The following is a 72,089-nucleotide window of genomic DNA, read 5'->3' as shown; positions in this document are numbered from 1 at the left end:
CATATATTATCCCCCAAATATTGAAACCGTAAAAGAGGGGCCGTAGAAACTCATTTTCGATGCATGATCTCGATCCCGGTTCGTTTTTGGTGAAACTTTACACGAGAAATCGCAACGTAACCATTCTTGGACTCTTAAACGTTTCCGGGTCTATTTGGTTAAGCTTTAAACTAAAAGGGACTCGTTTTCAATTATTTTATATTTAACAGAAAAGGCTATTTTGTAATTTATTTTACTCAAGGGACTAAATCTGTAATAAATGATATCTAAAGGGACCATTTTTGTAAAGTCTAAGTCACATGAGACTTGGTTTATAAGGTTTTCAATTCAGGGACTGATTTAAACTTTAAGGCCATAATGGAGGGACTGTTTTTGCCAACTGATACCAAATTTTGGGCAAAAGGAATCGACGCGGTCATCCTCTTCATTCGTTCATCCAGTCGAGTCAAGGAAACGGGGAAAAGATCGAGCAATCGAATCAGTGGGGGGTGAAGGGTCCGATCTCCGGCGACGATCGAGTAAATCACATGTAGGATCGCCGGCCGATGGCGATCGCCGGCGTCTTCTTCCTCTTCTGGTTCGATTGGTAACAAACATGAAAGGGGGAATGATTGGGGTTTCTGTGATGGTGCTCGACGAATCGAAGGGAAGGGCTGCGAAGATCGATTGAAGGAGATGGCGAGTTTGCTTTCCGGCGAACCCTTCTCGTTCCTAGCAGTTCGTCACCGGCAGCAATCCGTCAGAAGAGCGACAACATCATCAGTCGCGTGAATAGGGATTCAGCAGTTTCGATTGGCGGAAGAAAAGGAAGAGGATGGTGGGTTTGGGTGGTGCTTCATCGACCGGAGGGGAGAAGAGGCTCCGATGGCCATTCAGATTTCTCCTTCGTGATTTCATCGTCTTCAGTCAAAGATCGAGGAAAGTGAGGCAGTAACGATAACGCATGAAGACCCAGGGGGAAACGGTTAGAGAGGTGGTATGGCGGCGATGGTGCCTTGGCTCGCTAGCAGTCGCCTTCGATGGAGGATGTCCCCGACGGAACTGCTTTGACCTCAGGTAAGTAGTAACAGTCGATACTTGGGATGTTTGTTTGGTTTGTTTGACAGGTACCATGGAGGAACGGGGTTGCTTCCCCTTTGCTCACCGGAAATAGCAACCACCCCCGGTGGTGTTGATCGATAGGAAAAGAAGAAAGCAAACAGGGGGCTGCTTCCCCTCTTGATTTCACTGGAAGCAGCTCCTCATGTGGAGGAACTTGACAGCCAATCCAGCAAGAAAAAGAGGGAGGGATCGAAAGTTTTAGTGTGAAAAGGTGAGGATGATTGAATTCTGTTGTATGTGATCTTAATTTAGATTTTGGAAGACTTTTGGATAGATTTGTGGTACTTGGAGATTTTTGGGAGGATTTTGAGAGTACAATACATTCATTGATTCATGTGTGTATATGTGTGATGTATAAGGTAGAATACATGAAATGGCTAATTAGTCTAATGTAATTGCTTGATTTTCTATTGACTTTAGTTTGCACTTCCATTCCTATAAGATTGTATGTATGTGTGTTTGCGTGTGTGGGTTTAAGACATTTGGAAGCAATTTCATACACACACAGTCCATATACATTTATGTATGAGAAAATTACATAAATGGTCCTCATGGTTGACAAAATTAACCAATTATGGTCCTTATGACGAATTTTTTACACAGAGGGTCCCTGTGGTTTAAAAATCTTGCAAAGACGGTCCTTTTGACTAACGGTGTTAACTTTTTCAGTTAAGTCCTATGTAAATTGACATATTTATCCTTTCTGTATAGGGACAATTTATGTAATTTGTTCCTACCACAGGGACCATTTATGTAGTTTTCTCTTTTTACTTAATTTAATTATATATTTAAGGATTTTAATTTTTTTAAGATTTGTTTAATATATTGTTTAATGTTATATATATATATATATATATATATATATATACGCTAACATTTTTTTAACGTTTTGCTTAAATTATTTTTTCTAATCTTTTTGATGTTTTCTTCAAGTACATTTATTAATGTTTTTTATTTTGACGTTTTATTGGATTTTTTTGTCGTTATGTTCGAATACATTTTTCAACATTTAGTATGTTTATATTTGTTAAAGGATTGCATGACTATTGTAATTATAATTCATAATTTAATTCACTTTCAATCATGTTTTAATTTTTCTTTTTTCTTTTATCAGATTTATAATTATTATTTTTTAATTCAATTATTTAACAATATAAGGTTGTATAATTATTATTTTTGTAAACTTTTTTATAAATATTGTTTATAAAAAAAAATGTAAAATATTTGTTAAACGTGAATATGATTAATAAAGATTAGGTAGACATAGGCTAAGCTGGGACCGCCTCACAACCTTATCGAGAACGACCAACTCGTTTCATATTAGATTTAAATGTAATGTTTTCAAGTAATTTTTTTGTTTTTAGACATTTTGTGCATTTTAAAGTTATACAGATTTCGATTAGCCTATGTATAACCTGACACCCGTTTTGAATTCCGATTATCATATGTATTCCAATTAGCCTATCTATATTAATCCTATTCAAGTTTAACAAACCTTTTACACTTTTTTTTTTACAAAAAACGTTCATAAAAAACTTTACAAAAATAATACTCATACAACATTATATGTTTTATATAGTTAACTATATGAATAAAAAATAATAAGTATATAACCTTATCTATACTAAAAAAAAAACATGATTGTAAGTGAAGTAAGTTACGAATTATGATTACGGTGACTATAAATTTTTCAAAAAATACTTAAAAAAAACCAAAAGCTAATAAAAACATTAAAAAATATATTAGGACAAAAAGTAAAAGAATTAGAAAAAATTATTTCAATAGAACATCATAAAGCATCAATAAATATATTTGAAAAAACGTCAAAAAATAAGAAAAAAATAAAAATTTGAACAAAACGTTAAAAAATATTAGCGAAAAAAATATAAAAGAAAAAACATTAAACAATATATTCAAACAAAACCTTAAAAATATCTAAATCCTAAAATATATAAATAAGTTAAGTAAGAGCAATAATAAACAATAGAGAAAATTACATAAATGGTCTCTATGGCAGGAACAAATTACATAAATGGTCTCTATGCTGGAAGGACAAATATGTCATTTCACATGGAACTTAACTGAAAAAGTTAACGCCGTTAGCCCAAAGGACCGTCTCTGCAAGATTTAGAAACCACAAGGACCATCTGTGTAAAGAATTCGTCATAAGGACCATAATTGGTCGATTTTGTGAACCACGAGGACCATTTATGTAATTTTGTCTTTATGTATTGTGAGTTTAATACTTATATATGTATGATATATATTGAGGAATGGAGATTTAAAAGATTATGAACTTGCCAAAATTGCAAGATAAGCCAAGACTTGGTCTTTTAATATTGTATATGACATTTATATACAAATATGTTTATATATAGTGATTACATGATTATCTATTGGTCGTATGAAATTCGGATTTATAAATATAATATATTTAATATACATATTAAATATAAAATTATACACAATCGGTCATTAATACCTAGTGGTTCGCGGTGGTTTGACCACCAAACTCTGACCAATTTTTACCAATTGTTACAAGATGTCTGGTCAGACAACTATGATCTTTCCAAATCCTTTGGAACAAGCTTTCCTAATGAAGATGATGTCCCGCGATTGGATCATGAAAATCATACTTCTCTTCCTCCACCTCCTCCAATTATTCTCACTAACCCACAAGTTCTTGAAAAGTTCAAGGTCACTCAAGCCCTATTGACAAGTCTATATGTGCTCACATCTTGGAGATGAAGTCGCATATTGACAAGCCGGGAGAGTTGGGTGTCAATGTCCTTGAGGAAGTTGGTTGTTGACTAGGTTCTTTAATCACTTTCTAGGTCACATAGTGAGTTCCTTTAGGACTACTATATGACAGACCATGACATGACCCTTAATGATCTTACCTATTTGCTTGGTGCTGCTGAATCAGCAATGATTTGGAGCACTGGTAAAAGCAAATTTGATTGGAAGACCGACTTCCCAAACTTCCATGGACATTGACAATGGTAACATTGGAAATCCAGAAAAAACTTTCTCTTCCCAATGGAAAGGGATCGGCCATAGTCAACTCGGTTGACCAAATGGTAAAGAGAAAGGCTAAGTCTGAGATAGTCTCGTGTACCATTCCCAAAGAGTCCATATCCTTATATTTCCAAAAGAAGGGGCATTGGTTGCGAAGCTGCCCTATTTACCTGAAGGATCATAAGGTTGGTAAAAGTCAAAGAGTTTGACTCTACATCGGGTAAAGTCCGCTATCTAACTCTATTAAGTTCCTATTCTGAGAATCTTATTACATGATGTGACTAGGTCATATGTTGATGTTTTAAGAATCAAAGAAAAGAGGAAGCCTAAATGAAGAATATGCTGATTCTGATCGCGAAGATGGATTTCGATCGCATGGTTCGGTGATCAGAATTTTGAGCTGTTGCTTAAGAGTTATGATATATTGCTTGGGAATAGATAACAACAAGTTTTTCATATGCATTTGCATTGTAAGGATAAGTTTTTTTCTGTAAGTTTTAAAATAAAAGAAAAGTTTTAATGTTATTTATTTTAAATTTCCTTACAATGGCATTTGTGAAAAATTGTTGTCTATATGATTCCATTGATAACAGCATTGGAAAATTGATTTGATTCTTTCGTTTGTGGTAGTGTCATAATTTACCAAATAAGGAAAGATTCTCATCACCCAAGTTTCAGTTGGATAGAAACTTGGAATCATGCAACTTGTATTGTATGATGAATGAGAATTTTCATCTTTGGGAAATTAAGACTAATTCCTTGATCACATGTATATGTGAGTCAAGTGAAGGACTATAGGATCGGGTACACTTGAGTGTGCGCTGGTCAGGTCCACCACAAATATCGATAAGGCCATTCGTCATGATTTACTAAAGTTTAGTAAATATGGTTACACTTACAAGTTTAAGTGTAATTCTGAAACACTAGAAAAGTTTCAATGTATGGCAGAACGAATGAGAAGAATCAAATTAGGCAGAAAGATAAAAGTTTCTCCAATCAGAAAAGATGTGAGAGTACTTGAGTATCTAGTTTTATGATTATCTTAATGATTTAGATACCATATTACAATTGATCCTCTAAGGACATCTTAGTGCATTTGTTTGGCTAAGAAGAAGAATCGTGGATTGTTAAAATGGTTAAAATCAAAAAGATGAATCATACTTCGTTTCCAAAACAAGTCTTAGAGTCATACTCCAAGATTGTAACTTGAGTGACATATTCTTTAGAAGGTTTATAACACTTGTCAAATGTAGAATAAGACACTTCTTATTATTGTACATTTGAAGTTGGTAAGTTGTTATGGCTTGGATAAGACAAAGACCAACTAAGACCAATAGTGTGAAGTGTTTCTCTTGATAAGAATCCGCACTAACTCTTGAATATTTGCTTTGTCAAGGAATGGTTCTTGACAAGAGAATCTTATATGTCAGGAAGTCAGTGGAAGTCTTAAAGATCTTGAAAAAGTTTCAAGAACTAATCAAGAATAAAAGCTGTTGCTTATCACTAGCACACGACTTGAGGTTTGTAACCTATCGTGTTGACATATTCTCATTTCTATGCCCATTCCAGTTAAAGTTGACTACGCATGTGAGTTCTATGAGTTCTCAGTTGTTTGCATAACTACTTGGAAGCAATGGTAGGCCCTTGTGCTGCCAAGTGGCAAGAAGTTTAGATTGCACAAGTTCAGTCCATATGAGTTTGGATTTGTCACTAACCTCCTCTTGTGGTTATGACAAATTCACATGGATAGGAACACATAAACCATAAAATCTAAGTGTCATAAGGTTTCTCTCCGATTCATGAAAATGATGGCGAGGAAACGCTTTCACTAAGTAGATTTTAAATAGATAACAATTGTGATATTTGCATTATCAAAGTCGTTAGTGGAGCGTGTGTGGTTAACCGACACACTAACATGGACTTGTGAGAATGGAAAAAGGTCTAAACATTATGATTACGACATCCCTCTTCATAATTGTTTAGAAACATATGTGAGCTATCTAAGGAAAGGTGTATGTTTTTTATAAAGTCTTATCAAAGTATCTCGTATCAGAAATCTGAACTTTGGTAAGAAAGTCAATAAAGTATTGATATCTTGAAGTCCACCTGATTTTTGGATACATGTCAAAGCTAGTGGGAGCATAAATGTTATGCTAATAATTATCATGTTAGTGGGAGCATGTTAATTATGATAAGTGTTGCAAGTTAGCAATGTTAATTATAGAAAATAAAAGTTTCAATTGGGAAAAGTTGTTTTGCTATAATTAAGGAAGAGGAAATTATACTTCATTTCAAATCTAAAAACTTAGATCGTGAGATTTTAATCAAATTTAGTCAAGTATATATATGAATGTTATGTTGGAATGGTTCAACATAAGGAAATTCTATATATGGGAACATTATTTGCGTTCTAAAATTCGATTATGATTACGACATCCCTTTTCATAATCTGAATTATGAGAACATGGAAAATAGAAATAGAAATATTATAGCAAAAGACTGGTCTAGTATCATGTCTTTATGTGAGACATCGTGAATCGTGTCCCATATGCTTTGGATACAGGATCGATTGCATGTGCTATAATATTCATCCATTCTAAATTTTCCAAATGCCTAGGGCATTAAGAGGGAAAAATGACTAGAACTGGATATGACTAAAATGATTAAGCAATTGTCGAGGACAATCTAAGGTTTACCAAAGATTGGTTGCTCATGGACAATTGGAAGCATAGTGTTAATTTTTGGAAATGACCATATTGACATATTTTGAAAAGAGGCAACTCTTGTTCAGAAGTGATAGTCAAAATGGGAATATGGAAATGTTTCCATAGGTGGAAGTTATTCATTAAATCTGTGTAAGATTAGAAAACTTAATGCAAGAAGGATGTTCAAAGGAATGTACTTTGAATTTGAGACTTCGTTTCCATGGAATTGATCTCCTTTGGAATACTATGTAAGGTTTGTTGACAAGTCTTTGTGACTTTGTGCATAGTCATTACGAGAGGATCAATGCATATACGTTTAGAATCTAACAGATTTCGGTAAATGGTAGGAATTTGGAATTCTTACATTTATGATAAGGATTTGGATTGTGAAATGAGCATCATTGGAATCATGTTCAATTGGTCTATTTCACAAAGTAAGGATCATATACTAACATAGTGTACATACTTGGAGTATGACATAACTAATGTTTGGACAAATATAGTGTGCATGCTTGGAGCCTGGCATGACTATTGTTTTGACTCAAGTATTAAGTTGATAAATTCGAAACATTATACAATGAATAATGAGTAATCAATATGGTGTTTAAATAAAAGGTGTTGTATTTACTCTCAAAGGTGCTTGGGACCATATTGGATTAGTATTATTCTTGTGTTTCACTTTGTATGTTTTGACTTCCCGAATAACTAGGTTATTCAAATTCTCCACAGTCGGTCATATGTTGGAAGTAGGTATGAATCAACACTGTCATGAAGTTGGCTTGTAGATGTCTAAGGTGTTGGACATAGCAAGAGTTGCTACAACATTCATGAGTGCTCATAAGTTCTGAGTATCAGATTAAACTCACGCTCATTTGAATCACTTCATGGATTTATCTCGAGTGATCGTGAGACAATAATATCATATAAGTCTTCAAACCTAGAGATATGAGTTGTTGACTATGATTTGGTTATACATTGATTGTACGAAAACGCATTGGTAACTCGATGTTATAAAACGTGCCTTTGTGTATGATTCAACAAGTAGTAGAACAAGCATATGAGTCAAAGTTTATCCGTTCCTTTTACCCTTGGAGGGATAAAAGCGATATATGTGGGCCCCTCGATGATTTAGTGATGACAAACGTAAGTGCTCGGCCAGGCCTGGACTGATTTGATTTGTTCAATTAGTTGGTCGTCATAAATCGGAAATCGAGAAACAATAGATGGACAGAGAGAATGATTATAATCCATGTCTCAGTCCATATGATATCTAGAATGGAGGAATATATGATCCCTTATCTAATGGATGCGTCATTGATTTGTTCAGAGTTCGACAACGACTTTAAGAGCTACGATTACTAGTCGGGTTTTGGAGTCATACGCAATAATAGTTTTAGACTTATCCAAGTGGGAGACTGTTGGATTAGTGTCTAAGTCTATAACTATAATTGGTATGTACTTGACCCAATTTGGCACTGTCCATTTGGGTTTCATGACATCAGAACGATTTGGATAAACTTTTGTGAGAAAAGGATATTTATGATTTACTAATATATTATAAGTTCTAATATATTAATATGAAGTCATATTATTTAATTAGTATTGATCAAGAATTAATTTGTAATTAATTCTGTGATCAAAAGACACTAATTAAATATATGGGGATTGATTGTGTAAATCATTCATTCTTATATATGTGGGCTTATGATCCATAGTTCTTCATGTTGGGCTAAACCCATGGAGTAACCCATGGATACTCCATGGAGGTTTTAACCCATGGAGCATGAAGAATATGGAAAGACATGAGTTACATGGTGTAACCCTAATAGCCATAATATATAAAGACCCCATAGTTCAAGAAATCGGCCCTAAAGGGTTCATATGAGAGGGCTAGCCGATTTGAGCATAAGAACTTTTCTCTCAAGTTATTCCAAGTTGTTGTTGGTGTTGTGTGAACCATTTGAGGTGTCACACTTGGAGCACTCGGCTCTTAAGCTCCATGGAATCAAGCTACAACAAAGAGGTATGTTATCCTAACTAGCATCTTGTTTTGTTTATGTCAATTGCATGCTAGTTATAGGTTTAATGCCTTGGAAACCATTTGCATGTATAATTAGTGAAAACATAGATCCAAGGTATTTAGGGTTGTATGTGCACCATAGGATGTTGTAGTATACTAAAACCCTTCAGAGGAGACACTACAAACCTTGGAAAAAGCTAAGATGAAGTTAAACCCCGCTAAATGCACCTTCGGGGTAGAAGAAGGACAATTCCTGGGGTATTACGTGACAAAGGAGGGAATTCAGCCAAATCCAGCTAAGATAAGTGAGCTCGAGGAAACGCCTTCGCCTAGCACGCTAAGGGACGCGCAAGGCTTGAATGGAAAGCTAACAGCGCTCAACAGGTTCATTTCCAAGTCAGCTGAAAAAGCCATGTCGCTATTTCATATGCTCAAAGGGTGCATAGAAAAGAGTAACTTCCAATGGACGGCAGAAGCTGATCCGGCACTACAAAAGATAAAAAAGGCGCTCCATGCACTCCCCACTCTGGCTAGCCCAATACCCGGAGAAATACTGCAGGTTTATTTGTCCGCATCAAGGGATGCCATTTCATCAAGGGAGCCTTCACGCTGCGTAGATTAAGGCGAACACCGTTCAGCTTGGCTTATGGGTTGAGGCAATGCTACCAGTAGAAATTATGATAGGGTCAATACGAACAGAGTATTGCCAAGAGTGAGAAAACAGTGAAAATCTAAGGGAAAACTTGGACCTCCTGGAAGAACGGCGAGAGCGTTCAAGCATGCGCCAGGCTGCCTAAAAAATGGTAGTGGAAAGATACTACAATCAGCAAGTCAAGGACAAGGCTTTCCGGGTTGGGGACTACGTCCTGCGGAAGAATGAAGTTAGCCATGCAAAATCCCACGAAAAGTTGAGCCAGACGTGGGAGGGACCATACAAAGTAACAGAGGCACATCGCAACGGGTAATATTCCCTGGAAACCCCGGAAGGAAGACAAATACCAAGGACATGGAATGCAAGGAATCTGAGGAGGTTCCACTTCTGAGCAATGAAAAACCCCTATAAAGAAGGGAGGACGATGGCATGACACTCTCGAGCAGAGTTGTAAACCCCTATACAGTAGGGAGAGCAAGGAAGACATCCCGTGGTCAGATTGATCACCCGGACAAGCATGCGGACACTTAGGGTAGTCCGATACGGAATTAAAGTGCAAAATTACTATGTATCAGAATTACATAAATAAAATAAATTGCATTATCTTTAGTATGAAATGCAGCGAGCATGCACAACATATCTCTAAGATAGAAAATGCAACACAGAGGATACTTAGAGAATCCACATGCACACGACAAGATGATAACACACATAATACACATACATATATATAAAAAAAACAAACAACCTACACAGAAGGTTCAACATAATCAAAGCAACAAAGCATGTTCTAGCAAACAAGAAGCAAAACCATTGTCCATTCATACATAAGGGCCTTAGGGGCCATAAAACAAAAATACCAATGCGATACAATAAAGGCCTTAGAGGCCACAAAACGTTCGAAACATAACAAGACAAGACAAAGCTTCAAAAATATTTTTCACACCCTAACAGGGCAGCTCCGGACAACTTCACACACCATCTCCAGCACCACCAACCTTGACCCCGCCACTTACTCCAATAACATCACTAACCTTGACCCCGTCACTTACCCCACTAGCACCACCAACCTTGACTCCGTCACCTGCTCCACCAATCTCAACTCTATCACCCGCCCCACCAACCCCAACACCCAAATCCTCCACAGTGTCTTCACCTGCATCAAAAGCACATAGCGCCCGCATCCCGTCCATGTCCAGATGGCCTAACCCAAGCAAGCCAGCAAAGTCCATCGTTGCGAAAGCCAAGAGAGCATCATCCAAAGCCAAAGAATGACTCGACCGCGAGTCGCTGGCAGAAGGGTCATAAGTCCCAGCATCGAATTGTGCTTTCAAGTTAGCCCAACTAGATTCTTCGCCAACAACAAAAGCAGCATGGCGAATACGGCTAATACCACCTGTAAATTCGGGATGCTCAAGAAGTTTATCCATCACACGCACAAGGCCAACCTGAAGTAGCCAATTACAGTCAGCCCTCAATACTTCCAACTCTCGCTCGCGGTCAACAAGATCCCGCTCCAGACTTTCATTTTGTATCATCAAGCCTTCATTCGCATGGGTTAAAGATTCCACCTGGCCTTCCAAAGCACTACGAACATCTTCTAAAACCGACTTCTCCGACACCAAAGATCTGTTCTCACCCTCCAATCGCTGAACGGTGGCACCAAGGTCCGCCACCTCGCCCAGCAAACCAGCCTCGCTCGCCAAAAGAACAGAATGTGCGTGCTTTAGCTCGTCGAATCGCTGCACATGACGAGAGCCAACGACCAAGTATGTCATGGCCTGTGCAGCAGCATACGCAAGGTTGTGAGCCAAGACGGCGTTACTCATCGAATCCATATCATCGACGGTAGCAGGAGGAAGAGCACGACGAGTAAAGTCCAATGCAACAGATTACACAGACAAACGAGAGTCGGATCGCAGACTCCATCTCGGAATAAATGGAGGTGCACTGTGAAGTACCCCTACATCAACAGACTCCTGAAAAAACCGCTCAGGACTACCCTTTGAAGACGGAGGGCTGAAACCAGGATTCAAAGAGATTGGCACAGGAACAATGGGCTGATGAGACGCCCCCCGATACCCTCAGAATGTTGAACGTCATCATCGGGTATCACTAACACGTCCCCTGAATGAGATGGAAGAGAAGACAGCAGGCACATAAGGTCATGGCGCTGCATCACACGCCGCCCAATAGGTCCTGAACTACCCTCGGGCGCCGGCCCACTCATCGCCTGCACAACTTTCCTTTTTTCTGCAACCCGAAGAACGCTGACAGTAATCCCGATCTTGCTGTCAACCACATTATCAATTATCGGCTCAACAGGAGGACGAGACGTAGTGGCAGGGGTTACAATAGTGTGGGGAACCGACTGGCTCTCCGACACAGTAGAACTTCCTACTGGTTGAGGGGACACCGAGGTAACAGCACCCAAGCGGTGGGGGGGGGGGAGGCAAAGTCTCATACAGGGGAACCACGTGGTGCTCCATCTTTCCCTGATAACATCCCCTCAGCACAAAATCCATGGAGACGGAGCATTCGACACCTATGAATCGTATGTCAAAAGTAAGGAAACAAGCGCGAGAACAAAAACAAGCAAGAGGCCCCCATCCCTTTTTTCTTTCCCTTTTCAAAAAAGGAGGGGGGGAGGAAGTAAAGAATGACTTACCATTATAAACAGTGTAGAAGACATACATCTCCTCCCGAGCACGCCAGCTGGGGCTCATTCCAACACCGGCAAGTATGACCTCTGACATCACATCGACGTCCACCTGGAGGGTGCGCAAGAGATCGGCAGTCGCCTGGTTATGGGGGAACAGTTTAGGGATAGTGTCAGATAATGCGGTTGTCCGAGGATAATCGCGGCCAAGCAGCTATTGGTTGACCCACAACCACTTGTCCTGCCAGTTCTTGGGAGGCTTGCTATCAAGGACAAGGTTATGGCCTCCCCGGTGGGCAGAGAAGGTGTACTTATCGTTGGTAGCAGCAAACCGGAAGAAGAACTTGAACACATAGTAGTCGGGAACGATGCCATTGGCCCGATATATCATCTCGAAGGCTACCATCTTGTGAACATCACCTGGGGTCAACATTTGAATACTGCATCCATTGCGCCGAAGTATTTTCCTCTTGAAAGTCAGTCAGCGGAAGGCGAAGGCTGACATCAAAGGTTTTTAGGTAAACACCCACTTTCTCAGAAGGGGGCCGAGTAATCAGAGATCCGGAGACCGAAAACTCCACTCCATCAGCCGGAGTAAGGCCATAAGCCGCTTGGAGGGTGAAGAACTCGGCGGAGCTGGGGATCAAACCCTGAGAAGAAGCCATGGCAAAACACAGAAGAAGGAAAGAAGAAGAAGGAATGAAGAAACATGATAGAAACTGAGAAAGAAAACCTCTTGGGAGCAATAAAAGGAAAAAAAGCGGGATTTACGAAAATCCCTGACACAGCTGACGTAACCGCCGCGCGCACGTCGTAGCGTCACATCATCAGAAACGAAGCGACGATTGAGTAAAAGTATGACACATGCACCAGCAGTTAAGTATAGAACATCATAGCTAGCTAGCATAGGCTATGACTACTGGACTGGGGGACTTGATGACGCACCCATTAGGGCGGGCCAGAAGCAAGAGAACCCCTAGTGAGGCACTCACAACGAGAAGTCGGGCCAGCGACGCGGCCGCCTCAGCTGTCCAAGACTCCCGCGAGGCGATCGCGTAGGAAGTCCGCCCTCGCCAAGCATTGTCCTTCAACTACAGTCCAAGGATAACGACTCCAGGCGACAAAGAGCACAGTTAGAGCATTATCGCCTGGACCAATCGTTGGACCGGACACAAACATGGAGCATGGCCCTCCAATAAGAACGGAGGATCCATTCAGAACCGCAGTCCTTGTCCCTCGTACGGACCGAAGAAGATCTTCTGTATAAAAGGCCGATTGCTCTGCCTTGAGAGGTAAACTATTCTGCCCCGATCATCTTCCTCCATACTCCAGATTCACCTCACTAACTTGACCGTCGGAGCGTCTTTCCGGGACCTCCTCCCGGAGAGCGGCTGGCGTCTCTTCTTTCTTTGTGGCCTTTCAGGTTCCATTCCGACGACCATCTCTCAGTAGCCCAGGTGGTTAAGAGCCAAGTCGCATCAGCAGCCATGTCACATATCCCGTTATTTGTCCAACAACAACCGTTCAACCTATATTCATACCACCACTAAGGCATGTACCCTCACATACAGACACAAACCCACAACAGTCAAAGCGCGCTAACACAGGGGACGAACGCACATGCTAAGGGCTAATGGAGTCGAATTCCCAGCTGAATCAGCTAATGCATGCATACCCCACACATGCATCGTATATGCCTCAAGCGAACATGTATAACCACGGGTACCATTACGAGTTTGGCCAAGGGTACAACAGCCCACACCATGCGCAGCAGGCGATGGCCGGCGGACCACTCAATTTCTCACATATGAACAACCACATAACAAGTATCAGCTAGGCATTCTGCCAAGAGCTATTACAGTATGAAATACCGCATTTGGCCATGATACCAAACATCCCAAAGTATGACGTCATGATGAATCCTAAAGAACACATAGATACCTAAGAGTGGACCATGACATCCATTCAAATGGACAAGAGATTCACTTACGCCTACTTCCCGGTCACACTATCAGGAAATGCTAGCAAATGGTTCAAGGCACTACGTCCGGGAAGTATCTCCAGCTTCAAACAGTTGAGATACCTTTTCCTCCACAACTTCATGCAATTGAGGAAAGTCAAAGGAAATGTCGGCTCTATCTTGGCATGCAATCAGAAAGAGGGAGAATCCATCCGAGCATACTATGATCAGCTTACCCTTGCGACACTAAGCGTCCCCCGCCACGAGGAATTTCTAGTCACAAGTGCCTTCGCCCAACGGATACTCCCAGGCCCCCTGTCAAAGAAAATGCAAGTAATAGTGCCAAAATCCAGGGACGAGCTCAAGTACAGGGTCAAAAAATACCTCAGGCAGATCGAGGGAGAAGAACGAAAACAAGCCAATCTAAAAGCCATAGCGAACACCTACCTCAAACAAGAATCAACCAGCTCCTACTACCGCCATAGCCGTAAGGAGCGCAACGATGGAAGCCGTGATAAGCACCACAGACATTCGAGACACTCACATCGCAGATTCCGCCCATTCGTCAAGGATGATCTGTGACATCCGCCTAAAATGGATTCGGGTCAACCCAACCCAATTGGAAATTTAATAAACCCTACTCAAGATTACTTGACGCTAATAGGATCAAAACCCATACACTACGATATAAATTAACGTTAATAGCAACATATTATAGTACAACGTTATAACTATAATCAAATTAAATTATGATACCATATTAAAATCAAATCAAAGTATAATGCTCTAATTAAATTAAAAGAATCAAACTTGAATGCTATAATTAAACTTCAAATCAAAGTAGATTGTTATAATCAAATAATAACCTATCTTTTATAAAACTCCATTTTTATAAACTTTACATTAAATTTTATAAAACTCTATTTTTTATAAACTTTACATTAAATTTTATAAAACTCTTATATTAATTATGTAAAAGATGCTTGTGTTAGTGGGAAATTATGAAGACCACCAAAAGCAAAAAGATTATTCCCATGGTCTCCCACTCACACCTCCCATCCACTTTCCTTTCCTTTTTCTCCCAACACATTATTCTCTTCACCACTTAAACCTTCTCTATTCTTTCTCTCACTCTCAATCTCGAAATTCATCCAAGAAATACTCATATTCCAGCCAAGAACAATCTATTATACTCAAATCTTCATCCCTCTTGAAGCATTCATCAAGGTATGTTGTTAAAAGTTTCAAATTCATACAAGAAACAAATTAAATCCACCAAACTATCTAAAACTCATTTTATGCATAAACCTGATTTTTCTCAGAATCCCATCAATAAAATAAGAAGTTCTGGAAATTTTCAGAAAATAACTTATTTTTATTGAATTACTATAATTATTGCAATAAAGTAGGGCAATAATTCACATAAAATACTTTTTGCATTCAATAAATTCTGAGAAAATTCTGGGATGACCCATATATTGATTAAACATAATTTATGAAGTTTAATGCATTTATAATACTGTTTACTATTATTTATGATTTTATTGATTAATTAATAATGAAATATATAAAAAATACTTCCCATAGTCACAAATATCCGAAACCTATACAATGGGCTCTATATCATGTTATAAAACTATGGTTAATTTTACAGAATTTTTGGGAATTATTTATTATTTTTCCCGGATTTTGTTGTTGTTTAATCATTAAAGTATTAAATAAATACTAAAACAGTTCAGAAAAATATAAAAATTTTACAGTAATTAATATTGTATGAAATAATGATTTCCTAATAATTTCATAATTTTTCAATACTGTTTACTATTTAAAACCATTTTCCTAAGTATTTAAGCATGCAAAAAATGCATTTTAATGATTATTTCATATAAATAATTGTTAAAATCTGTAAATAATTATAATTGGGCAAGTTATTATTTTAATAAGAAATTATTAAAATCTGGCCTAAATTGAAATTATAAATTAATTATGCAAAGTAATTAATTCAATTTAAAATTCATTTAACAAATGAATACCTTAATATTCTAATCAAAATGAATTATTGTTAATTCATCTAATATAAGAATATGTGTCTAATTATTTGTATTAATACTCCATTCTCGTTTAGCAGTTCCTAAACCAAAACTATTAATTATATTAGGTTCTACGCCATTTTGACCCGAACCGTCTATCGTACGACACACGCATTTCGTTTTCGGACTAATGTGAGTAATCTACCCCATATTTTATAATTTTCAATACTTTTGGGGTGTATCATGTGGTTCTAATATGTTCCAACTTCATTTTATTGTTTTATCACAATTGAGACATTGTTGGGACATTTATACGTGAGTCATTAATTGTATAACTATTGTTTGTTTACGCTACATGTACTTGTAGTGTGTTACCATTTTTAGTCTAATCTCCATGACTATGCCCGTATTCTTGAGGTACGTTATGGACAATAATAGCGCTATTGGGTTGACCACCCCGCCTTGGGATGCTAAGGTGATTGATCGCACGTGGTTGAGTGTGTATGATGATTAGATGCTCCATCCTATATATATTTATATAGAGGGTGAGGACTTATTGTTGTTGTTATCATTTGTTAAATCAATTTTTGATTTATAAACCGTTATCTCAAATACAATTGTTTGCCGACTTCAAAAGAAAACAAATTTCAAATTATAAATGTTTCAACTTCACAATTTTCTCTACTAAAGTTAGATTACTCACCAACTCTCGTAGTTGACCTGTTTTTACCCATGATGCAGATTTGAAGAATGAAGTTGATGAAAAATAGGTTGTGCCTTAGAAATCCACAAGACTATTTAAATTTGATGTAATAAATGTTGTTCGTATTTGGATTTGTATTTGTATGTTGTGGATTTTGTTTGCATACTTAGTACTTAATTAAATCTTATCATATTATAACATAGTTGTCATGAGACTTTGAACAATATATCACGCCTTGATCGATTCCGACAAGGATCGGGGTGTGACATGATCCAAGGAGCCATACGATGGAAGTGTATGCGGTAAAAAAACCCCCTCACGGATAGAAAAAGAGAAAACCAAATATTGCGAATATCACAAGGGAAAAACCCACGACACTGGAGAGTGCACGATCCTCAAAAAGAAGTAGAAGACAAGCAACTGAGCGAAGACTTAACAGAAATCACGAAGACTCTACGGTCAAAGTTCGAAGTCTAATGGAAAGACATGAGAACCTAGAGTGAGACGAACAAACAACCAATAAAAAAGGAAGAAATATTTGCAATCCTAAGCCCCGGGAACAAAGCCAGGAGTCGACTGCCAAGGGTACAACAACCCACATCATGCGCAGCAGGCGATGGCCGGCGGACCACTCAATTTCTCACATATGAACAACCACATAACAAGTATCAGCTAGGCATTCTGCCAAGAGCTATTACAGTATGAAATACCACATTTGGCCATGATACCAAACATCCCAAAGTATGACGTCATGATGAATCCTAAAGAACACATAGATACCTAAGAGTGGACCATGAAATCCATTCAAATGGACAAGAGATTCACTTACGCCTACTTCCCGGTCACACTATCAGGAAATGCTAGCAAATGGTTCAAGGCACTACGTCCGGGAAGTATCTCCAGCTTCAAACAGTTGAGATACCTTTTCCTCCACAACTTCATGCAATTGAGGAAAGTCAAAGGAAATGTCGGCTCTATCTTGGCATGCAATCAGAAAGAGGGAGAATCCATCCGAGCATACTATGATCAGTTTACCCTTGCGACACTAAGCGTCCCCCGCCACGAGGAATTTCTAGTTACAAGTGCCTTCGCTCAACGGATACTCCCAGGCCCCCTGTCAAAGAAAATGCAAGTAATAGTGCCAAAATCTAGGGACGAGCTCAAGTACAGGGTCAAAAAAAACCTCAGGCAGATCGAGGGAGAAGAACGAAAACAAGCCAATCTAAAAGCCATAGCGAACACCTACCTCAAACAAGAATCAGCCAGCTCCTACTACCGCCATAGCCGTAAGGAGCGCAACGATGGAAGCCGTGATAAGCACCACAGACATTCGAGACACTCACATCGCAGATTCCACCCATTCGTCAAGGATGATCTGTGACATCCGCCTAAAATGGATTCGGGTCAACCCAACCCAATTGGAAATTTAATAAACCCTACTCAAGCTTACTTGACGCTAATAGGATCAAAACCCATACACTACGATATAAATTAACGTTAATAGCAACATATTATAGTACAACGTTATAACTATAATCAAATTAAATTATGATACCATATTAAAATCAAATCAAAGTATAATGCTCTAATTAAATTAAAAGAATCAAACTTGAATGCTATAATTAAACTTCAAATCAAAGTAGATTGTTATAATCAAATAATAACCTATCTTTTATAAAACTCCATTTTTATAAACTTTACATTAAATTTTATAAAACTCTATTTTTATAAACTTTACATTAAATTTTATAAAACTCTTATATTAATTATGTAAAAGATGTTTGTGTTAGTGGGAAATTATGAAGACCACCAAAAGCAAAAAGATTATTTCCATGGTCTCCCACTCACACCTCCCATCCACTTTCCTTTCCTTTTTCTCCCAACACATTATTCTCTTCACCACTTAAACCTTCTCTATTCTTTCTCTCACTCTCAATCTCGAAATTCATCCAAGAAATACTCATATTCCAGCCAAGAACAATCTATTATACTCAAATCTTCATCCCTCTTGAAGCATTCATCAAGGTATGTTGTTAAAAGTTTCAAATTCATACAAGAAACAAATTAAATCCACCAAACTATCTAAAACTCATTTTATGCATAAACCTGATTTTTCTCAGAATCCCATCAATAAAATAAGAAGTTCTGGAAATTTTCAGAAAATAACTTATTTTTATTGAATTACTATAATTATTGCAATAAAGTAGGGCAATAATTCACATAAAATACTTTTTGCATTCAATAAATTCTGAGAAAATTCTGGGATGACCCATATATTGATTAAACATAGTTTATGAAGTTTCATGCATTTATAATACTGTTTACTATTATTTATGATTTTATTGATTAATTAATAATGAAATATATAAAAAATACTTCCCATAGTCACAAATATCCGAAACCTATACAATGGGCTCTATATCATGTTATAAAACTATGGTTAATTTTACAGAATTTTTGGGAATCATTTATTATTTTTCCCGGATTTTGTTGTTGTTTAATCATTAAAGTATTAAATAAATACTAAAACAGTTCAGAAAAATATAAAAATTTTACAGTAATTAATATTGTATGAAATAATGATTTCCTAATAATTTCATAATTTTTCAATACTGTTTACTATTTAAAACCATTTTCCTAAGTATTTAAGCATGCAAAAAATGCATTTTAATGATTATTTCATATAAATAATTGTTAAAATCTGTAAATAATTATAATTGGGCAAGTTATTATTTTAATAAGAAATTATTAAAATCTGGCCTAAATTGAAATTATAAATTAATTATGCAAAGTAATTAATTCAATTTAAAATTCATTTAACAAATGAATACCTTAATATTCTAATCAAAATGAATTATTATTAATTCATCTAATATAAGAATATGTGTCTAATTATTTGTATTAATACTCCATTCTCGTTTAGCAGTTCCTAAACCAAAACTATTAATTATATTAGGTTCTACGCCATTTTGACCCGAACCGTCTATCGTACGACACACGCATTTCGTTTTCGGACTAATGTGAGTAATCTACCCCATATTTTATAATTTTCAATACTTTTGGGGTGTATCATGTGGTTCTAATATGTTCCAACTTCATTTTATTGTTTTATCACAATTGAGACATTGTTGGGACATTTATACGTGAGTCATTAATTGTATAACTATTGTTTGTTTACGCTACATGTACTTGTAGTGCATTACCATTTTTAGTCTAATCTCCATAACTATGCCCGTATTCTTGAGGTACGTTATGGACAATAATAGCGCTATTGGGTTGACCACCCTGCCTTGGGACGCTAAGGTGATTGATCGCACGTGGTTGAGTGTGTATGATGATTAGATGCTCCATCCTATATATATATATATATATATATATATATATATATATATATAGGGTGAGGACTTATTGTTGTTGTTATCATTTGTTAAATCAATTTTTGATTTATAAACCGTTATCTCAAATACAATTGTTTGCCGACTTCAAAAGAAAACAAATTTCAAATTATAAATGTTTCAACTTCACAATTTTCTCTACTAAAGTTAGATTACTCACCAACTCTCGTAGTTGACCTGTTTTTACCCATGATGCAGATTTGAAGAATGAAGTTGATGAAAAATAGGTTGTGCCTTAGAAATCCACAAGACTATTTAAATTTGATGTAATAAATGTTGTTCGTATTTGGATTTGTATTTGTATGTTGTGGATTTTGTTTGCATACTTAGTACTTAATTGAATCTAATCATATTATAACATAGTTGTCATGAGACTTTGAACAATATATCACGCCTTGATCGATTCCGACAAGGATCGGGGTGTGACATGATCCAAGGAGCCATACGATGGAAGTGTACGCGGTAAAAAAAACTTCCTCACGGATAGAAAAAGAGAAAACTAAATATTGCGAATATCACAAGGGAAAAACCCACGACACTGGAGAGTGCACGATCCTCAAAAAAGAAGTAGAAGACAAGCAACTGAGCGAAGACTTAACAGAAATCACGAAGACTCTACGGTCAAAGTTCGAAGTCTAATGGAAAGACATGAGAACCCAGAATGAGACGAACAAACAACCAATAAAAAAGGAAGAAATATTTGCAATCCCCACCTTCATACAAGAGCATCAGATATGGCGAGTCCTGGTCGATGGAGGTAGCAGCACCGACATCCTCTACGAGCACTATCTCGAGCTACTCCTGTCATCCTGGAAGAAAAACCTAAGACCACCAACCCGAGCCCCAATCTTCGGCTTCACGGGACACAAATTATGGCCACTCGGAACCATAAACTTCCCGTTGACACTATTCAGCCACGATGGAAAGGAAATGGTAACAAAGATAACTGAGTTCTCGTTAGTTAAGCACAAATCTGAAGACCATATGATACTAGGGCAATCTGATCTCTTCTGGCTACAAGCTATCCCATCAACAATACATGGTACAATCAAGTTTAAAACGACAAATAGCTCAGCGACAGTGACACGTCTAAACACACGAGCAAAACCACTTCGGGCGATCGCTGCCTGGGCCACTACACACATCCCAAGAAACCGGCGCACGACAATAGCTAACACCCAAACAATCAAGCACAAAAAATGACCATTCGCACTCAAAAGACGCCAACCCCTAACGAACAACCCAGGGGGGAGGGAGCGATAAAAACAACATCACCACTTCAGAACCATCAACGATCGTCCTCATGAATACCAAACGAGGTTGGATGTCACTAAGCGTGCATGCACATCTCAGGGCAACAAGGGCACATGGCATGGAAAAGAAGAGAATGAAAGAGCACACACGCAAAGTCACAGAGCTTGACGGGAGGCACAAACAAGGAGCCACCGGTACCGAAGAAGAGATGATAGTTAATCACCTAAAAAAAGAGAACGTAAACAGGAAACTCACTGCAACCATACGATTCCGCAGTTGGACGAGGTTTCCTCTAGGGCAGCTCCAAGTCAGTAACCTTGCAGAAAACAAAGACGCCAACGAAAAAGTCATGCAGAAGCAGGAAAAACCACTCAAAATGATGACCAAGCGACCAAAACCAAAGAATGGAGGAAATTGAAATCATCTTCTGAAAGATGACCAACCCAGAAACAACTAATCATGGCTTGCACATGAGCATGAACGCTAGTGCTGACGTATCCCATCGGGAATATGTCAGGCGTAACCGAATCGTCAATTTGATGGACGGCCTCCGCAACCTCGTGTTCGTTCCTTGGTGCCCAAGCGCCAGAACCAATGTCAAGACAAAATAGTACCAGTTGTCCTCCAGAGTGATAGGTGTAACGCTTAGGATGCTGATCCCCTAGCAAGTCTGCACCAATGACAAACAACCACTCATGGAGCACGATCTACCAATCGGAAGCCACATGTCCCTACCAAACCTGAAAAAGTAGAAGATATGGTCAGGGTTCTGTTCCACTGACTCTAGGTATAAAAAGGCCCCTTCTCATACAAGAGAAGGGACCGACACTGTCACAACCCCGAACCAGAACCGCAGAAACGTCCGAAGGCGGGTGACTTCATTGTGCAGTATCATAACAATTGCATATAAATGAAACATATCAAATCCAAACATCATACATCATTATAACAAGCTTACATTGTTTTACATCATGTTTATGTTCTCAAATTTTACACAAAAGAGACATCAGTATGCGAATTCCAAAATACAGCAAAATAATCCTGAGTCCGCGATCCGTAACCTGCTTATTGATTTCCTGAGAATACAAGTCGTTTGAAAAGCGTCAACATAAAATAAGTTGGTGAGTTCATAAGCATTTTCTTGTAAAACTTCGATGATAGTTTAGATATTCCATAAAATCCAATATTTTCTTATCAAAATAGTTGTAATTCTTGTTTCAAATCGAGTATAGTTGCATGTGTATCTTAGTTCGTCGTTTTGGAAATTGTATATAATCGTTTCCCCAGAAAATCCTATATTTTCTGATGTATAAAAATAGTAGCTTTAATGAAAACATAACACTTGTGTGGAAAAGGTCTCATTGAGGTAATCAAAACATATTTGATTGTAGACCGAAGGTGAAATCTGTATAAACACATATCTGATATATTCTAGTGAGTCGTTATAACCATACTAATATGACGGAGTGCCTGTTATGACGTTCTTCAGGCGTCGGTTTTGTTTAAGACATTTGTCACCCTAGACTGTCCAGTCTAGCTGTAGCGAACAACGAAGGTGCGGGGTGTCAACCCCGTATAGATCTATACACAAATTCCTGCTCCCCCTCTAGGAGACTGTGGTTATAACTCTTACAGGACTTTAAGCGTGCATTATTATGTATAAATATATGTACTGTGAAGATTTGTCTGACTAGAATGCTAACCGATTTTGAGCAAATCGTTGAATTCCATTGTTTACTAATTAAATAATATTAGTTGTATTTGTTGACTAGATATTTCGTTTCGTTCGTTTCATTTGTTGGAATCAATCCATTTTGAATATTTATCAAAATGATCCAATATTATCGAAGCCGACAAACAACCGCTTTCATTTATAAAATACTAAGTGAGACTCAATTTGTCGGAAAGTGCCAAGTTATGATTTGTATGCAACTTTGACTTGTGCGAATTTATGACATCAGCTTTATGACATACAAAATTTTCTGTCATAAAAGCTCTATTTGTACATTTTCTTGATGGAATTATTTATATCAAATATTTATAAAATACTCCCTGATAGTTCGCAAAAAGTCATTAACATGGCATAAAGTTCCAGCTTTGAAGATTCTAGAAATAGTGTCAACTTATAAGGTCTATTTTAGCAACTTTTATTTCTAGATATGAATGCATAGATAAAGGGGGTATGCTGGACACACCCAAAAGCTTGGGAGGCTCTTTTGTAAACCAAGTATTCTTTATGTGGTGGTTGAAATATTTTCCAGATCTTCATGAAATTTGTGAAATCTCACGTTCATGAAAATTTATAATAAAATAATAATATTTCAACACACACATTCAAACATACGTATACATGCAATTATTCAAGGATTTAGACAAGATTTGACTTGTATTCTCCCCCAAAAACAATAAAAACTTTAAACAAAGGTGGGGTATGAAGCTCACCTTGGTTAACTTGCTGGGTGATTTGAAGAGATGTTAAGGAGTTTCCAAGCTCCAACACTTGAAAGGTTCTTTGAACTTTAGAATATTCTAAGAATAATTTTATGTGTAAATATAATGAAATCTTAGGAATAATGTGGAGAATTACTAGTCAAACAAGATAAAATACTTACAAAAAGAAATCTGGAAATTTTCTTTGAAGGGATGAGAGTTGAAGCTTGAAGGAGTTGAGAGCACTTCTTAGGAGCTTGCTGAGTATGAAAATGAGAAGTGGAATAAGGGGGAAAAGAAGGTTCACGTATCTAAATGGGGAGGATAAGGTGACTTGATATTTGCATGGAGGGCTGGTGGATAAACCTTATTATCTATGGATAATGTGTGTTTTACTGAGATTTGCATGGGGAATGGAGGATTTACATCACATCACAAAGTCAAACCCTTTATCTACTTAGAATCTCTTTTAAAATCTTAGGTATTATTTTACATAAGAGTAAATTACTTAAATCGTCCCTGTGGTTTGGTCAAAATTGCACGTTTGGTCCCTAACTTTTTTTTTGCACTCGGATCGTCCCTGTGGTTTAATTTTGTTGCGTTTTTCGTCCCTATGGTTTTGTCAAAATTGCACGTTTGGTCCCTAACTTTATGTATGTAAAGGACGAAAAACGCAACAAAATTAAACCACAGGGACGATCCGAGTACAAAAAAAAAGTTAGGGACCAAACATGCAATTTTGACCAAACCATAGGGACGATTTCAGTAATTTACTCTTTATATAAATATTTTTAAAATAATCAAATTTGGCATAAAATAGGGGTTTAAGGGGTTTAGGATATGAAAAATACGAGTTTGGAGGAGTTCCCGTCGTCAAAATGTCCTAAACTGAAGAAAAAGTCCGAAATGGACAAAAATCCGGAGTGGAGTCCGGAGTCTGCGAGGGTCCGAAAGGTTTAGGGGAGTTCCGAAGTGCTTTTCTCGGATTCCGAAGTCGCAGGCAAAGTCCGGAGGTCCGGACCGGAGGCGCGGAGCCGGCTAGAAATTCCGAAGCAGCTTTAAGCGAGACCATCCGGAGTCAACCCTTCCGGGGCATGCGAGATTGTCCGAAACAAGGGAGTTCCGAGATGCGAGTCCTCTTGGTTCCTTAGAAGGCATTCCGGACTAAGAGGGTTCCGGACCAAGAGGGTTCCGGACCAAGAGGTTCAGGACCAAGAGGGTTCCAGACCAAGAGGTTCCGGACCAAGAGGTTCAAGACCAAGAGGATTCCGGTCCAAGAGGGTTCCGGACCAAAAGGGTCCTTTTTGGGTTTTCTCCTTCGGTTTTGAGCTGTTTTCGACTGAGGAAGGTACATAGAGAGATTTGGGAGAGAATTGGGAGAGGTTCCACATACTTGGAGAGATTTGGGAGAGATTTCACATACTTGGAGAGATTCGGGAGAGAGAGAGATACAGTGGGAGAGATTTAGAGAGACTTTGCTAGGGACCTTTATTAATGTTTTTCTTCATAGTGCAAGGTCCTTAGACTTAGTTACATCCCATTTTGAGTGTTATACACCCCAGAAGGGCACGTAATAGTGTTTTATAGAGTTGTTACTTCCCTTGTCTTGATTAGGATCTAGAATCTTTGAACATTTGAACTTTCAAGTTATACTTCACATTAAGATTTAGAGTCATATATTAGTAAACATAAAGTAATACCTAAAATATAAACACTAGTTGAGTTAACCAGATTGACTCGTTGACCTTGACTTGACTTTGACTTGACCAGAAGCTTGCCGGTTGTCACAGACACTCAACATTAACCTTTTATCTCATACTTTCTCACCCTCTCATCAAAACCTAGAACTAAGATGATCGTCGGAGCATCGTTCTAGGAAAACCTCCCGGACGACGAATGACGGTCTTGTTTACTTTGCTGTGATTCTTAGGCCCCTTTTTTCCATCCCTCACAGAGCAGGAATCGAGCCGGAGACATATCAAAACAGTTAGCGCCATCCGGACGTCCACCCAGTATGGCATAACCTACTTCGCAACACCAGGCGTCGAAAATGATGGATAAAGGGCCGATACAGCAGGAAGTCATCAATAATAGGTCGGTGAGACCAATGCAGTCCCTCGACGGAAGCGGTATGTCGACATTGGAAGGACAACCGCTCATACAGACACCAACGACGCCGCCGGTCGGCTCCACGGCGGAATCCATCGCTAGCTTAAGGGTACCGTTGCCAGTCACAACAGAACAACCGGCTACAACTACAACCACAATGCCTGAAAGAGCACCAACCACCCAATCACAACAAGCAGCAAATCGACTGCAGCTATCAACACGGCAGGCGGCTCGACACCATTCTATCAGTCGCACAACTTTCAAGCCAACAGCCTTACCCAATGACAGTCATGTCACATATCCCGTTATTCGCCCAACAACTGCCGTTCAACGCATATTCATACCACTACCAAGGCATGTACCCTCACACACAAGCACAAACTCACAACAGTCAAAAGCGCGCCAACACAGGGGACAAACACACACGCTATGGGGCTAACGGAGCTGAATTCGCAGTAGAATTAGCTAATGCACGCATACCCCACACATGCATCATATATTCCTCAAGTGAACATGTATAACCACATGTACCATTACGATTTTGGCCAAGGGTTCAACAGCCCATACCATGCACAGCAGGCGATAACCGGCAGACCACTCAACTACCCCACATGAACAGGCCCGTAACAAGTATCAGCTCGTCATTCTGCTAAGAGCTATTGCAGTATGAAATACCAAATTCCTCCATGATACCAAACATCCAAAAGCACGACGGCACAACTGATCCTAACGAACTCATATATACCTACGAGTGGACCATGACATCCCTTCGGATGGACAAGAGATTCACCTGCACCAACTTCCCGATCACACTATCAGAAAATGCTAGCAAGTGGTTCAAGGCAATACATCCGGAAAGTATCTCCAACTTCGAATAGTTGAGATACTTTTTCCTCCACAACTTCATGCAATTAAGGAAAGTCAAAGTAGATGCCAACTCTATCATGGCATGCAAGAAAAAAGAGGGGGAATCTATCCGATTATACTATAATCACTTTACCCTTACAACCCTGAGCGTCCCCAACCACAAGGAATTCCTAGTCACGGGCGCCTTCAACCAAGGGCTACTCCCAGGCCCCATGTCAAAGAAAATGCAAGGAACAATGCCAAAATCCAAGGACGAGCTCAAATACAGGGTCGAAAAATACCTTCGGCAGATCGAGGGAGAAGAACGAAAACAAACCAACCTAAAAGCCATAGTGAACGCCTACCTCAAATAAGAATCAACCAACTCCCACTACCGCCATAGCCACAAGGAGCACAATGATGGAAGTCAAGATAAGCACCACAGACACTCAAGATACTCGTCTCACATTATTCTGCCCATTTGTCAAGGATGGGCCAAGGAGCCACAAGATAAAAGTGCACCCGGTGGAAAAAACCCCGTAGCAGACAGAAAATAGAAGAGCAGATATTGCGAATATCACAAGAGCAAAACCCACGAGACGGGAGAGTGCATGATCCTCAAAAAAGATGTAGAAGTCAAGCGATTGAGTGAAAACTTATCAGAAATCACGAAGACTCTACGATCAAAGTTCGAGGCCGAACGGAAAGATGAGAAAACCCGGAAGGATACAAACAAACAACCAATCAAAAAGGAAGAAATCTTCACAATCGCAAGCCCCGAGAACAGAACCAGGTATCGACTGCCAGCAAATGGCGCCAACGCCTTACCTGGCGACACTCTTAATATAAGTTTCTCACCGGAAGACCCACGAGTGCCCAACTCGGACCCCATAGATCCAATCATAATCCCCGCCTTCATACAAGAACACCAAATCTGGCGAGTCCTGGTCGACAGAGGTAGCTATTGGATTAGGTGTCTAAGCCCATATAATTGGTATAAACTTGAATTGATAGTAGCACAATCCTTTTGGGTTGCCTTCATACTAGCAACTAGACAGGGTGAATTATTGAGAAAGAGGAAGAATTTATTATTTGATTAATAAATTGAAATGAATGATTTATTAATGTATTATGCGAATAATATATTAATTAGAAATCATATTATTTAATTAATATTTAATCATAAATTAATTTGGAATTAATTTCGAAATTAAAGGAATTGATTAAATGTGTATGGGCTGTTTGGAAATTTATTGATAGTTGTGGATTTTGGCTCTAGAACCGTCCTAGATGGGTTGGACGAAATCTTCTAAGAATACTTTAGAAAATTCGTTAAGGGCCTCTTGGATGGGGTTCTTAGGCTACTTAGGCCTTAAGCTGAGGAATTAGGGTTTCCTCCTTAAAAACCTAGCTTTGGCCTTAAGCTACCAACAACTATATAAGGGGCTATACCCTTATTGATTTTGGCCAACTGAAACCCTAGGAAGAGTGGCCGAAAACTGAAGCTTCCTCCTCCTCTCTCATATCTCATCCTCTTGCTAAGTGTGTTTGTGAACCATTAGAGGCACGACACTTGTGGCGCTTACTACAAAAGGTTTTCAAGAAGGAATTAAAGATTGGTTACTATAACAATCTTAAAGGTTAGTTTTCTATTCTTATAACTCAATTAGATCATAGAAAAGTTTTATAACCTGGGGTTCATAGTATGTTGCTCATCTTAAAAGACATAGATCCAACCATGTTGCTTGTGCCCTAATTTATTTGAATTGTTTGAATAAATTTCCGCTTAGTGCATTGTGTTGTAAACTCCAAAACCCATCAGTAGCAACACCGACGTCCTCTATGGGCACTGTCTCGAGTGACTCCCACTATCCTAGAAGAGAAGCCTAATACCACCAACCCGAGCCCTACTCGTTGGCTTCACGGGACACAAACTATGGCCACTCGGAACCATAAGCCTCCTGTTGAAACTACTTAGCCACGAAAGAAAGGAAAGGGTAACAAGGATAATCAAGTTCTCTGTAGTTAAGCACAAGTCCGAAGACGATATGATCCTAGGGCGACTTGCTTTCTTCCGGCTACAAGCAATCCCATCAATAATACATGACACAATCAAGTTCAGTACGACAAACGACTCAGCAACAGTGGCAGTTCTAAACACACTAGCAAAACCACTTCGAAAGATAGCCGCCTGGGTCACTGCACATATCCCAAGAAATCGACGCACGATGACAGCTAACACCCAAACGGCCAAGCGCAAAAAAATAACCATCTGCGCTCAAAACAAGAATAAAGGATGCCAACCCCTAACGAACAACCTGGGAGGGGAGGGGGGGGGGGGCGATAGCAACAACATCACCACCCCACCGTAAAGGATCGTCCTCGTGAATACCAAACGAGGTTGGACATAACTAAGCATGCCTACATGTCTCAGGGAAGCAAAGGCATAGGGCATGAAAAAAGGGAAAGAAGGAGAGCACGTGTGAAGTTCTGGAGCTCGACGGGAGACACGAACAAGGAGCCGTCAGTACCAGGGAAGAGAAGATAGGCAATCACCTCGAAAAACTGTACGTAAACAGGAAACTCACTACAACCATATGAATTCACAGCTAGCAAATGCTCCCCCAGGGCGGCACTAAGTCAATAACCTCATAGAAAGTAGAGCCGCCAATAAAAAAGTCATGCAGAAGGAGGAAAAACCACTCAAAATTGATAACCAAGCGACTAAAACCCAGAGAATGGAGGAAATTGAAAATCATCCTCCAAAAAACGGTCGACCCAGAAATAGCCAATCACAGCTCCCACATGAGCATGAACGCTGGAAAGCTTGCAGATCCAAGTCCCCAAAGAATACAAGCTATGGAAGACCAAGAAGGAGAATCCATCCCAATGACTTGGGAGCCTCTGAGCCCAAGACAATAGCCCATGCCTGAGGGGAAACAAGAGAAGGGGCCAAGTGATTAAACTCCTAACGGATAATCACACCCCAAATAGTCAGCTCAGGAGCTAAACCTAGAATAGAAAAAAACTATCGGACTTCCGATGCTTACCTGACAATGCAGACGAGCTCTAAGGCACCCAAAAAAAACATGTAATGAAAAGAAAATTCGGAGCAAATGAGTATCGACACACTTTCATATAAATGGAAAATAATAACAGATTGATCACCTGTTCCACCCAACACAAAACCAATGATACAAAAACAATCATCGGCCTCAAAGGCTCATCACTTCCCCCTAATAATAACGTCGGCAAGATTAGGCGAGTTGAAGCCCCTGATCACGACGAATAAGAGGCCTTAAAGGATCCTAACCTTTCCTTCGAAATATACAATGCCTAAGCTCTTAGATCCGAAGGTGACGATCGCGATCTTGCTTAGACGACTACGGCTGGAGTACAACTCCCCTTGACGCAAGGCTTAGAACAAAGAACCAAAGCAGGAGCTTTCAGTTAGGAAAGAAATCCTAACGAAACGAACCAGCCAGAGTTTGCACCCAGAGGCTAACCCGAGGGAGAGCGTCGAGCCCGTCAAAACAGACATCCTAGCTCCCCAAAACCTGTTAAACAAACGACAACCATGACCAAGACCCTCAACGGCCAACACTAACCTCTAGGGTGAATCCAAACAAGGTTGACCAACACAAACCTTCCAAGATGACAAAAGGGGGAAGAAATGCGATGAACTAAAAGCAAACTTAACATTTAAAAAAACACGAAGCACATATTGTTTAACCCGGACAACCCTCGGGATTTTAAAACGACCACGCAGGGTCATAGAAGACAACCAAAAATTGTTTTAAAAATTGTTCGAAAAGCACCATGAAGATACAAATATTATCTTAAAAAATCAAACAACAACAAAGGGTAAAAACCATCACTTAATGGGGGTGGAGGAAGGTCCAGCGTGAGAAGCGCCGACTTCAAAATGGTTTTCCTCGGAGTCAGGATCATCACACATCTGACGCAGGCCCCCTATGCCGTTCTCCACATCGGCAGCCACACGCAGGATCATCACAAATCAAACAACAACAAAGGCTAAAAACCATCACTTACTGCTCCTAGACAACCTGTTTACCGTTCTCCACATCGGTAGCCACACATACCGTCTTTATCTGTTTCACCCCCAATGCAAATTCAACACTCTCAACAACCTTATCCACCACTCGGACAACACCTTTTTGAAGCAACCATCCCAAGTTCTCCTCCGCAACCTTCCTCTTTGCAACCTCCTCCTCCAATCTCTTGTGAGAACGCTCCGCTTGGACCTCCAACACCTTCTTCTCCTCCACCAAGACCTCAATCCGCTGAGAAAAGCGATCTACTAAACCATCCAGAGTAGCCACTTGCTCCTCCAAAGAACCCTTCTCCCTCGCCAAAAGATCATAGCGCTCATGGAATGACCGCTTTACCCCCTCAAATTCTAGCAGCCTCGCCCTCAGCTCATCCTGCTTGGCCTTAACTAACGCTAGCTCACTAGAATTGGAACTGACCTGATGAAGGCGAGAGGAAGTCACCATTATATACGAACGAACCTGCACAACTACGTATAAAAAGCTATTTGAAAGATGGGAATTAGAAAGAAGCTCCAAGGCCTTGATGGTAGTAGGGGGGAAGCATGGCATCCCAAATCATATGCTACCGCGAGCTGGGAAAGGAGAGACTCCCGGGTTAACCCCCGTACAGGTACATATATGGCCGGCGCTGCCAAAGGAGTAGAAGAAGAACCCCCAGCAGCGCCATCCCCAGCCAAGAGAGGGACCTTGGGGTCTGAAACAACTTCGCAAACAGGGATTGAGTCGACACCAAGACATCTTCACCAAGAGTATAAGTTTTCGTCGGATCTTGTTTAGGTTTACGGGGCAGTTCGGTCGCCCCTTCCTTCATTCTCTCTGACTGTTTCAGAGTGTCATCATCGAGGATGTCAACCACCACTGTGGCCTCCCCCAGAAGGAAATCCATATTCCACCTCTTTAGCAGGCGAGGACATGAGGAGCTGGCATCAGTAGACTCTATAAGCGGAGAATCCAACCAGGAAAGACGCCGTTTTGAAGCCACACGGGTGTTACGTCGAGTTAGCCCGATCAACGTCTCCTCCTCCCTCGTATCAGAAGGCAAAGGGTCCTTACAGGAAACACCACTGACAGGCGCATCAACCAACACCTGACCAACGGGAGAATCAGACCCGTGTGGAGACACATCAAGAGGACCGGAAAGGGCCAGGGCACAGTCAGGGCTAACCGAAGGAGGGAGCGTCTCAACCAAGGGCACTTCCCGATGCAGACAGGTACCTTGAAAGCGGCCCCTCCACACCATATAAAAGGGAAGGATCCTCTCGTGACCTCCAAACGATAGACAAGCCAACATAGTCCATAAAACAAAAGAAAACAACAATCCAAAAAGAAGGGGGGAAGGAGAGGTACTCACCATCTTCCTCAATATAGAACTGGGGTATTATCCCCCGAGCCATCCAGGCAGCGCTCATCCCAACAGCAACCAGCATACGATCCTCCCAGTCCTCTCCATTAACACAAATGGTATTTAGTACTTGTACCACAGTGGCACTGGCCCCAAACAGTTCTGCCACTCGATCGGAAAAAGTGGTCAAGCAAGGATAACTAAAACCCACAAGATTGCGATTCACCCAGAGCAACCGATCTTGCCAGTTCTTCTTCGGAGCTTTTTGGTTGATGATGAAGGCATGAACACCCCGCCTTTGGGAAAAAGTCCGAACACCGGATTGAGTAGAAGAATTGAAGAAAGCTTAGAAGACCCAAAATTGTGGCAGAACCCCAAGGAACCGATAGACAAGTTCAAAGCCAACAATCTTGTTGACAACATTTTAAGTCAGGTCATCCACACGAAATCCATATTGGTGCATTATCTCGTCAAAAAATCCGTCATCGGAAGACTCATATTAGCCTCAAAGATCGGAATAGGGACCCCGACCTTCCCCTATGGCGGGCGACAAGGATACCCCACGCTGTGCTCGGGAAGAAAACCAAACCGCTCTTGAAGATTGGCGAACTTGTTTGAAGAAGGAATGATTCCGGTATTAAAATCAACCATGGTCCATCGAAGAAATAGAAACATGAGAGAAACGGAAAAGAAGCAGTACAAGTGAAAAGAACCAGAAAAAGGATGTTCGAATCATATGGGAAAGTTTTGAATGCAGGCAGGAAGTCCAAATGGTTACAATGATGAAAACCACCTACGAAAACACCTCTGTCACGTCAGCAGTTGTCAAAATCCATCCCCACCGAACGCGTGTCCAAATCCAAGCTAGAACAACTCAACTACCCTAAGCCAACACTGATATCTACTAGCCTATGGGACTTGTTGATGTATCCCATCAGGAATACGTTAGGCATAACGGAACCGTCAATTTGATGGACGACCTGGGCAAAAGTCGGTGTATGCCTAACGCCGCGTTCTCGCCCTCGCCGTTTGCAAACCCTTGTTCGTTCCTTGGTGCCCAAGAACCATAACCATCGTCAAGATAAACTAGTAGCAGTTGTCCTCCAGAGCTACAAGTATAATGCTCAGTATGCTGATCCCATGTCAAGTCTGCACCAATGACAAACAGCCACTCACGGAGCATGATCTACCAATCGGAAGCCACATATCCTTGCCAAACCTGAAAAAGTAGAAGATATGGTCGGGGTTCTGTTCCCCCGACTCTTGGTATAAAAGGCCCCCTCTCCTCCAAGAGAAGGGACCGACACTCAAAATTAACCCTTTATCTCATACTTTCTCACCCTCTCATCAAAACCTAGAACTAACTTGATCGCTAGAGGATTGTTCCGGGACAACCTCCTGGACAATGACTGACGGTCTTGTTTACTTTGTTGTGATTCTCTGGCCCTTTTTTTCCATCCCTCACAGAGCATGAATCGATCCAGAGACATATCACAACAGCTAGAAAGCCTGCAGATCCAAGCCACCGAAGGACACAAGCTAAGGAAGACCAAGAAGAAGAATTTGTCCCAATGACTTGGGAGCCACTGAGCCTAAGTCAATAGCCTTGGTTTGGGGGGAATCAAGGGAAGGGGAGAAGTGATCAAACTCCTAACGGATAATCACACCCCAACTAGCCAAATCAAGAGCTAAACCCAGAATAGCAAAAGCTATCGGACTTTCTATACTTATCTGAGAATGTAAATGCCTCCAAGGTACCAAAAAAATGCAATGAAAAGAAAATATGCAACGAACAAGTATCGACACACATTCGTAAAAATGGAAACTAATAACATACTGATCACCTGTGCCATCCAACACAAAACCAATAAGACAAAAACAATCACTGGCCTCAAAGGCTCATCACTTCCACCTAATAAACATGTCAACAAGGTCAGGAGAGTTGCAGTTCCTGCTCACGACAAATAAGAGGCCTTAAAGGATCATAACCTTTCCCTCGAAATACATAATGCCTAAGCTCTTAGATCTCGACGTGACGACCTTGATCTTGCTTAGACGATTAAGGCCAGAGTATAACTCCCCTTGACACAAGGCTTAGAATAAAGCCCCAAAGCGCAAGCTTTTAGCTAGGAAAGAAATCCTAACGAAACGAAACAGCCAGAGTTCACACCTACAGAATAACTAAAGCGTCGACCAACAGAGGCTAACCTGAGGGTGAGCGCCGAGCCCATCAAAACTGATACTCTTGCCCCCCAAAGCTGTTTAAGCAAACAATAAACACGACCAAGACCCTCAAAGGTCAACACTAACCTCCGGGAGAACCCAAACCAAGCTTGGCCAACACAAACCACCCAGGGCGGCAAAAAAAAAGGGGGAGGGGAGAAACACAACGAACTAAAAGAAAACTTAACATACAAAAAACACAAAGCACGTATTGTTCACCCGAACAACCCCCCGGGATTTTAAAACGACAACGCAAGGCCAAAGAAGACAACTAGACATTGTTTTAAAAATTATTCGACAAATACCATGGAGATGAAAATATTATCTTAAACATAAAAAAGAAATAAAGGTTAAAAACCATCACTTACTGTGGGGTGGAGGAAGGTCCGGCATGAGAAGCGCCACCTTCAGAATGGCCTTCCTCAGAATCAGGATCATCGCACATCTAACGAAGGCCCCCTATGTCCAGCTCACCCATGCGAAGGTAGGAGGCAAACTCCATCTCCAAGAAAGATTTTATAGCATCATGCATCGCCTGAGCATGCTCCGCAGTAGCGTCCGTTTCCCCAGAGACAAACTTTCCGGCCACAACCTGCTCCCAGATTACCTGCTTTCCGTTCTCCACGCCGGCAGCCACACATGCCATCTTAATATGCTTCACCCTCAATGCAAATTCAGTGCTCTCAACAACCTTATCCACCACCCGGACAATGCCTTTCTGAAGCAACCAACCCATGTTCTGTTCTACAACTTTCCTCCTCCAGCCTCTTGTGAGAACACTCCACCTGGCCCCCCAACACCTTCTTCTCCTCCACTAAGACCTCGATCCGCTAAGAAAAGCGCTCCACCAACCCATCTAGAGTAGCCACTTGGTCCTCCAAAGAAGCCTTCTCCCTCGCCAAAAAATCATAGCGCTCCTCGAATGACTGCTTTTCCCCCTCCAACTCCAGTAACCTTGCCCTTAGCTCATCCTGCTCGGCCTTAACTGACGCTAGCTCACTATAATTGGAACCGTCCTGACAAAGGCGAGAAGCAGTCACCGTCATATATGAACCAACCTGCGCAATTGTGTATAAAAGGCTGTTTGAAAGATGGGAATTAGAAAGAAGATCCAAGGCCTCAATGGTAACAGGGGGAAAGAGAGACTTCCATGTTATCCCCCATCCTGGTACATATATTCTCGGCACTGCCGGATGAGTAGAAGTAGAATCCTCAACAGTATCGTCCCCAGCCAAGAGCAGGATCATGGGGTCTGCAACACCTTCGCAAATAGGCATTGAGACAGCGCTAAAAATATCCTCACCAAGAGCAGAAGTCTCTACCAGCTCTTCTTTAAGTTCACGGGGCAGTTCAGTCGCCCCTTCCCTCACCCCTTCTTTAAGTTCACGGGACAGCTCTTCGGAGTGTCATTATAGGGGATGTCAACCACCACTGTGGCCTCCCCCAGAAGGAAGTCCATATTCCGCCTCTTTAGCAGGCACCGACCTGAGTAGCTGGCATCAGCAGACTCCATAAGCGGCGAATCCAACCAGGAAATCCTCCATTTGGAAGCCACATGAGTGTTACGCCGAGTCAACCCGATTGACGTCTCCTCCTCCTCTGTATCAGAAGGAAAAGGGTCCTCATGGGAAACACCTTTGACATGCACATCAACCAACACCTTACTAACGAGAGGATCAGACCCGAGCGGAGACACAACAAGAGGACCGGCAAGGGCCAGGGCACGGTCAGGACTGACCGAAGGAGGGAGCATCTCAACCAAAGGCACTTCTCAATACTGGAAGGTGCCCTAAAAGCGACCCCTCAATACGATCTCAAAGGGAAGGATCCTCTTGTGACCATCAAACTAGAGACAAGCCAACATAGTTAACAAAACAAAACAACAATACAAAAAGGAGGGGGATGGAGAGGCACTCACTATCTTTCTCAATGTAGAACTGAGGCATCATTCCCCAGGCCCTCCAGGCAGCGCTCATCCTAACTACAGCCAGCATATGATCCTCCCAATCCTTTCCATTAACACAAATGGTCTTCAGTGCTTGCGCCACAGTTACGCTAGCCCCGAACAGTTCCGGTGCACGATCGGGAAAAGCAGTCAAGCGAGGATAACCAAAACCCACAAGGTTGCTATTTACCCAGAGCCACCGATCTTGACAGTTCTTTTTCAGAGCTTTTTGGTTGATGATGAAGGCATGAACACCCTGCCTTCAGAAAAAAGTCCAACATCGGACTGTATAGAAGAACTGAAGAAAGCTTTGAATGCCCAAAATTGTGGTAGAACTCCAACGGTCCGACAGACGAGTTCAAAGCCAACAATCTTGTTGACAACATTCGGAGCCATGCCGTCCACACGATAGCCATATTGGCAAATTATCTCTTCAAAAAAGTTCATCATCGACAGCCTCAAGCCAGCCTCATAGATCGGAATAGGGACCCCGACCTTCCCCTCTGGCAGGCGAGAAATTATCGCCCCCTTCCAAGGATACTCCACGTCGTGCTCGGGAAGAAAACCAAACCACTCTTGAAGAGTGGCGAACTTGTTTGAATAAGGAATGATTCCGGTATTCAAATCAGCCATGGTTCGTCGAAGAAGTATAAACATGAGAGAAAAGGAAAAGAAGCAGAACAAGTGAAAAGAACAAGAAAAAGGAAGTTCGACTCCAATAGGGAAGTTTTAAATGTAGGCGGGAAGTCCAACCGGTTACAATGATGAAAACCGCCTGTGAAAACACCTCCGTCACGTCAGCAGTCGTCAAAAGCCATCCCAACCAAATGTGTGTCTAAATCCAATATAGAACAACTCAGCTACCCTAAGCCAACACTGCCGTCTACTAGCCTAGGGGACTTGTTGATGTATCCCATCAGGAATACGTCAGGCGTAACAGATCTGTCAATTTGATGGATGGCTTGGGAAAAAGTCGGTGTACGCCTAACGCTCGCGTCCTCGCCCTCGCCCTTTGGAACCCTATGTTCGTTTCTTTGCGCCCAAGCACCAGAACTAGCGTTAAGACAAAATAGTACCAGTCGTCCTCCAGAGCGACATGTGTAATGCTCAGGATGATGATCCCCCAACAAGCCTGCACCAATAACAAATAGCCACTCACAGAGCATGATCTACCAACCGAAAGCTGTCTATCCCTGCCAGACCTGAAAAAGTGGAAGATATGTTTGGGGTTCTGTCCCCCTAATTCCAGGTATAAAAAGTCCCTGCTCCTCCAAGAGAAGGGACCAACATTCAACATTAACCCTTTATCTCATACTTTCTCACCCTCTCATTAGAACCTTGAACTGACTAGATCGTCGGAGCATCATTCCGGGACAACCTCGCGGACAACGACTGACAGTCTTGTTTTCTCTGCTATGATTCTCAGACCCCTTTTTTCCATCCCTCACGGAGCAGGAATCGAGCCGGAGACATATCACAACACTCGCTTGTATGACGATGAAGCGAGTGGATTCCCGATGGGCCCCTGCGCAGCAGACAACATTTGAGACTCTTCGACAGAGGTTATGTGAGGCCCCGGTATTGACCCTTCCGGAGGGTGGTGAGGATTTGGTGGTATTTTATGATGCATCCACCATTGGTTTAGGGGCAGTTCTTGTGTAGAGGGGACGAGTGATTGCATATGCTTCTTAGTAGCTGAATCCGTATGAGGCATGATATCCTACTCATGACCTGGAATTGGGAGCAGTGGTATTTTCCTTCAAGATTTGGATACATTATCTATATGGGGTCCGTTGTACCGTTTACACGAATCACAAGAGTTTGTGATATCTTATGGACCATCCAAAGCTGAACATGAGGCGGTGTAGATGGTTGGATGTGGTTAAGGATTATGATTTCAAGATCCTTTACCGTCCGGGTAAAGCAAATATGTTCGCGGATGCCTTGAGCCACAAGTCGGCTAGATCATCATATTGGGATATGTTAATGAGGATATCCATTGGTTCTCTATTTTTGGATTTGATCAGAGGGGCACATGCAGAGGGATTCAAGAAGGAGAATTAGAAACAGGAGAGGATCAGGAGAGAGATCGAGAGATTTGTCACTGATAGTCGGGTATTATTGACTCGGTGTGGACGGGTTTGGGTCCTGGCTTCTAGTGGGATCAAACAGATGGTTTTAGAGGCGGCTCATAAATCTCACTTTTCTATACACCCGGAAGTCACCAAGATGTATCGGGATTTGAGACTAAGTTACTGGTGGCCGTGTATTGAGAGGAAGATAGTCTGGTATTTTGAGAGGTGCTTGACCTCTAGGATGGTCAAGGCAGAGCATCAGAGGCCTCATGGCAAGATGCAACCTTTAGAGGTTCCAATGGGGAAGTAGGAACAGATCACCATGGCTTTTATCACCAAGCTACCAAAAATTGCTAGGGGGTTTGATGCTATATGGGTCATCGTGGATCAGTTGACCAAGAGTGCCCACTTGTTGGCCATCTGAGAGAGCTTGTCGGCCGAAAATTTGGCCGATGTGTATGTTCGGGAGATTGTTGCTCGCCATGGGGTTCCGGTCTCCATTGTATCAGACCAATATGTTTGGTTCACCTCCCAATTCTGGCAGAAGTTCCATGAGCAACTAGGTACAAGGCTACATTTCATCACTGCTTATCATCCGTAGACCAACGGCCAGAGTGAACGAACCATCCAAACACTTGAGGATATGTTGCGGGCTTGTGTCATAGATTTTAGGGGGAGTTGGGATTCCTACCTACCTCTTGCGGAGTTTTTCTACAACAACAGCTATCATTCCAACATTTATGCCCAACCTTTTGAGCTATTGTATGGTCGGAGATGTTGTACCCCAGGTTGTTGGGGAGAGATTGGTCACATATTCATGGGAAGGACTGAAATAGTCTTCCAGACCACAAAACTTATCCAACAGATCAGGTAGAGATAGAGACTGCAGACAGTTCAGAGTCGTCAAAAGAGTTATGCGGACCGGCGCCGATCACAGTTGGAATTTCAGGTCAATGATATGGTACTACTGAAGGTCTCACCCTGGAAGGGTGTGATAAACTTTATGAAAATGGGAAAATTGGGTCCCTAGTATATTGGACCATTCCGTGTGATCGCAGGGTAGGCAGGGTGGCCTGCCGGTTGGATTTGTTGAGTGAACTTAGCTAGATCCACAACACTTTCCAAGTTTCACATTTGTGGAAGTGCGTGTTGGATGATGAGACACTGATCCATTTGATTGATATTTAGGTCGATGAACTTCTGAATTATATTGAGATGCCAATAGCGATTATAGAGAGAAAGATGAAGGTTCTACGCAAGAAGGAGATATATTTGGTAAAGGTTCAGTGGCAATATCAGAGAGGATCCGAGTGGACCTGGGAGCCGGAGGCGGAGATGCGGGAGCATTATCCTGATTTATTCGCGACAGTCAACTTCGAGGATGAAGTCTAGTTCAAGTGGGGGAGAATTGTAGCATCCTAATGATGAGGTATTTTCACAATTAACCCTAAGCATGAATAAATATTACATTTTTGTCCTTGTGCATAAGAAAGAGTGCAAAATAGCCCATAGTTGCATTTTGGTAATTTTTGGCCGGAACTTAGTACGATGGGCATACTCTTCGTACGCATGGCGTACATACGAGGGACTTAGTACGTTAGGCGTACGTGCAGGGGTTCCATACCCAAAATTTTAGGGTTTGAACCCTATTTAAACAACTTTATGACCCCAAGACCTTCACCCTCCAACTAAGAATACGACCCTATAGCAAATCCTAAGTGAGAAGAGTTCATTTTAAGCTCTTTTGTGTGCTTTGGTGGTGTTCTTGAAGAAGAAGAAGTTAGTGCAAGGACCTTGAAGCTTGAGAGCAATGTAGATATGAGATTCTCCACTTGCTAGCAACCTCTAGGAGGTAAAAAGCTTCAAACTTGATCATCCTATCTTGAAGATCTATCCATTTGTTCATTTAGGGCATTTGTGGTCCCAAATATGGTGATTCTTGGGCATGGCATGCTCTTAACCAAATAAACCATCCTTTCAGACCTTGTGAGGGGTCTTGAGTCATAAAAATATGGTCCTGATGCTTAGTTTTTCTCCATGTATGCTCTAGAAGGTCTTAAGGCATTAAGATGTTGAGAATTTGTATATTAAGCACTTAATGGACATGTAAAGTCATATAATTGGAAATTTTATGACACTTAGTGGTATTTCAGCCTTGGATCTGCAATTGGATGTATTATGTCGGAGTATTACGCTCGTATACGGGGCGTACTCCAAATGGTATGCTGCGCGTACGCATATTTGGCCCCAACGCCTTGATCAGCTAGTACGCCCCGCATGCATCTGGAGTACGCCCCGTATACGAGCCCTGAGTTGACTCAGCTGGGTTGACTCGGAAGGGTTGACTCGGTTGACTTGTTGATTTTGACCAGTTTTGACTAAAGGTATTTTGGGAAAATGTTATTTATTTAGAATGGGTAATGTCTTGACATTTAGGATTTGGGTTGAGCCAGTAATTGGAGCAGTGTATTGATCAAATATTCGACAGACTGTGAGGTGAGTTTCCTCATTGTTCTTGTGGGTCGAAGGCATCAATGTTGGCCGCTTTGGTTATGTATCTTGGTATGTATGATGTTGTCATATAATAGTAATCTGTAGATCTGAGTGCTAGTCGGGTAACTCTTTATATGATTATTTGTTGTTGGATATATGTTATTTGTTATGTGAATGTCAACATGGTATGGTAGGGTTGAGACTGTACTGCTTTGTACGGTAAGTCAACAAACCGGGGCATTCCAATCAGGAGGTTATGGGCCAGGCGTAATCCAACTAGGTGGTTGTGGACCTGTTATGTATTCGACATTCCAACCATAAGGTTGTGGGTTGGGGAATTCCAACCATTAGGTTGTGGGCCATAGGTAATCCAACCAAGAGGTTGTGGACTCGTTATCTGTTTGATTATATTGTATTTGAGTGTTACAATCAATCTCATTAGGTGTTCAAATTTTGGTAAGACACCTTAGATGTCTAACTCTCAACACATAAGAGTAACAACTCCCATCTTAACTATATAAGCCTCTTGCATAGTTTACACCATACCTAAAAATGGTTTTTATAACTGCCCGGTTAAGGACTAGCGTTTGACCATATCAAAGCACAGTACTCCCTACACTTAAGTCCCACTATGTATCTTAGGTGTTAAGGATACAAAGATAGTACCTTTTAATCAAGTATCATTCATGATAGTGATACATGAGATGATCTTGATGTATGTTAGTTCAATACTAGTTCTCTGACCAGTACCTATGAAACTTGGTTACAACCCATTGCCCACCTTCATCCGGTGAAGTTCAACCAATCCAATCATATTAGTCTTACTTTATAGTTGCTCCCACAATTATAACCGACTATGAACTTTTAGAATAATAAGATTATCCATTGATTAAACATGTTAATATAGAACATAACAAGTATTGACGTTATGAAGATATCCTAGTATATAAAAACATTATATAATAGTTGTTGTCACAATGTTCCAATATCCAACTACTAAATACAAATAAAAATCCAATTTCTAGAATAATAAAGTCTTATAGCTGAAGTGTGACCATTCATACTTAGCTTAAAAGAAGGACTTTATTAATGGGTTTGACTAAACTTAATTTGTGTAAATTCGACGAATACTATCATCTCCATATTTTACTTTACTCTAGGTATAGTTAAATATCTTGGAGTATATGATTGGTATTCTTTCGTGACATAGATTATCTTAACTCGATTAGGTATACTCTCAAAGTAACAAAGATTTGTATGTGATCCTTGAATGGAAGAGATGAACATAGTTTTTTAATGAACTCATTTATCCAATCATATTAGATTTCAACTTTTAATGTAGTGTATTCTTATTTTGTTGTATATTGTGTCATTATGTTTTGGTTGGACCTTATTCCAACTAAACTTACTCTTCATCCCGCAATGAACTCATAATCCAATTATAATTCATAGTTATCTATATTTGCTTAGAAATCAGAATCTTATGTAGATCTTTACATGAAGATTTTATTCTAAACTAATTTTCTCATATACATTCTTTTAGTTTTTCTAAAGTACTCATTATAATGTTCCTATAGTCATCCGGTGACTTAACCATGTATACAATTGGTATATTATGATATGCTCATAACATGTTCATATACTAGGTATTATGCTCAATGTGGCATAAATGATGGACTCATTTGTCAAGCCAATTGAATATAAATCATTTCAGCTAGTTCAAGCCTATGAATAGGTCCTTTTGAGGCTGGCTCAAAACTTAATGCCATGTGACGATGTCAAGATTCCTCCAAAGGAATTTTATATATTGATCTCATTCAAGATATTGTCAATATATGCATAAATATATGAAACCTTTTAACATTCATTTTATCTATCTCTATAGATTTTACATTCCAAGAATATATCTTGTCATTCCTAAGTCTTTCATTTTAGAAACACATTCCAAGTCAAGGTGAAAAAGCATGACATGGTCAGAATGTAATTTCTCATGATTAAGTATGTCTCATTCATGCAAGATTAAGAATGTCACTATGCACCCACTAGTTCTTAGTAAACACACATGTTCCATTCATTTTGATATAAAAGCCTACCTTGTGGTTTTACATTAAAATGATGATTTCAACATTGAGATGTTTGCTTTATATCCAGAAGTAGACCTCAAGCTCTACATATTTTGTTTGGATAACATGGCTTAATAAAACCTCCGGGCTAATCTATATAGATATCTTCTAGTAGATTTCTATTATGAAAAGCGGTCATTCTTGAAATCTATTTGCTATATCTCATATTGAGAATATGAATTTATAATGAACAATATCCTTGTTGATCTAATCATAACTACTTGTGAAAAAAAGGTTGAATCATAGTCACTGTCATGAATATGAGAAAATCATTTTATAACAAGCCTTGCTTTACATGTGTATAGTTATCCATGTAATGTATTCTTTCTAGAAGAATCACTCACTCTTTGTAACCTTGCATAGAAAGAAAGTTCAATCAAGATAATACTTGATTATCATACATGGAGTACATTTCATATTCATGACTCTAAGTCATTAATCAGATTCGAGATCTGACATAGCATCTTGGTATTTGATGGATTTTCCAAAAACCATCAATAAAATCTAATCAATGAGAGATTCCATATTTCTCAAGTCATAGATGATTTCTACCGCTAATGCAAACAATTTTTGTTTATGAATAGCTATTATCTAATTTTAAAAATCCCTTGTTAATGCTAGTGCCAACTATAACTACATCAAGTTATGGTTCTTGAGCTGCTTCAAGTTCCATGTACCTCCCACTTGCTTTTTCATTAGAAGCTTGCTTTCCTTTAACATAACTTTGATAAGAATATGATAGCTTATTCTTGGTGGGTTTGTATATAACAATCTAAGCCACATTTTTAGTATTATATAAATATGTATTTTGTATATTATGGGTTTAGAAGTTTTTGTCGAATATAGGCTTCAAATCCATAAATCATTTAAGTAAGATAGGCATGGAGCCTTTCCATATAAAATCTTATAAATAAAATGTTATATCTACTTATTAGTTGATATTTATACTCAAGGTACAATTGATAGTGTACTAGGTGTTATCCCAATGAAATAAAAGGAGGATATTTCTGTCGATTAGAAAGTAAATCATGGCAAGTAAGATTTAATTAATCCTTTATTATCATTAAGGCCTTAGATAGTTCTTGTCGGTTTGTATCTCAACTTTAAATTTGAAAGCTTCAACAAAGATTTCACTATTATGTTTTACCATCTAAAATATAATTAAAACTATTGTAGTTGTTAATGAATTTGATTTGGTATCTTGTGATAAATCTTAGACATTCATTAGAAAGGAAAACATACACCATAGTGTATAGTTCCTTAATAATCATTTTCTCAACTACTTAGTGAAAATATCATTAGGAATCTTTTATATATAAATAAGATTTACATATGTAAAACAAACTACAATATTTGCATTCAATTATTCTAATTGCATAAATGTTATGTGCATTGACTTTGTTGCATTTAATATATTAGTACAATATGATATGATTGTTATGTGATCTAATCATATACTTAATAATATAATTGAGTAGTAAAGGGTTGTGCGTAATAATAAATGAGAGGCTGTGCTAGGGCCGTGTAAGTTACTGGTTGTGATAGGTTAAGTGAGAATTGTGCAAAATAGTAAGTCATGACATGTCGTGGCTATCTAAAGTATTATTATACAGTCGTATCTAGCCAAGTAATATTGTACTGTCGTGTTATGTCCAAAGGATTATTATATTGTCGTGTCTGCTGTGAATAGCCAAGCACTATTGTACTATCGTGCTTATCCAAGTATTATTGTATTGTCATGCCTATCCAAGTATTATTGTACTACAGTGCCTTTCCAAGTACTATTGTACTGTCCTACTTATCCAAGTACTTTTGTACTGCCCTGCTTACCCAAAATATTATCATATTGCCGACATAGATTCTTTAGGAAAGATCTCTCGAGATCACCATACTAGGATTAAAAAGTGAGGATAATGGGAATGGGGTAATTGGGTTATTTGAATGCTGAAGAATATATAATTAAAGATTATAATATTGTGGGTTGAAAATCCTATGTATCTCATCAGGTTTCCCAACCTAACTCACTCAGTTTATTTATATCACAGGTATCCATGCGAAGATACATTACATTGAGAGATTAAAGGAGATTTAGATCATTAGTGTAACTAATGTAAGGTCTGTTTATGCTTATATTTTGTATCAGTTATCACATCTCACGTTTTGAAAATAAATCAACATTGAACATTTCTTCATAAATGTTTAATGTTAATATAATCTCTCATTGAAATAATATTTTATGGGACCAATTCCACAAAAAAAAGAAATAGTCTATTTTAAATTAAGCATAAATAAAAATTTTAAAATGACCATAAATCTGGGGTTGTCACAGTATGTGTCAAAATGCGCAAAATCTCAAGATAGAGTAAAAAGGGAAAACTGCCAAAAGGCAGTATTGGGCTGAACACAACCCGTGTCAAAATATGGTAATTTAACACAGACCGTGTCGTCTATAAAATGTCTTGCTAGCTCCGGACCTTCCTCCAAAGTAGATTGCTAAAAAGTGGAAACTTGGACCAACAAGACCTGTGGTCAACAGCAGTCAACAACCCCAATTTGGTCAACACGTGTTGTGTTCATCTTTTGGTGCAATTCTAATTCATCTTTTGGTGCAATTCCAACATGCCACATGTTTCTTTATGTTTCCAGGCACCAAGTTGATTTTTCGTCTTCTTCCATTTTACGTCCAATCATCCCGATATCTTCACCTGTCTTCCCGACACATCCCAAAGTGCGTTTCCACCCTCCAAATCATCTAAAAAGACCATAAAAATGTGCAAATAAGGTTTTTCTTGAAACTAACATGAATTTTAATAAGATGCATATAAAATCAAATAAAATACACTAAATGGATGCATAAAGGGGGTGAAAAGAGGTGCAAAAATGTGCACAAAAAGCACCTAACAGTATGTTTGAAACTTTTTTGATCGAACACTTGGCCTTAAAATTGTTATATGTAAGTAGATCTTTAAGAAGTTGAGAAGCATGGATAGGAACATACATGTACTCAAACCAAGATAGGTTGTGAATGATGTGTAAGCTTAAGAAGTTCATTTATGGACTGAAACAAACATCTCACAATTGGAATGTTTGTTTCCATGAGAGACCTCAAGGAGTTTAAATTTGAAGAAACGAAGATGAGCCACACACACACTATGTAACAAAACCTATGTAACAAAAAGAGATTCATCAGTGGCCTCATTATTGAATTCAATTAGTGATGGTGTTTTTAAAGTTTCTTGTGACTATATGGGTGAATTTACCTTGAGTGAGGATCCCAAGTCACACAAACTTACATGGAATATACTCAGTAAGTTGAATGCGAAGACATCATAGTCAATGGATTCATATAAAAAGAAAATCTTGTCGATCCATTCTCTAATCCAATGTCATTGACCATGTATGATAGTTACACAAGGTCAAAAGGCATTAGATTTGAAAAAGAATTCGCTTGAACACATTTAATTTATTTTTTCTTTATTTGGGAACTTAAGTAGTATAAGTCTTTATTTGATTTAGCAATTATTAGATGGAGATCTTAATATATGATGGAAATCAATCATTTCATTAGTTTATCATTATGTTCCTCTCTTGCATGTTTTGAGCCGCTTCCAGAATATTAATTTATTGAAACATCCACACTTGGTCCTACTTCTAGAAGAAAGTAGTGAGTTAAGATTGTCATGGAGCATTGGTAGATTGTCCGTGGAGATTGACATAACATAAAATTGCGGTAAATACTCATGAGTACTTAAATAGAGATTTTAAGTATTAGAGTCACCTGCACTTAGATATTACTTCAGGGATTCTATCACAAGTAATTCCAAGATGGCAATATTATATATTCTTCAACCATAGATGCATGAGGTTTTTGTGTTGCAATATGTTTTGTCTTCATTTCTTCCCAATGTTGTTTGTAATTGGCAACCATACAGGGATTGACCATATATGAAATGAGGAATAGGCGAAATATATATAGTCAAAGTTTATTTGGTCCTTCTCCCTTAACCCGAGAAGTCCGTATCTTTGGGCCCCTCGATGATTTGGTATTGGCTTCAAAATGCATGACCATGCTCAAAGAGAATTGTTAATTGATCAATGGTACAATTAGTTTTGGCTAACACAAGTCTCTATTGGGAAACATAGTCTTGAATGTTCGTGAATGACATTTTCCCATGTCTCACGTTCATATAGATATCATGAAGAGCAAAGGAATATATCATCACTTATCTAAGGAGAGTATCACAAAGTTAAGTTGTGAGTATGACAGGTACATTGGATGTCATACTCTCTACTTATTACTAGTGAATATTATACCACATAGTGTTGGTGACTTGTACAAGTGGGAGTTGTGGGAAGATAGTGCCCACAGTCACAATAGTTGGTAATGGTACTTTTAAAACAAGGTCCTTTTGAGCTACACATAGTGACATAAATAAGAAACTAATGACATAAGAATATTATTAGGGTCTAGTTTATTAGTTAGTTAAATGTTTAATTAATTGATAAGAAACTTTTATTCTTAAGCGGTTTAAAAAGTAAATATATGAAAGTCAAATCTTTTAGGACAATTATTAAACTTAGGATAATTGTTTTGTAACCAAGTAATTATCCTAAGAGTTCAAAACCTCTCTCTATAAATAGATGGGTCTATGGACAAATTTGAAGATTTTAAGAGACTACAAGGGTATGCTTTTCTAGTTTTTCTTGATTATTTGAGTTGCAATTGATAGATTGAACATGCATCCTTTTGGGTTTATGAGATTATTGTTTTATCACTTTCATTGTGTGCCTTTGTGGCCTTGTAAGATCCCTAATAACCTAACAAGAACTCTCTCTCTCTCTCTCTCTCTCTCTCTCTCTCTCTCTCTTTCTCTCTCCTACTAAATTACCCCATAAGGACTTAACTCTTGCGTACATCAACTAATTCAAAGAAAAGCGTGAACTTTTACATAGACAATGAATTTTTAAATTGCCTTATATATTATCATTAATATCTTTCTTCAAGATAGAGAATTTGTGTTCCTCCAAAATTTCATGAATGAAATCAAGTAGAAATTAGTATGTTATGTCTTTTCATGATTATTTTCAAGACAAAAAACACTCCGGCCATTGACTGTCACAGTATAAGACAAGCCTTTTCCACCTTCATACCAAGACTCTCAACAAAACCATGTAACCATACACACTTATTTATACCTTCAGTCATTAACATGTATTCAACATATCAACACCATGGTCCGAGTCTGCGTATGCAACAAAGTCATTTTGTTGTGTATTAGCACCATACACTAGAAAAATATCAAATGTTCCCTTCAGGAATCACATAATCCACTTGATCACTTTCCGATGAGTTTTCCATGGATTTCTCAAAAACCTGCTTACCAAACTAAATGAATGAGCCAAATCAGGTCTAGTATAGACCATCGTGTACATGAGATTTCTAACAACACTTGAGTATGGAACCCTTCTCATGTAATCTCTTTCATCATTAGTAGTTGGTATAGTACTTTAATATAGTATAAATGTGATGCAAAAAGTGTTCCATTTAGTTTGGATTGATCAAAGTATAATGATTGCAAGACAATCTCAATGTTTCTTTTGTTGAGAAATTCATAGCCGCATTGCTCTTTTATCTCTTGAAATCTACATGCCTAAAATATTGTTTACAACTCCCAAATCCTTCATCTCAAACCCATCCTTTAGTAGAGTGTTCACGTCATTAATCATGACCAATTCCTTGATTGTGATGAGCATGTATAGCAACATATATATATGCAGGAACTAATCGCTAGTACATACGCTATAGAACCAATGTCACATGAACTAAAACGTCCATCATATCTAGCAGTCTTTTGAATGATCCTATTTTGTCTTCCTTTCGCTATAGTTTCTATCTCATCTCCCCTCTTGGCATGAACATCACTAGACTCTTGTTTCCTGGTTTGTTCTTTGGATTCTTCTAGTGTAGACTAATTTTCACCAAACTTTTGTTCGTCATTTATCACAACTCTATCTGGAGTTGTAGTTACAAACTCCACCTTGTGGCTAGCACCCTGATCATGTTTCCCTTCAAGACTTATATGTTCTCCCTATAGTTACACACAACAGATTCATCAAAGGTAACGTCTCTACTAACAATATATTTTGAAGTATTTCCTTCTTCTATAGACTACAATCGATAACCTTTCACTACAGTCACCTATCCCAAGGTTATGCACTTCATAGCCATTGTCTCCAGTTACCATCATTAACATAAGCATAATCAAGGAAAACAAATGTATGTAAACCATAATAATTAGTTGGTTTACTACATTAACAACGAAATTTAACAATGGGGAGAAGTTAAGAGCAATCAGTTTGAAAAAAAAATATCTACTTAAATAGAATATCAAAACAAACTTGTTCTAAAAATAAACAGCATAGTAGAAAATAACTCTAAACAATTAGAAATTTTTATAAATCTTATAAAAACATAGACATTCTACTAAAATAAGTTTGTGATAATGCCGTTCTAGCACATATGAACAAAGATTTTAATCTTAGATTTAAAATAAATACAAAATCAAATGAAGCGATTAATGGGATGACAACATCCATTGTTGACCTCAAAGAACCACTTAATCAACTAAGTGAAAAAATTGACAAACTAACCGAAAATGTTAATCAAATGATTAACCAAGGATTAGTTACTACAAATCAATTAGAAGCCATCACAGCAAAAAATATTAATGAAACTCAAAAAGAGCTTCAAAAATGTTTGGGCAACAAAGAAATTATTGAACTAATCAATAAAATCACAACTACAATCTTAGATCCTAAAAATGAAGATATAAAACTATTCATTTGTAAGTACTCATATCCTAATTATAATGTAAGAAATGAAGAACAAGGTTCATCAAGGAATCCCAATTCAATGACATTACCCAGAGACTATTTTAAGACAACATGATAGACTACTTATCGGAAGTAAAAAAAATCTTTTGCGATAACTATGAAGATGACAAACTAATAATCAATGGATCAAATGATTCGATTCTTGCTCAAGACCTAAGGATATTAGACCTTGCTGAAACTAAAGGAAAAGATATAGCAAACTCAGAAATCTACTCATCGAAAGAACTTAAACAACTCTTCCATTTTGATGAAACGATTAATTCCATAGAAGAATCCTCTGAAAAAGAGACTTATGTATATATTTCAGAAGAAGAAGTAGATTATCATTGTTTTGATATAAAGACTAACTTCATGATGAATAAAGTTGAACCACAATTCGATCATCATTATCCTGGAGAATCCTCTTTTCAAGGTGAAAGAAGAAAAAGACCTAAAACTGGACAAGGTAATAGATCCACTTTTATACCAGATCTTCCTATTGGAAATCCGAACTAGTTCAGAATAAACTTTGTCAAACAACATTGAAACAAACAGAAAAGAAGTCAACGACAGATGGACTTCAAAAATAAGTCAAATTATTCAGACTAACAAAGAAAAATATGCAATAAAAAGCTCTACCGTTTTGTTCTTTGACCATAAAACTTCAGGAATAGTCCAAAAGTTGATCAAAAATACAACCTGAATTAGTCATAATCTAATGATGGTATTCCAAAACATGCTTGATTCCATCCACATGACATTCCTTGATATAGATCTTATAGAAGACAAAGCCAATGAATACAAAAGAGATCAAAAAAGCCAAATCTAGGCTTAGGAATCTCATTATATGTGATATTTGCTTTCTTGATCAATACACCTGTGACTACGAAGCAAATATTTAAAAAATAAATGATTCAACTCAATACCCTGAGTTAATCAAACAATATCTATTAAAATTTAATATTGTAGGACAACAATCTCATTATAGATTTTTAAAAGAATCTACAAATGCAATAATTACAGTCTTACTTTTGTTAAAAGAATTGTTATTGAGGAAATACAAAAAATTTCTAATCGATAAAACACACAAAAAAGACTTAAACGTTTTAATAAAAATTGTTGTAGTCACTTAGCAAAAGAAAAGCCCTTGGAATATGGATGTAAGATAGTCCATAAAACAAAAAGTTCTTCAAAGAAATCTTTTAATAAATATTAAAAAAAGAACAATAAAAGATTTTCAAAAAAGAAAAACACTAGATGGTTTAAACCAAGAAAGTATTTCCATAAATCAAAAGATTTACGAAAATTGAAAGACAAAAGTAAATTTCGTCCAAAAAATAAAAAGAACTGTAGATGTTGGGTTAATAGTGAAGAAGGACACTACGCCAATGAGTGTCCTAATAGGAAAGATTATCCATAAATGGTTAAACTCCTTGAATTAACGTCATATATATACCTTAAACCCATAGAAGAAAATTTTCAAAAAGAAAAAAATCGTCTACACATTAATTGAAGAACCTCTAGATGAGTCATAATCAACAAAATCAAACACTGATTCAAATTAAATCAACCGTCTCAAACTCTAAAAATATGATACTAACTATCACAAATCCTAATAATGTTAATGAAACTTTTAGATTTGCGGATATAAATAGATTGATTTACATTGCTATATTGATACAGGAGCCAACCTTTCTATCGCAAGTAAATAGGTTATCCTACAAGAACACTGGATTCACACCCCAAAACCTGTAAAAGTTCCTACTGCAAATAGACCTGTAACTATCAACAAAAAATGTGATGACTTACAGATAAGACTTTCAGGAGAAGTCTGCTATATTTCTTCGATATACCAATAGGAGTGTGGAATAGATTTCATCCTAGAAAATAACTTATGTTTTTCATAAAACCATTTGCAAAAAACCTCAAAACAGTTACTTTCCACAACAATAGTGTTCAAACCATTGTTGATAAAATCACAAAGGCTTATAGAAATGGAAAATCTGGATTTTTAGAATCATTGAAAAATAATTCAAATATTCAGAAACCAGAAATCATCAACGTCTCTCAAAGCAAAATTGAAGAAACTTTACCTTTTAAAAGGGGGGGGGGGTATTGAAGAGTATAAATTTCTTCTTAACCAAGAAAAGTTTTCAAAAATTGAAAGTTTACTTAAAAAAGTTTGCTTAAAAAATCCTATACACCCAATAAAGTCTAAACAGTTGATGAAAGCAAACATAAAATTAATCGACATGGCCAGTATCATCACAGTTAAACCTATGAGATATAGTCCTCAAGATGTCGAAGAACTTGGTAAAAAAATTTAAAAACTAATTGAAATAAAAGTTATCATTCCAAGTAAATCTCCTCACATATGCCCTGCCTTCCGTGTCGAAAATGAAGCAAAAATAAGAACATGAAAGAAAAGAATGGTAGTTAACTATAAAGCGATTAACAAAACAACTTTATGTGACAACCATAATCTCCTTAATAAAGATGGACTTCTCACCCTTATTAGAGTAAAAACCGTATTCGGTTCTTTCGACTCTAAATCTGGCTTTTGGCAAGTTTCACTTAACGCTGAATAACAGCTCTTAACTGCTTTCACATGTCTTTAAGGACATTATCTATGGACTGTAGTACCTTTCGGTCTAAAACAAGTTCCATCTATAATTCAAAGACATATGCAAAAGGCATTCACATATTTTGAAAATATTTGTTATATTTGTATAGATGATATCCTCATATTTAGAACCAATGAAGAGTTTCCGCCTCTATATCATCCTAATATTGATTATAAATTAATTATAGAAACTGACGCTTCAGATAATTATTAAGGAGGAAACCTTAAAGCAATAAAATCAAAGGATCAATCCAAAGAACTGTTGTGTAGATACTATAATTAGTATAAACTTGAATGGATAGCAGCACAGTCATTTTGGGTTGCCCTCGAACCTAACAATTAGACAAGATGATTTTTGGAGAGAGAGAGAGAGAGAGAGAGAGAGAGAGGTTGATTTATTATTTAACTAATAAATTCAAATAAATAATTTATTAATATATTATATAAATAATATATTAATTAGAAATTGTAATATTTGATTAATGATAAACAGAAATTAATTGGAATTAATTTTGGGGTTAATAGAATTAAATAAAAATGCAAGGACTAAAAGTGAAATTATTAAATAGTTGAGGAAAAGGCACCAGAACCTTCCACCATAGTGGTGGACGGTTTGGGGTAGTCTTTTAGGGCTCTAGAGTTATCATTGGATGATAATTAGGAAGCTAGATGATTACCAAAACTAATATAATGTTATTTTATTGATTTAGGGCTTATCTTGGGTTTCCTACTTACACTATGTAAAGGCCCTTAAGCCTTATAAATTTCAGCCACTCCTATTCTGTGAGAAACCAAAATTTACCTCTCCCCTTTCTCTTCACCATCTTTATTGCTAGCTTGGTTGTGAACCACTAGAGGCACGAAAATTGTGGTGATTGCTTCCAAAGGATCAAAATATATGTTTTTCTTCTTTCTTTCTAGATTTCAAAAATACCTAAAGTTCCTTAGTGTTCTTATTTGATGTTCATAGTTTTAGGTTCAATAGAGAAAAAATAGATTTTTTGTTTTAGGTTGCATGCACACTTAAGGATTTAAGTTTGTTTTGTAATGTCTAAAACTTGTTAGTAGTATCTGAGTAAGGTTTGTTTTCTATTGAATGGTTATAATTGATGATTTGATCAAATTAGGATTTATGTCTATTAAACCCTTTAGGTTAAGGATTTCGAAATTAGGGATTCTTGGACCCTAAATTTCGAAAATTTGGTAAGGGATGAAACCCTTACCTTGCCTCCCAAGTTTTTGATTTGGAGGGCGTTCATTGACCCTCAAGATTTTGAAAATAAGGTAAGGATTGAAATCCTTATCTTCCTCCCCAAGCATGCAATTTTCGAAAAATTGATAAGTATTTATAAGTTTTTCTTATTTTTGGTAATTGTCAGTTTATCTGATTAAATAGGATAATTATAAAATTTGATAAATCCCTACCCATATTTTTTAAAAATTAGGGGTATGGATTAGGATTAAATTATTTGATTAATTTAATTTGATAATCCTTATATGATTTAATATAATTAATTAAATGTTTAATTAATAGATAATTATTAAATCATTTGGTTTAATTTTAAATTTAGATTTAATTTTTTTTAATTTTCAAAATTTAATATTTAAACCTAGTATTTTGAAATTTTTTTAAAATACACCTTATACTATATGTAAAATTAAAAGTTTAATAATTACTATATGTATAAGATTAAGTCAGTGAACAGCTAGTACGCCTCATTCACGAAGCTAGTATGCAGGGGGTTATAAGAAAACTGTCTATAAAATGGTAGTTGAATGGGTGTCCACTCTCACTCATCACTTCCTTTATTAGCGGAAAGTCGTTAGCCGAATGGGTTGATAGGAAAAATTAATTCTCATTAATAAGTATAATGAATTAAAAAGTAATTAACCCATTTATCAAAATTCTCTATCTTAGTTACTTTAGGAAAAATGTGAATTTGTATGTTAACCCATTAAATTGCACATTGTACTTTATAAGTCGTTAGTGGAGCCTATGTGGTTAACCGGGACACTAATAGCGACTAATCAATAGTGGCAATAGGTGTGTCGAAAATTATCATTGATTAATGGAGCGTGCGTGGTTAACCGACACATTAAAATGAGATGATAAATGACATCGAGAGTGTCAAGCTAATTTGCATGGTTATTTACATCTTGTTTGTGATCCTCGGTATCCCTGTCATAAATGGATGAGCATAATCGAGATTAAACATGTCACTGAAGAGTTTCAATGAATCTCAAAAGATCTAGGTCATTAAAACTTAATTCGTTCATATTTTTTTTTGTGGTGAAATTGGTAAATCGTCATTTACCTACATTTTTATAATTACAATTAGATTACGGTATCCCTTTTCTAAGTTGTGAATTATTTAGTTGGATCCTAGCCTTAATATTTCATTTTTTGGTGTTATATTGAGGATTATTCTTATCTAAATAGAAACTATCTTTCTTTTACAGATGTCTACTCCAAATGATGCTTCTGGTTCCTCCTCCTCCAACCATAACTTTTCCTTGTTGAACATTTGCTCCAAGGTGCAATTGGATGGCACCAACTAAAATAACTGGATGTGCAACATAAAGATGGCCCTTCATTTCGAGGACAAGGAGTATGTCCCTGAGAGACCATTAGATAAGATCGACGAAGAGAAGGTCACTCCTGAAGAAATGGTTGCCTATAAGAAACACTACAATGATGCAACAAAATTTGCTTGCATCATGGTGGCCACAAAGAGTCCTGAATTACAGAGATACTATGAGGATTACTGGCCGTACAAGATAAAAAAGGACCTTATGGAAAAGTACCATAAGGGAGCTCGTCAGGAAAAGTACAAGGTGGTAAAGTCCCTCATAGCTAGCAAGATGAAAGAAGGAGAATATGTTAGCAACCACGTTCAGAGAATGCAACGACACATGTATAGGCTTGTCAACCTTAATGTCAATTTTGATGAAGAGTTGGAAATCGACATAGTGTTGAACTCCTTGCCAAGTTTGTGACACCCCCAAACCAGAATGGCGGAAACATTCGGGGGTGGATGACTTCACGTAGTATCATAACAATTAAATATTTGTAAAGAAAGTAACACAACCATCATAAATATAATAAAAGTTACATCGTTGCATGTAATACATGTTTCAAAAGAATATTACAAATATGATGATTTAAAATGTTTTGATAACAGACGCCTTAGCGTTCCTTCTCCAAAAGCTGATGGTTACCTGTATTACTGATTCCCTGAGAAATACAAGTAGTTTTGAAAAAGTGTCAACAATTAAGTTGGTGAGTTAATAAGCGTTTTTGTACTAAAATTTGTATGTCTTTCGGTAAAAATAAGTGAAATTGTTTTCCAGAAAGTCCAATATTTTCTATGTATGTGTGATAGTTTGAAAAGGTTCCAATGGCTGAAATGCAATAGTATCTTTCATGCTAAAATGGTGAAAGTGGATTTATACATATATAATGTAACACTAAATGCATTTAAGAGTCTCGTAAATCAAAATATTTCGATGTTCCATGTGAGATTTATAACTATACTATTGACCCAGACTGCCTGTAACAACGTTCTTCAGGCGTTGCAGTGTTATGACGTTTGTCACCCCAGACCTGCCGGTCTAACTGTAGCTAACAGTTTAGGTGCGGGATTGTCAATCCCGTAAAGATCTATACACAAGTATCACGCTCTCCCTACAAGTGATTATGGTTTATAATACAGGACTTGAAATGCGTACTCGAGAGTACGGTGAAGCCGGATGGCTCACAAAACTTAGTATCAATAGATTTACGGAATGAAAAGTCCACATTACTTGTAAATAAAAGTATTTCCTTTCTATCGTGTTGATGTAAAGTTGTCATGAATATTTCGTAAACTATACCTATTATAGTTTTTCAAAAGTGTGTTCCATTTGGTGATAAAAACTTGACGTAATACCAACTTTGCATGTAAGATGTAACTTGGGTATTAACGTTGTTTAACATTTATAAGCATGATGTAAGTAGAATATTCGAAACCATATATAACGGTGCGTATTTGAACCTAAGTTTTTCTCGTGTTTCACTTGTATTCCCCCCTTTAAAACATGAAAAAGACGTGAAAATGTACGGGTATGAACTCACCTGGAAAGTGTGATGATTTGATGAAAACGAGAGTTTACTCGGGTAGCGCTCCGACCGGGAAGTGGTAAGTTTCTTGGGATTTTCGGAGCTTTGGACCTTCGTCGGAACTTGGATATGTAGCCGGGGTGTCGGGGTCGTCTCGGGATGCTAAACGTAGAGTAGAAGTGAGAGAGAAGAGGGAAATGAGCAAGGGAAGTTGGAACCCTCGCATCTTATTTATAGGGGCTGGTCATGGTGCGAACGCGGGGCGTTCCTGCTGGGTACGCAGAGCGTTCCCCTGAACGCAGCGCGTTTCGAAGCTGAATTACGTCATCGCTGACGAACCTTGTATGGGACGGCGAAGAGTCAGTTCTGCGAGCACGAACGCGGTGCGTTCCCTCGAAACGCAGGGCATTCCCTTCGGACCCGCCTCGAAGTGTGTGCCCAAAACTTGAAAAATCCGTAACTTTCACGCACGAGCTCCGTTTTCGACGTTCTTTATATGCACGCGAAGGTGATAATATACCCTACAACTCTCGTTTAGACTTCATCGGCAAATTTTGGCTTTATTTTTAAGAATATATTTTTAACAGCCCGGGACTGGAAAAGTTCGTTAAAAATCCATAACTTCTTCATCCGACGTCCGTTTTCGTCTGTCTTTTTACCGTTGTATTACCATTGACAAGATATTCGATTCTCGTTTAGGTCGCGTCGTCTAAAATCGTTTGATTTCTATTTCGAGTTTTTAGCTGTCTACTACTGTTCCGAAACTCAGAAAAATCATAACTTCCTCATACGAAGTCAGATTTGGGCGTTCTTTTTATGTATGCTCACAGTTTATCCTAATCTACGACTTTCGTTTAGATGCCTAAGGCTAAAAAGTATTTTATTGAAATTTCACTTTTTACACTTAACAATGTTTTACTAGTTGTGTCGCGGATTTTCGATTGGTTATAACTTCTTCGTTATAACTCGGATTTGAGTGTTCTTTATCTTTCTGAGAACCTTGACACAATATTTAATATTTTATGTATCCCAATTGAGACTTTAGAACACTTCATTTTTGACATTATTTTATTACATCAAATATAGTTTATAATATTTGACTTTTTGAGCATTAAATTGACTCGAAATATCGGGTTGTTACAAAGTTGTTATGATCGGTTCATTCTGGCGTATCATTTGAACAACAATGAAACTACTTTTTCTTAATTGCACAACCTCCTGCAAACCGCTGAATCAGGGATGAAGGGAAAAGGTGATGCATCCACTCCTGTTAGTGCTCCCGTTCTTGCCATTAGTCAAGAGAAATGGAAAAAGAGGAAAGGTCATCCTAAGCAAAACTGGAAGGGAAAGTCTCAAGCTGGGTCATTAAGCAATGGAACCAAAGGAAGATCTAGTTCTGATGATACCCTGTCACTGATCCCAAAGAGGCCACTTGCTTCTATTGCAATGACAAAGGTCATTGGAAATGAAGCTGCCAAAAATACTTGCATGATATCAAATATGGAAAGGTGAAGCCAAATTCGATAGGTGTATACACTATCTTATCTATGGAAGATCATGTTCTCGTTCTTGGGTCTTCGATACAGGATGTGGATTTCACATTTGTTCTGATTTGCAGGGGCTAAAAATAAGTGAGGATGTGGAGAACGGAAGGATGAACTTAATCATGGGGAATAGGCGATCTTTACCTGTCACCAAGATTGGATTATATGGCTTAGTGTTTAGTAATGGTTTAGGAATAGATTTAATAAATTCTACTCGTCAGAAATGACACGAAACATTATTTCTTGTCATGCATTATTTAAACAAGGTTTTAGATATTCTTTTAATGATGAGAATGGTTCTATTTCTACTTATGAAAATGGTATTTTTTTTATTTTGAAGCTTTATCTTGTGATTTTGTGTATGAAATTGTGATGTGTGTAGATAATTTAGGCAATAGTGTATTTCAAATTGATTCGTCTAATGGTATAGACAAAGCATGCTTGTGGCATTTTCTTCTTGGACACATTAACAAGAAACGCATCACCCAACTCCAAAAGGATTGAGTATTGGAATCATTTAACCTAAGGTCAGATGATGAATGCGTATCTTGTCTTTTGGGTAAGATGACAAAATCACCTTTCACCAATTCTTGTGAAATAGGCGAAGGTTTGTTAGATCTCATACATACAGATGTGTATGGGCCCTTCAGATCCACCATAAGGGATGCTAATCGATTCTATGTGAATTTTACTGATGATTATAGAAGATATGGTTATCTCTACTTAATCAAGAATAAGTCATAAGCCTTTGAAAAGTTCAAAGAGTTTAAGAAAGTAGTCAAGAATCAATTGGGTGGGAAGATAAAGATACTTAGGTCCGATAGAGGCGATGAGTATCTCAGTATCGAGTTCCACGACTATCTTAAGGAATGTGGAATAGTTTCACAATTGACACGTCTTATGAAACCACAACTTAATGGTGTGGCTGAGAGGCGTAATCAAACTTTGTTGGATATGGTTCGTTCCATGATGAGTGGAGCTTCTCTTCCAATTTCATTATGGGGGTATGCCTTAGAGACTGCCGCCCACATTTTTAGTTTTGTCCCAATAAGAAGGTTGCCAAAACACCTCACGGGATTTGGACTGGGAAGGTTCCCACGTTAGCACAAATCAAGGTTTGGGATTGTGAAGCTTTCGTTAGACGAGAGACTCACGACAAGCTTGAACCTCGAAGTGAGAGATGTATTTTCATCGACTACCCATAGATGTCCTTTGGATATTTGTTCTGCAGACCTAGTGAGAGCATGGTCTTTATAGCACGAAGGGGAGTCTTTCAAGAGAGAGAGAACTCATATGCAAAGAGGATAATAGGAGTACTATTGATCTTGAAGAGATTCAAGAGTCAACCGATGAAGGAACCTCTGAATACACTGAGGCTCAACCTAAGGAAGAGATTCCAGTTGAACATTTGACGAGTTGTTACCTTTTAGGTGTTCCACTAGAGTTAGAATGCAACCCGAGTTATATGGTTTCCATATTACTACAGAAGGTGATACGTTTATCAATGATAGTATCTAAAGAACTTAATGGTATACTCAAGGAAATAATAAATGTGTGTCATTCTCATTGATATTAATATTTGATACAACGATCAGGAAAATTTGACCTTACATAGGTCTAGGGTACATCACTGATAAAGGGAAAATTTGACAGCATTCGGGCCCCCGAATTGTGCACTCACAATCCGTCGGGTTTACATTTAACGGAAAGAGTAACACCAACACTTAGTCGATAAATATATATATATATATATATATATATATATATATATATATATATATATATATATATATATATATATATATATATATATATATACTTATCGACTAGAAGTACGCGCTCTACCCCGAGCGGGTGGCACGCTGCGGACCATGGTATGTGGTTTTGGAAGTCTGAGCTCGGGCTACTTGACGTTCAGCCTCGACGATGTGCCTCTCCATTGCGGCTTGGTTCTTACGGAATTCCCTTACTTCGGCTCTAGTAGTAGTAATATCCTTCTGAAGGGAAAATGTGTGCTTTATTGTCCGCTCATGTTCTTCATCCAGACGACGAAGACGTACTGCAGTGACAGCAGCGGTGGCCCCAATGTCCAAGAGTTGGCTGGCATTCACTCTTGCTTGCTCGCCTTGGTTGGCAATGCGACAGACCATGACAGAGAGTGCCCTGTCAGCCGAACCCCGTTGCTGAGGCTATAAAAGCCTCGTGCCATGCCGTAGGGTGGGCGTTGCCCTTGCTCCCTGCTCCATCGCTTCAGATCCACAGCCCAGCGGGGCGCCGGGCCCTGGAAGTTCCTTTGGAGATTTGCTGCTCCTCGGGGAGGATTGTAGATCTCGGGTTCCGAGTCAGTGCTCCCACCATCTCGTTCCTCTTATGACTCTTCATCTAGGTTTTCCTCGGGATCCTCTTCGGAATCCTCTTCTGGCTCTTCCTCTGGGTCCTCCTCAATCCAGCCTCCATTACCCTGGTTAGGGTAGTAGGGATCCCCGGGAATGTGAAATCCTGCCATTTTGTCTAGTCGAGAAATAGAGGCAAGAGAATTATATAAAAATTTGGGAGTAAAAGGTAACTTTTGATAAAAAAAATTTTATTTGACGATTCCTAATTTTAACTAAATATCGAGGTTCGCACGATTATTATAGTCCTTATGGTTTTATAAAATACTCCTATAGTATTTCAAATTTGTAAGTTTGATTCTAGTATTTCGTTTGGTAAGTTTTCGACTTGTTGCTCACTACGACCATTCCTCGACATACGTTGGTCACATCCAGGATAAATATAGTTGATCAGGCTATATTTATTTTCGATCTGCTTACATACCCCGAGGCCTAATCGTAGTGTCGCAACTTGCCTTAATACTTTTGTAAATTTTTAGTTATGATACAAGACCGATGCATGCGTGTACTTATAATTTTATATAAAAAAATATATCATTTTAATTTATTAAAAGTATCGTTTATGAAAACGTTTTGTCAGAGGGTTTTCGTCCCTTTTCATTTATAGTTTGTATATCTTATGTGGTTCGAATATACTTAGTTCACTATAAACAATGCTCTGATACCAATCTGTCACACCCCCAAACCATAATGGCGGAAACATTCGGGGGTGGATGACTTCACGTAGTATCATAACAATTGAATATTTGTAAAGAAAGTAACACAACCATCATAAATATAATAAAAGTTACATGGTTGCATGTAATACATGTTTCAAAAGAATATTACAAATATGATGATTTAAAATGTTTTGATAACAGACGCCTTAGCGTTCCTTCTCCAAAAGCTGATGGTTACCTGTATTACTGATTCCCTGAGAAATACAAGTAGTTTTGAAAAAGTGTCAACAATTAAGTTGGCGAGTTCATAAGCATTTTTGTACTAAAATTTGTATGTCTTTCGGTAAAAATAACTGAACGTGTTTTCTAGAAAGTCCAATATTTTCTATGTATGTGTGATAGTTTGAAAAGGTTCCAAAGGCTAAAATGCAATAGTATCTTTCATGCTAAAATGGTGAAAGTGGATTTATACATATATAATGTAACACTGAATGCATTTAAGAGTCTCGTAAATCAAAATATTTCGATGTTCCATGTGAGATTTATAACCATACTATTGACCCAGACTGCCTGTAACAACGTTCTTCAGGCGTTGCAGTGTTATGACGTTTGTCACCCCAGACCTGCCGGTCTAACTGTAGCTAACAGTTTAGGTGCGGGATTGTCAATCCCGTATAGATCTATACACAAGTATCACGCTCTCCCTACAAGTGATTATGGTTTATAATACAGGACTTGAAATGCGTACTCGAGAGTACGGTGAAGCCGGATGGCTCACAAAACTTAGTATCAATAGATTTACGGAATGAAAAGTCCACATTACTTGTAAATAAAAGTATTTCCTTTCTATCGTGTTGATGTAAAGTTGTCATGAATATTTCGTAAACTATACCTATTATAGTTTTTCAAAAGTGTGTTCCATTTGGTGATAAAAACTTGACGTAATACCAACTTTGCATGTAAGATGTAACTTGGGTATTAACGTTGTTTAACATTTATAAGCATGATGTAAGTAGAATATTCGAAACCATATATAACGGTGCGTATTTGAACCTAAGTTTTTCTCGTGTTTCACTTGTATTCCCCCCCTTAAAACATGAAAAAGACGTGAAAATGTATGGGTATGAACTCACCTGGAAAGTGTGATGATTTGATGAAAACGAGACTTTACTCGGGTAGCGCTCCGACCGGGAAGTGGTAAGTTTCTTGGGATTTTCGGAGCTTTGGACCTTCGTCGGAACTTGGATATGTAGCCGGGGTGTCGGGGTCGTCTCGGGATGCTAAACGTAGAGTAGAAGTGAGAGAGAAGAGGGAAATGAGCAAGGGAAGTTGGAACCCTCGCATCTTATTTATAGGGGCTGGTCATGGTGCGAACGCGGGGCGTTCCTGCTGGGTGCGCAGGGCGTTCTCCCTACGCAGGGCGAATAGACAGAGACAACTTACGTTCTTAATCTGGCTGTGTTTTTACTGTAAATGGAAGAACGCTAACCTGGAAAAGTTCCAAACAAGAGAATGTGGTTGATTTTACATGTGAAGCAGAGTATATAGTGGTGAGCGAAGCACTAAAGGAGGCGATTTACTTGTGTAAAACCCGATGTAGAGTATCAATCGAAATCACTAGGATTGGTGTTGAAACCCAATCTAATCATGAATGCAAAACAGTTATAATGAATTAGGAACACAATATTGAATCTTCAATGCATACTATATTGATTAATAGTCTGGTACATAAGATTCCCAATAACTCTCGGTTCTCTCTTTCTCTCTAAACTCAAAAACAACTTCTTAGAATGACCAACACTTTACACGGCTGAAACAATACTATATATATATATATATATGTATATATATATGTATATATATATATATATATATATATATATATATATATATATATATATATATCTAGACCTAATTACAAAGTCCTAGCCAAATACCCAACCGAAAACATCATTAAGCCCACCGAAATCACATGGTGATTTCGGTCCAAGCACCACCGAAATCATGGTGTTTTTGGTCCTAGATCGAGAACTCTAAAAGCTATAGAAAGTAAAGTATAAACCACAAATCATGTCCTAACAATCTCCCCCTTGGTTTATAGCTTTCTTTTCTTTTCAATCATCTCTTTGTTCTTGACCTTCAGCTTGTATCTATGATTTCTTCACAACTTCAACATGAACATATGAATTTCTACATGAATGACTTCATCTTGAATAGTTGGACTTCCTTTAAAAATTTGAATTTGAACGCACATTGGATATAGAGGCTTCTTATATAGGTTTTTGGAAATCAGCACTTTCAGCTTTGAAAAACTTCAGAGATAATTACAGAGAGACTGATTCTTCTGGATCACTTCAGCAAGTTCATAGATAGCAGCAAATTGATTGAGGAGGATTCAATGCAATTCGACACATAACTTCAAATACAACTTTAGATTGCTTCTGGGGTTGAAAGGTTATGTGTTGAAAAATAATCTTCCTTTCTTGTTTCTTCAAATCAATATTCTTTATCAATCACAGATGCGTCTTAAAAGGTAACCATGACTAAAAAGTCTCTGTGGATCACATAGTCATAAAGACCCTTCTCACCACAGTTGTTCAAGGACCCAGCCTTGGCTCAGATGGAGACTACTCGAAGTATTTGTGTGAACACTGAGGAACGCACTGCGATTTGTTGAGTATCGGAGAACTACTCGTGGCTATTTTTGATGTTAGCCCCTGCATATCCTTGATCAAAGATCTCAATACAGTTTTTCAAGTTAACAAGTTAACTTGGCCCTTGGCGAGACGTTCAATGGTTTCTGAATCTCAGCTGAGTGTACCATTCTAGTGCCAGTGAGAGTTAATTAGCAATAACTCACAAAACCATCATGTGACAAAAATATCCGAAGACATATTTCAACTGTTTAGCATGACACGAGGTCAAGGCCCTTTGGCGGGACGTTTAGCGATAATCGTGCCTTGCAAAGTGCATCGCCCTAGTGCCAATAACCGTTAATTCCTTACCTACAGAGAACATAACCGAGAATACATTTGAGTCTCTGCAGTTTTGATTGATAAAAAGAATGTCAATACCTTGGGCGGGATGTTCAGCGATATCTATTTCCTGGTTGGGTGAATCGCCCTGGTGCCATCACAGTTCTTAGGTAAAGATAACTAACAAGACCAATTTTGACAATCTGTACAGTTTCAAACTTTCAATTCCCTAAATACGACAGTTCTTGGAACGATACTACCTAACTGACAGTTTGTACGGTTTCATGCCTTCAATTCCTCGAATACAACAATTCTTAGAAAGAAACTGACTGACTGACAATTTGTACCGTCTCATGGCTTCAATTCCTTGTGAAAGTAGTGTGAAGTGAAAATTCGACAATTCCTTTCAAGATCTCTTATTGCACAGAAAATTCCGACACAATCTCCTTGAGTCTCTTCTTCTTTTGAATTTGAGTTTTTAAGACAAATGAAAATTTTGAGATAAAAATAAAAATAAAATTAACTTAGCACAAAATGAAAATAACTAAAAATAAAAATTAAATAAAAATACGCTTAAAAACAGTAAAAATATTTTTGAATTTTTGATTTTTTTAAAAAAGAAATAAAAACAGAAATAAAATAAACATATTTTTGGATTTTATGATTTTTGTTTGATTTTAATTCTACCCCTAAATTTGTGCATAGAGGAGAAAGAAAGAAAGAAAAAAATATGAACAAATTTAAATAAAACAAAAACAAAATACAAAATCTAAAAAAAACATTTAGTCTTCAAAACGAATCTTTTTAAGAAAACTCACAAGCACATCAACACAAGCTTTTCCAAAAGGTTTTGTATACAAATCGACCATATTATTATCAGTGTGGATTTGTTCCAAATGAATGAGATTACGTTCAAAACAATCTCGTATAAAATGAACTTTAATATCTACGTGCTTGGTTTTAGAACGCTGAACTGAATTTTTAACAATTTGAATAGCAACATCATTATCACAAAAGATAGGAGTGTCAAGAAAATTCAAACCATAATCTTGCAGTTGATATTACATCCAAATGACCTGAGAACAGCAAGCAGATGCCGCAACGTATTCAGCCTCAACGGTTGAAGTGGACATAGGTTGTTGTTTCTTGCACTGCCACAAGATCAGTCTGTCTCCCAAGAATTGAAAACCAACACTTGTAGATTTCCTATCAATGTCACAACCTCCATAATTGTTTTCGATAAAGCATAAAGATCAAATTCACAATTTTTTGGATACCTGAGACCTAACTTAGGTCTCCCTTTAACGTACCTAAAAATTTGTTTAACAACAATTAAATGAGGAAGTTTAGAATTATCCTAATGACACATTGACAGACTATAAAAACTATATCTGGTCTACTAGTGGCCAGATACATCAGAGAACCAATCATGGATCGATATAGAGTTTGATCAACCGATTCTCCATCCGGATCTGATGTCAACACTAGTCGTTCAACCATGGGAGTAGAAACAATTTTAGCATCCTTGAACCCGAATTTCTCCAACATGTCATCAACATATTTGCGTTGATGCAGTAGAATGCTTGAAGAATCCTGACACACTTGCAACCCTAGAAACATCGTCATTTCGCCTAGAGAACTCATCTCAAACCTCATCTTCATGACCTTTTCAAAATCTTTGCATAATTCATCATTTGTTGACTTAAAAACAATATCTTTCATGTATATTTAAACAACAATAAGGTCCTCCTTCACTCGTTTGATAAACAACATCTGATCTATCGTGCCTCTTGTGTACCCATGAGTTAAAAGATGCTCTGTTAAAGTGGCATACCAAGCTCGAGGGGATTGATGAAGACCATAAAGTGCCTTATTCAGCTTGTACACATGATTTGGAAATTTTGAGATGACAAAACCGGGTGGTTGATCAACGTAGATTTCCTCCTTTACTTCTCTGTATAAGAAGGCAGTTTTGACATCCATTTGATATACAGTAAAACCCATGTAGGAGGCGTATGCTAAGAAGATACATATTGCTTCCAATCGAGCCATGGGAGAGTAGACCTATGTGTAATCAAGACCTTCTATTTTCCTGAAACCACGAACAACCAAATGTGCCTTGTTTCACACAATTACCCCGCAATCATCTTGCTTATTGCGAAAAACCCATCTCGTGTCAAGAGACTTCTTTCCTTCAGGAAGTTCTACCAGTTGCTAAACCTTCAGCTTCTCAAATTGATTCATCTCTTCATGCATTGCATCCACCCAACTTGGTTCATTAAGAGCCATCTCAACGTTCTTTGGCTCGATTTCGGATATGATGCATGAATATAGGCATTCGTTAACATATCCGCTCTAGCTTCTGGTTTGGACTCCATCATCCAGGGAACCTATAACATTTTTGTGACATCCCCCATTTTTACGACCAGAAAAGACCGATTTTGTTTATGCTTGTTTAAAAATCAGAGTAACAATTTAAAGAAAAGTGTTGCGGAATTTGTTCTTAAAAGAAAATATAATAAAGATTTATCAAAGCATTTCCGATGAAATGTATTTCATTAAAAACCTCGGGATGTCATGTTCGATACAGATCAAAAGCATAAACAGTACAATATAAGCCTTACTACATTTTTTTATATTTACAGGCCTATAATCCGTAATCCCTCATCCCAACATCATATCTATGCTCGTGTGCCACTACTTGTAATACAAGAAACTGAGTGGGTCAGGCTTGTGAGCCTGGTGAGCACATAGGGTTTTCAACCCACAATAAATAAATTTATTAACTTTATCAAACCAAGCAAACCCGATTACCCGTTCCCGTTATCCTCACTTTACATCCTTAAAACATCTAACACAAGGGACCTAATCTAAGGACTTTCATCAGGGTGACAACACTGCTTCGAGGGTTCCTCAGCAATTTATGTCAAATAAGGAAACCATGTGGGGGATGGAGTACTGCTGGTGAACACACAGTTCAAATAAACACCTACAGGTTGCGAGCCTGCTAGCGTTCCACTGGACTGTCTAGAATAGTCTGTGGTTGTTATCTATACTCCGCTAGATGACTAGATCATCAATAACATCGAGGCCTCTCATTATTTTATTTTATCACACAACAACTATTACATCTACCCATGTTTTACCCAACACATTTTGTAGTTATAAAATACATATATAGTTTAAATCATTTAAAACATGTATAAAATCGTTTATCGAGCATAGATAGCAAGTATACAGATAATATGCACACATAGCACATAATTTATATAAAATACTTCATATCTATGTGTAATATGAAAGTAATTATACACTCACTTGTTAAAGTGAAAAATCGAAATTCGAGCAGCGCTTCGCTTCTTAACAATATGATTTCCTTCGACGAAACCTAGTATTATTACCACTAGATTTTAGTCTAATATTTGTTGCGACTAATTATTAGTCTAGATTCGTCATTAACTCAGAGTCTACTTCATGATCTATCAAGTAAGGAACAACCAGGTAGGATCATATCGGAGGTAGGTTCCGTTTGGTATACGAAGTATACTGTTTGGAAATCCCACTTTAAACACCTCACTAAATCACAGCCTAGACATCATTCTCGTAAGTAGATCAATCAGAATAACGACTTTGAATCACTGATAAATCTTATTTATAGGTTCATAATAACGATATTATATTCATATCTAAGCTATATTTAAGATATGGTAGGCGTATCTCACTTACAACGGGTTTTTATTAAAAACCGGGCTTCGCTGGAGCAGCGTTTCCGTGCCGAAAAGCTCTTCTTCTCGGAGCCGTCGAGCACTCTGGGGCTTTCTTCTAGCGCTAGGGGAGTTCCCTAGGGCTTGGGGGGGGGGGGGTGGGAGGTTTAAGAGAGATTGGAGAGAAGAAAAAATGGGAAAGGTGTGAAGAAATGAGGGTGGAAGGGGTTGTATTTATAGGGTGAAATATGGATCATCTTGGTGCCATATGTCACCATCTGGTGGCAAGCCTTGGGGAGAAAGCAATGGCCAGGATTGTGCCACGTCACCCATTTTCACACAGCACACTTCCGAGTTCTAAAATCCGTAACTTTCGCATACGAGCTCTGTTTTTGACGTTCTTTATATCCACGCATAGGTAAAAATAAAATCTACAACTTTCATTTTGACTCCATTGGCTAATTCTCGACCGATCTTATATTTAATAGTAAGAGGATATTATACTGTTAAATGACCGCATAAAATTCGTAACTTCTTCATACGGACTCCGTTTTCGTCTGTCTTTTTATCGTTGAGTTCCTATTAATGATATATTCAACTCTCATTTAGGTCGTGTTGGCCAAAAACCGCTCGATCTAAAATTCGAGTTTCAGGCGGTGCACTGCTAAGCTAAATCTTAGAAAAATCATAATTTCCTCATACAAAGTCAGATTTGGGCGTTCTTTTTATGCACACTCTCGGTTTAACGTATACTACAACCTTTTTTTAGATTGCTAAGGCTAAAATGTATTCTATCGTAAATTCACTATTTACGTTACCTAGTGCCATGCCGGTTTTGCCGTAAAACTTCGACATGTCATAAATTCTTCGTTATAACTCGGATTTCGACGTTCTTTATATACCCGGAATCTTTTTTGACCACTACAACTTTATATATAGATATCGGGTTTATCTCACACTTTAATTTTGACGCTTACTTTATCTTTATTTATTATATTTTTATAATTAAGTATAAAGCACATAATTCACATAATACTCAAATAATTCATCTTTATTATTTCAAAATGAGTTACATTGGTTGACCTAGACTATTACATCATCTGCTAATGCTTAGCCCAGAAACACGGGCGTTACAATTCTCTCCCCCTTAGGATGATTCCGTCTCGGAATCATGCATCAGCAAACAGATGTGGGTAGCGACTCATCATGTCACTTTCTGTTTCCCAGGTGAGATTCGGCCCATTCGAATGTTTCCAACGGACTAGCACTAAATCGACCATCTTGTGTCGTAACTTCTTAGTCTAACTGTTAACGATTGCCTCGGGCTCTTCGATTAGCCTCTTATTCTCATCCATTCTTAATTCTGAGATTGGAATTATGTCGGGAACTTCTCCCGTGAACTTCCTCAAATAACACATATGGAAGGTGTTATGAATACCATCTATTTCTTCGGGTAATTCGAGCTTGTAAGCTTGGTTCCCAATCTTCTGAAGAACTTTGAACGGTCTAATAAACCTTGGACTCAACTTTCCTCGTTTCCTGAATCCTATAACTCCCTTCCACGGTGAGACTTTAAGCAGAACAGAATCTCCAACTTCGAATGTCATCGATCGTCTTTTCTTATCAACATAGCTCTTCTGACGATCCTGAGCTGCTAACATCCTTTCCTTGATCATCTTCAATTTGTCAGCGATCTCATGGACTATCTCGGGGCCCATAAACTGCTTTTCTCCAGCCTCAAGCCAACAAGACGGCGTATGAAACTTCTGTCTGTATAAAGCTTGATAAGGTTCCATCTTGATGCTCGAGTGGAAACTATTGTTGTAGGAAAATTCTACCATAGGTAAGTGCTCATCCCAGTTACCTTGGAAAACCCGGGTACATTCTCTCAGCATATCTTCCAGTGTTTGAATCGTTTTTTCGCTCTGGCCATCAGTCTGCGGATGGTAAGCTGTACTCAAACACAACTTCGTACCCAATTCCTCTTGTAGACTTCTCCAGAACCTTGACATGAAACGACTATCACGATCTGATATAATTGTAAGAGGAACACCATGAAGTCTTACTACCTCCTTCACGTAAGCATTTGCGAGCTTATCCATAGACCACCTCTCGTTGGCTGCTATGAAGTGTGCACTCTTAGTGAAACGATCCATGACCACCCAAATCATGTCGTGACCATTCTTTGTCTTGGGCAGTTTAGTCACAAAATCCATGGTGATGTCTTCTCATTTACCCATGGGTACAGGTAAATGTTCTAAACTCCCATACAGTTTCTGATATTGTGCCTTATCTCTCGCACATGTCACACACTCGGCCACATACTTCGCAACATCGAGCTTCATCATCGGCCACCAGTAGTAGGGTTTTATGTCCCTATACATTTTTGTGCTGCCGGGATGAATCGAGTACATGGTCTTGTGAGCTTCTTCCATCAGAAGATCTCTTATTCCTCCCGTCGTAGATACCCAAATCCTTTCTTGGAATACCTTTAATCCTTGACTGTTTGTACCGAACACTAACATTTTGGCCAAACGTTCTTCCTTTCGGTCATTCTTCTCTGAAGCTTCTTCTTGAGCTTTCCTGATACTTTCCACAATCGTCGAGACAGCTTCTATTCTCAACGCTCTTGGCCTTTTTCTTTCAAGATTGACTTTTCGACTTAGAGCATCGACGACGATATTCGCTTTACCGGGGTAGTAAAGTATCTCGCACTCGTAGTCCTTGAGTAATTCCAGCTAGCATCGTTGCCTCATATTCAATTCCTTTTGATTAAAGAGATACTGGAGACTCTTATGATCAGTGAAAAGTTTGCACTTCGTGCCATAGAGATAATGCCTCCATATCTTTAGGGCAAATACTACCGCTGCCAACTCCAGATCATGAGTGGGGTAGTTCTTTTCATGCTCTTTCAATTGTCGAGATGCGTATGTGTTGGGTCAAAAATATGGTTTATACTTTGCTTTTCTAGGAAAATGTATTTTTGTGTCTTGGACCGTAAACAGCTTGGTGTTTACGGTCGTATACATGTTTACGGTTGTGTTTACGGCCGTAAACAGGTTTACGACCGTAAACCCATTTACGGCCCATGTTCACCAAGCCCATATTCCCTTGTATATATATAGGTGTTAGGGGTGAGGAGTAGAGGGATGAACAAGTGAGAAGAACACTAGAGGAGCTTAAGTGTGTGTATTTGAAGGTGTGTTCTAGAGAGAGAAAGTGAATCTTGTGTAAGGAACTTCAATCATATTCATCAATACATTCAAGATTCATATTATTCTTCTTCTCCTTCTCTTCTATTTGATCTGACATCATCCGTTTGATTGGGATTCCGCACCATCAAACGGATCTGATTGATACACAAGCATATTTAGGGACTTACAATTGGTATCAGAGCTTGGATTGTATCACTCATCTTTTTTCAGATCTGGAGCCGATTTGATCTTATTTTGGAAGGATTTCAGCGTTTTTGGATAGATCTCTGAAAATTAGGGGGGATTTCTTCTTCGCGTTTTTCCTAAAAACGAGTTTTTGATCGAGTTTTGGAGCAAAAAGGGGCAAAAACGCTGTTTTTTTCGTCAAGAACAGCGAATTCCGAAGTGTTTACGGTTCTTGAAGAGTTGACGGTCTTTGAAGGGTTTACGGTCCGGAGTTTACGGCCGTAAACGTGTTTACGGTCCAGAGTTTACGGTCGGCGGTTTACGGTCGACGGCTTGCGGCTCAGCTCGGCGGTTTACGGCTCGGATCGGCTTGCGGATCGGACGAGTGCGGCTTGGTGGATTGCGGCTCGGCGTGTGCGGCTCCATTTGCGGCTCAGCAGCGGTCGGCTCGGTGATCGGCTAGGGAAATCATCAACAGCAGCAAGCTTCGCATGCATCTTAATTAAAAAAAGGGAGGAAGCGATTTTGCAGGTGCTAAGGCTCAAACTCGCACCTCCTCTATACTCAACGACACGCCTTACCAACTCAGCTAGGCCACTTGATGGTTCAACTCTTCCGATTTTAATTCAAATAGACTCCTTTTCGCACCCAGTTTCGCAAATTGACAATTTTAGCCCAAATTT

The sequence above is a fragment of the Lactuca virosa genome, chromosome 2, assembly GCF_052849685.1.
Source record: "Lactuca virosa cultivar CGN04683 chromosome 2, Lactuca_virosa_CGN04683_v6, whole genome shotgun sequence".
Classification (NCBI taxonomy): domain Eukaryota; kingdom Viridiplantae; phylum Streptophyta; class Magnoliopsida; order Asterales; family Asteraceae; genus Lactuca; species Lactuca virosa.
Note: the sequence above shows the minus strand (reverse complement) of the source record.